General features: G+C 42.9%; 3 protein-coding genes and 1 long non-coding RNA gene across 14 annotated transcripts; all 4 read right to left on the reverse strand.

The window, feature by feature from the left end:
* Positions 1 to 5760: 5760 nt before the first annotated feature.
* Positions 5761 to 20424, reverse strand: rilpl1 (Rab interacting lysosomal protein-like 1; the record flags this gene model as incomplete). 7 transcript variants are annotated; one of them, XM_079524396.1, is made up of 10 exons in its annotated part: positions 19728 to 20424; positions 17866 to 18013; positions 14951 to 15069; positions 13965 to 14213; positions 13182 to 13337; positions 12219 to 12269; positions 11959 to 12116; positions 11775 to 11876; positions 8987 to 9071; positions 6885 to 7022 (listed from the first exon to the last, which is right to left on the reverse strand). In XM_079524396.1, exons 1-10 carry the CDS (start codon positions 20025 to 20027, stop codon positions 7017 to 7019), a joined length of 1374 nt encoding a protein of 457 aa, XP_079380522.1. In that variant the 5' UTR covers positions 20028 to 20424. The 7 variants fall into 7 exon arrangements, with proteins under 7 accessions (XP_079380519.1, XP_079380523.1, XP_079380520.1 ...); XM_079524393.1 differs by lacking the exon at positions 8987 to 9071 and having other exon boundaries at positions 5761 to 7022; XM_079524395.1 differs by lacking the exon at positions 6885 to 7022 and having other exon boundaries at positions 8981 to 9071.
* Positions 20425 to 22081: 1657 nt separating this feature from the next.
* On the reverse strand, positions 22082 to 47044 carry LOC306939118 (huntingtin-interacting protein 1-related protein-like). 2 transcript variants are annotated; one of them, XM_079523614.1, is made up of 33 exons: positions 46757 to 47044; positions 44532 to 44595; positions 43835 to 43977; positions 43465 to 43521; positions 43248 to 43328; positions 43052 to 43128; positions 42526 to 42587; positions 41493 to 41633; positions 41029 to 41086; positions 40388 to 40463; positions 39893 to 40021; positions 38774 to 38890; positions 38135 to 38318; positions 37963 to 38051; positions 37609 to 37725; positions 37392 to 37493; positions 36555 to 36749; positions 36101 to 36211; positions 35454 to 35648; positions 34447 to 34594; positions 33650 to 33736; positions 33399 to 33506; positions 33116 to 33252; positions 31826 to 31936; positions 31141 to 31199; positions 30516 to 30546; positions 29458 to 29520; positions 28071 to 28171; positions 25819 to 25924; positions 25267 to 25390; positions 24166 to 24227; positions 22647 to 23687; positions 22082 to 22493 (listed from the first exon to the last, which is right to left on the reverse strand). In XM_079523614.1, the coding sequence occupies exons 1-33, from the start codon at positions 46835 to 46837 to the stop codon at positions 22458 to 22460; spliced, it is 4293 nt and encodes a 1430-aa protein (XP_079379740.1). In that variant the 5' UTR covers positions 46838 to 47044; the 3' UTR covers positions 22082 to 22457. The 2 variants fall into 2 exon arrangements, with proteins under 2 accessions (XP_079379740.1, XP_079379741.1); XM_079523615.1 differs by lacking the exons at positions 43835 to 43977; positions 44532 to 44595; positions 46757 to 47044 and adding an exon at positions 43723 to 43762.
* Positions 47045 to 50017: 2973 nt separating this feature from the next.
* On the reverse strand, positions 50018 to 61795 carry ccdc62 (coiled-coil domain containing 62). Of its 4 annotated transcripts, XM_079524286.1 has the most exons (12): positions 61417 to 61795; positions 59532 to 59725; positions 58912 to 59078; positions 58171 to 58272; positions 57132 to 57223; positions 57052 to 57092; positions 56099 to 56200; positions 55482 to 55570; positions 52596 to 52699; positions 51343 to 51496; positions 50607 to 50766; positions 50018 to 50157 (listed from the first exon to the last, which is right to left on the reverse strand). In XM_079524286.1, the coding sequence occupies exons 2-12, from the start codon at positions 59707 to 59709 to the stop codon at positions 50048 to 50050; spliced, it is 1299 nt and encodes a 432-aa protein (XP_079380412.1). In that variant the 5' UTR covers positions 59710 to 59725; positions 61417 to 61795; the 3' UTR covers positions 50018 to 50047. The 4 variants fall into 4 exon arrangements, with proteins under 4 accessions (XP_079380412.1, XP_079380410.1, XP_079380409.1 ...); XM_079524284.1 differs by having other exon boundaries at positions 57052 to 57223; positions 59532 to 59747; positions 61417 to 61794; XM_079524283.1 differs by having other exon boundaries at positions 57052 to 57223; positions 61417 to 61791.
* Positions 61796 to 65147: 3352 nt separating this feature from the next.
* Positions 65148 to 68891, reverse strand: LOC306939727. Its single transcript, XR_013791914.1, has 3 exons — positions 68473 to 68891; positions 66131 to 66389; positions 65148 to 65748 (listed from the first exon to the last, which is right to left on the reverse strand). It is a non-coding gene; the product is annotated as an uncharacterized lncRNA (long non-coding RNA).
* Between the last annotated feature and the right edge of the window lie 2861 nt (positions 68892 to 71752).

The raw sequence follows: 71752 nt of genomic DNA on the forward strand, positions 1-71752 counted from the left end.
GTGTGTGTGCAAAATTTGACATCGACCGGGTTAACGGTGCCGGAGATTAGTTGTACACAGACGCACACACATGCACACGCACACACACACACACACACAGAGTGCAAAACATACTCTCTCCCCATGCCTTCGGCCTGGTGGAGACAATAATGGGTCTTGTCTGTTTCTGTTCACAGAGAAGATTGTGTGCACATCTCAAAGCCTATAGGCAGTGGCGTGCACAGACATTTAGAGGGGCAGGTGCTCAAGTTAAAAAAGGGCACCTTGTGCAGCGCGTGGAACCGGCCGGTTGCCTTAACCCATTTTGGGCGGGAACCCCTTTTGGTGGTTGCATTATGTTATGCTTTAGCTATTGAAAAATAGCAGATCTACAGGTGGCGCGCTACGAGCTTGTAGGTCTGCTTTTTTCAAAAGGGCACATTGCCAAAAGGGCAGGGGGTGCTCTAGCACCCCCTAGTGTCTATCTGTGCACGCCACTGCCTATAGGCCAGGTGCTGGATGTCAGGCATCATGGCAAACATCAAAGAGGAGACAAAACATCAGCACACTAGTTTCTAGAGCTCCGAGACTTACTTTATTAAGCAACAATTGCAACGTTTTGACCTACAAGGTCTTCATCAGGCGAATTACTTGGTTGGAGGTGGTCCGTTTCCCTACTATTGAGAAATGTAGACCCTGATTTACAAGTAATGGCTGCCCAAAGCTCTCCTGGACAAGTGGGGATCCAGTCTGGGAAGAGCAGCAGTAGATTTTTAGTCTTTGAAGAAAATATAAATGATTTCAAGTGAATTTCATGAAAGATATTTTGAGAAACTGAAAAACAGCTGGGAAACGTGTTGACATTTTATTATTGAGCAGACGTGTTTTAATAAAAGGCAACAAGCTGTCTTAATAAAAACAATCAATGCATTCCTTATACCTTTTCAATAGTAATTTAATTTCGGCTCATGAAAGATTCTTATGGACCTACGTATAAGCCAGGTGGTGGTGGGGGATATCACATGAATATGGGAATTGAGGGAATGGGCTTTGTTATTCTGATCTATCTAGTTCCACATTGCCTATCCTAAAATAAAACTTAACAGCTGCAATCCGGAACTTATTTCAATGAATTTAACAGTCTTCTAACCGATTGTGTATGGTAAGAGTATGTTAATCAGTGGTGGAAAGTAACTAAGTACATTTACTTATGTGCTGTACTTATTTGTACTTTACTGGAGTATTTCCAGTACTTTTACTTCTTGTTTTAACTTATAATTTTTATCCCACGAGTTTGTAACCCATATTTCACCCCTGGGCTCTACACACCCTCCGCCAACCTGGGGAGAGCAACGGACTTGAACTCATGCTTCCTTCATGTATGAGTGTCCAAGTTGCTCCAAGTTTCCCTGGTTGGACGTAGCGCGTGGAAGGAACACGTTATTCCAACCAGTTCCTTTCCCCTCCATCAGGCGCCCCGGCTGGCCAGGGGGAGGCAGTTTAGAGACCAGGATTACTGCATGTTTTTTGTGAGGGTACCTACCCTAGGGGACACGGGGAGAACATGGTATGGGCACTGATGACGCGGAGGAGAGGACACGCCCACAGCGTCCCAGGCGGGAATCGAACCCAGGACCTTCTAGCTGTGAGGCAACAGCACTACCGACTGTGCCACCGTGCCCCCAACTTTTACTTCCATCCACTACATCTCGGATCCAAACTTGAACTCCACTACATTTATTTGAAAACTTTAGTTACTAGTTACTTTGTAGATTGTGATTATTATTACATACAATAACCACTTCAGCCCTATATACATTTCGGCCATTTGAAAATGGCCGATTTACAAGCTCACCGAGCTGAGTTCTTGATGCCAATACTTTTGTACTTTTTTACTCAAGTACATTTTTAATTTAATTTAGCTAGACAGACAGCTAGAGTATTTCTATATTGCAGTATTGACACTTTTTCCACTACTGGTTAATACGAGATAAACCTCTGCAGTGGTCTCCCTACTCTTCCATTGAGACATCTAGACCAGTGATTTTCATATCAAGGTCCATTATTTATTCAGCATTTGAGCCATGGACCACCATTTGATGAGATTTAGCCTCTCAGACTCAAAACTGAAGAATATTTTGTTGTCAACAATTCCATGCTGTTGGCAAACATTGATCAAAATAACAATTATACATTCTCTAATTGTGTAGACTTATTGTAAATGAAGTAATGCCAATGTTTAACAATGATTTAACTATCTATAAGGGTCCATTTGGTTACCAACTCTCTCCATTTAGCTGGGGACCACCTGGAACCTGATCTAGACCCTCGTGCCTGGTAGGACACCTATTGGCTGACAAGTGGTACTGCCTGAAGCGAATAAGCACAATGCTGTATCTCCCAGCCAGGGTCGAGCAGGGAATAGGGATTGCACCTTGGCACAGCGTTTACTTGAAATTTGGTCTAAGTACTCAAATGTTTTACTTAAGTAGAAGTATCAATACTGCAATATAGAACTACTCCGTTACAACTCGTAAAAGTCCAGAATTCAAAAATGTACTTGAGTATAAGTACAAAAGTATTGGCATCAAAATGTAGAAAGTACCCGCTATGCAGAATGTCTCATTTCAAGTTTTCAAATGTATAAAAATATACTGAAAATGGCAGATCTACAAGCTCACAATGCGTTGCGATAGATCTGCTATACTGCTGAAGTGGTTATAATGTATGTTTTGTAATATAATAATAATCTAAATCTGCAAAGTAACTAGTAACTAAAATCTTCAAATAAATCTAGTGGAGTAAAAGTACAATATTTGCCTGTGAGATGTAGTGGAGTAGAAGTGGGTCTCTCATGCATTTAGACCAGTTTGTACTGCAGGTCCCGGAAGTAGCAGATTGCAGCAATAAAGTTCTACATTACATGTCCCTTTATTATGCTTAATATACTGATTTTCATCACATTATTCATCTGACTCTCACCCACAAATGGCACCATCTTTCAATAAGCTGGAATTCTGTGAATGAAATTGTGTTACTGCTCTCTTGATAGCCTTCAATGAGACAAATATGTGGTTATTTGTCATGTCATCCTAAAGCTGGCAACCTCCTTTAGCGTTGCCGTTTCATTGACACTGAAATAACGGGACAGTCTTTGTTGGCATTTCCTATGTCTGTCCTGTTGGCATTTTTACATTCATCTATGTCACCTCATCAGCTCAGCATAAACAACAGCTGCCGATAAAATGCACCCCGATATGCCACAAGCTATTATACTGCAGTGGTTTTCAAACGTTTTGTGCCCAAGCCACACCAATAGGCAAGCAAACATTTCAAGGCACACCTGTATTCACCACAGAATAAAAGAAGAACAATGAAATAGCTGCTGCTCCGAGTACATTTTAACGTGCAAACAAGTACAAAGTTGTGACCGGCGTGCGATCGTCCCGAGGACTAGTTTGCACATTAACATTTATTTCTGAGCAGCAGCAGCGGTTTGCTTTATTCTTTGATGTTTGTTTTTTTGTTTGTACATAACAATTCCTTATGAAACACCTGCAATAGCCTCTCTAACGTCTTATCACTCTCACCACTCTGTAAACAGTTATTTTGTATTTCACTAAAGCCAAATAAAATGTTTAAATATTGCTTAAGCCCTATTTCACACTTTTTACATTTATTTTTATTTTTGGTGGGCTATTTTCGCTATTTTGAAAACAATTGTAAAACAAATGTAATGTAATAATATTAATAATAATTCAGATTTAAACTTTTCAGCTATAACGACATGCCCAGATTGAAATGGGCCTCTCTATTGGGAAATGTGTGTGCTGTGTACTGATGTAGTAATTAATGAAAATAATGAATTACTTTGCAATAGCAATGTGTGTGCTTGTCACAAAACCCCAAGGCACACCCGTGTGCCTCGGCACGCCGTTTGGGAACCACTGCCTTTACTGGCCAGGCCATTATGTCTCACACACAACAGCCAATAGTAAGTGAGAAGGCACACAATGCCCAGGAAGCACAAAACAGCATCAATATCTCTGCTGTCTGAAGAAACCACCTAACTCCAAAATGTTCATTTTTCAGGGGAAAAAAACAAAAAACATCCAGCTTAAATGGAGTTAGGAGTTTTTTGTCAAAGCGCTTTTTAATACTTTCCATTGGTTCAACACACAGATGTAAATTAGGCGGTTTCTTCCAGACAGCAATGGTATAAGCATTTAAATAAACTCGTAACACCCATTACACCCTTGCTCTTCACTTTTACAAACTCTGTATTTCTACAGTCATTCATGAGGTCAGCCTATATCTTATGACACTGTCATAATATCCAGTAGGCTTCTCAATGTAATACATTATGCCATAACACAATCTGACAACTGTCATGTGACCACATTGCACAACCTTGTATAATAGCGTGCTGTTTTCATCTGATCCGAATCCCATACAGCCTCGGGTTAAAAACACATGGTAAATGTGTATTCTGTCATTTGTAGAGCTGCATAATTTAAATTATTTGCAAATTGCTGGTGACTTGGGAAACAGGAGAAAGATCAATAGGACACAAGTGTTGTCATTTTGAAAATGAAAAGATCGTAACAACAAGGTTTATGTTTAACCGTGTAAAAAGAATAAAGCATTATATTATGTCATAATTAATGATAAAAACATGTATAAGCTGTTTGCTCATAGTCCTAACACAAAACTGCCAAAGGAAAATGTATTGGCCAGAAAGTTTCTGAATGCAAATAACTTTGGATCAGAACCCTTTGTGCGGTTATGAAAGGGTTGGGGATGACAACTTACGTTTGTGTCTATGCCTTCAACGTTACAGTTGGTGCCTGTCAAATTTATATAAAAAAAAAGTAAACTCAATATATTTCTCTAAAAACGTAGTAGTTATTGCTGGACATACATTCTCATGAACTTTGTCTTCAATCTTCATTCTATCATTTCTAACTGCAACTTTCCTTTTTTCCATCCAACAGTCTAGTATACCCTCTGCGGAGTACCTCAATCAAACATGATCCTTTTAAACGTGCACGTGCATGCAATTATCTTGCCTTTCCTAATTCGTTTAGAGTTTCAATGTGCCATTACTCTTTCAAGTATTATGTTCTCTTACGTCTGATTATACTGTAGGTACACTTTTGGAACCTTTAATTCATTTCAGTTTTTTCTCTTTTTATCCTTTACCCCCATTTTAGATGTTTTGTCAATAGAGCGTCGCAGTCCCGCCTCCTACCCTGGACCAGGAAATTAAACCCAATGCATTATTCTCATAGACATTTCTTAAAGTATTTATTTAAAGACGGTTACGCCGCGGACAAAGCCAACTCGAGTCGTGACAACTCATGACAACACAAACAATATTTTGGACCAAACAAATAATTACAAAGAAGAAAAACAACAAAAAAAGTGTTGTAACCTGCCGTTTTTTTCTTCTTTCTAATTATTTGTTTGGTCCAAAATATTGTTTGTGTGGTCATGAGTTGTCACGACTCGAGTTGGCTTTGTCCGCGGCGTAACCGTCTTTAAATAAATACTTTAAGAAATGTCTATGAGAATAATGCATTGGGTTTCATTTCCTGGTCCAGGGTAGGAGGCGGGACTGCGACGCTCTATAGGCTCTATGCACAGCAGGCATATAGAGGCTATGCGTGTGACATCATCATATCTGGAAGTTATGCGGGAATGCCTACTGAGTGGCAAAAAAACCTACTTTCTGGCCTTGACAGTCCATAAGTCCTATCTGATTGCATTAAACAACGTTAAACGATGTTAAACTCACTTCGGTACTCACTTTGCCACTCGATTTGCATACCCTCTATTAAAAATGAATTGGTCCTCTTCCTTACTTCCTTCACAGGTGTTAATAAGTTAATGATGTAGGCTGAATGTACAAATTGCAGGTCCCTTTGGTTCCATTTGCCCAGAGTTACACATCGGTACAATTTCGCCAACAACTTGTGTTGTCCTTGCTTACTGTAAATCGCTCTGGATTAAGAGCATCTGCTAAATGACTAAATTGGAAATTGTTAATATCCAGACCTGTACAACCCCATTTGGAAGCCACTCAAGGACACTCTGAGACCCACTGGTGTAGCAGAGTGTTTCCAGTGAATCAATTCAACATGCACAATAGCAGCACCCTGACTCTGTTTGACTAGAATGGAACAGAGCCTGGCTTCATTAGTATCATCGGCTACACCTGAAGGAAGTAGGAAGAGTTATTCTGTGTGCATAGAGCCTGTTGTGTTCAGACAGATGCTTGGCTACGGATGCACTGGAGTCTGTGATTCTCAACCTTTTGAATTTCAACAAGCTTCAGTTTGGTATACATCAGACACAGACCCCAGAATTCTTAGAGTGTACAAATGGAACCAAATTTGGTTCCATTCGTCCACTCTCAGAGATACAGACCTGTAAGGGACCGTTTGGTTCCTATTACTTTCAATACTTTAGCTGGGGATCTCCCTGGAACTGCCTCAATGACCCGTACGGGTCCCCGGACCCCACTTTGAGAAGAACTAGCACTGTAGGATTCGAACCCCTAGTCTCCGCGACAGTGTGCAGGAACTTTACCCCTGTTGTTCCCCCACCCCGAGTGCCCCATAATTTCCTTTCCTAAACTGGAGTGTCAACTCAACGTGCTACAGTGTGCTCACATCGCTGTACTTCTCGTCGTTCTGTCAGTCCATTCCTTTTTTGAAGCAGGCAATGTTTCAGCACTATGAGTCCCTATAGGGTGGATTGATGTGCAGTGAGGGGCGGTGGCTATACTCACAGGTTTGACCACAAGAACGCCATTTAAGTGACGGACGTAAAGTGTTAAAAGTTTGGCATGTTTTTTTGGGAGAAACCTCGTCAAAAAGTGCTGTCCAGCGAGCGACTACTACATGTGCTGCAAAGCCTCCTGTGCCTGTTCCGTGTACACGTCCTCCTTTCCCGCCCACAGGCCCAAGCTGTCAACAAACGGCACGTCGCCCGGTCCCCGCTGGGCGTTCCTCTGCTTGTCCCGTGAGAAGAAACTAAACCTGAGTGGAGAGAAGGAGAGAGAGGACACATATTGTATCGTGGCTGATGGTCAGAAACCTCTTATCTCCATATTTGAACTTTTTGTGTTTTTCTTTTTACGTACATTTATGCCCTACTTGGTCGTACTACAGCGTCACACAAAAGCAACAAAAGTAGCAGATCCACAAGCGATGCGTTTCGAGGTTGTAGATCTGCTACTTTTGCTATCGTTGAATATGAATCCTGCAGTGCAAAGTAACAGTTTTGGACGATAATGCTTAATTTGCAAGCCGTGTCATGCGGTGGTGTCATGCACCGGAAATAGCCGATCTGGTAGATTGGCTATTTTTGGTGAGCGACACAGTCTTAAGTATAAATCGGCCTTTAGTGCTTTAGTATCTGGCAATCAATCATAAGGCACAGGTGATTGACGAATAAAACATTTTAAATGATTATGCGAAATTAATGTCATTAAGTCATAGACAAAAAAACACAATTTCAGCGCGTACAAGCATGTCATTTATCCTATGTTAACAGATCAATGCAATAGGACAAATATATTTCTACCCTTGCATCTACTTCCATCTCTTAAAAAACACGTTTCTACTTCTCTGATTTTACAGCACAGAATAAAATGATGAAAATGAGTTAATTCTGGTCAGTGAAGGGAACAGAAGACACGTGACGGGAAGGAGGAGCTACATGTCTCTATTCTGACTGGCCGATTCTACCGATCTTGCCATTGGACCACGATTCAGAGAGCCCCACAAATCAGCCAATCAGAATACTACACAGGACTCAAACGGTCAACGCATGCAGGGGAGTGACAGGTGTTAGCTAACGAGACGACAGACGAGCCAAACAGATGGCAGTGTTGCCAGATGTACGATAATTATCGTATTTGTACGATCATGCCCCCTGTACGATCAATAATTCCCAAAATGCTGAAATGAACGATAATTTTTCCATATAACAAAAAGTGCTAAAATAAGTCAGTATATCAGTAAATCTGAGCCTAGATCTGAACTTATAGAGGCATTAAAAACACCGGCCGCATCTTTCCAGTCCAGTTTCAGGCTTCTGGTACAGGAAGTTGCCTGCTTCCATGTAGCATAAACGGTTGTTTCTACTAAATACTTTTTTTTTTTTTTTTGGTGAAATTACATATTTATATGTGTGATTTTTGAGTGGTGTAAACCACTCCAACAACTGGCTTTGTACCCGTGTCTGTTCGTACAAAAAGAAATCACACCCGTGTGAACTGAGTGGTGTAAGGTCTTATATAGACTGATCAGCTGTGGTCTGACGTAATGTCTGATGTAATGAAATCGCACCTGTGTGAACTGGGTGACCATAGCAACCGTGCTCATTTTTTGAGCACAGACAGACAGACAGACTAACAAAGCCAGTTGTAGGAGTGGTTTATACCACTCAAAAATGTACCCGTGTCTGTTCGTAACAAAAAAATCACACCCGTGTGAACTGAGTGGTGTAAGGTTTTATATAGCATGATCAGCTGTGGTCTGACGTAATGTCTGACGTAATGAAATCACACCCGGATGTGATTTCACAACTGGCTTTTTTTGTGCAGAGAAAATGACCATGGTTGCTACGGTCATCCAGTTCACCCGGGTGTGATTTAATTACGTCAGAAATTATTTTGAACATAGCAACCATGCTCATTTTTTTCTGCACACAAAAGCCAGTTGTAGGAGTGGTTTACACCACTAAAAAATGAGCATGGTTGCTATGGTCACCCAGTTCACACGGGTGTGATTTCATTACGTCAGACATTACGTCAGACCACAGCTGATCAGTCTATATAAGACCTTACACCACTCAGTTCACACGGGTGTGATTTATTTTTGTTTTTTGGCTGTGTGTACGATAGTTTTCTTTCAAATATATGATACAATCGATACAAGCCTCCGGTACGATAATTCGACATTTCCCATCTGGCAACACTGACAGATGGGGATCATACAAAAGAGAGGCGACTGATTGGCTGTAATGTGGGGTCATCTGGAATCAAACCAGCCACCACCATCGGCATGATAGTTGTGAAGATCCTGTTACACACGACACATGTATAGACACAAACATACAGTACGTACACACACATACACACAGTACGTACACACACATACACACACACACACACACAGGGACAGACATGTAGAAAGGGACCACAGTCAACCACAATTGAACAGAGGAGTTCACGTACAACTGTCACAGAAAAGGAATTATCAAAGTCATGCCGTATGCCCGATTAAATCCAGGAAGGCATCCGTGTCCTTTTAGATTTTTTGCGTCGGCTATTAAAAATAGCAGATCCAAGAAAAAAATCGTCTTAAGATCCCAATTGTAATGGCGGCGGGCGGATGGCAGGGAATCATTTCATTGAAAGACCACAGGCGAGCTGAGCGTTATCTAGCGACAGGGGCGCTGCTAGACGGTGGATATCGGCGAGACCATTCTGAATCAATAAATAAATATATAAAAAGACCTCAAAAGACGTTCTTGGCAACGAGCGCCGTTGGAAAAAAGACGTCCTAAAGGCCTAGTATTCATGGTTTATTTTTCGGTGAAGAGACCACCGCTTCGGGGGTCACCTCTTCACCAATGGTGGTTTTGATGAAGGTGCTCATAGTCTAGTACCGTGCTCATATCTTCTACCCTCCATGGCCAACACTTCCTCATAGTCTAGTACCGTGCTCATATCTCCTACCCTCCATGGCCAACACTTCCTCATAGTCTAGTACCGTGCTCATATCTCCTACCCTCCATGGCCAACACTTCCTCAAATAAGCCTATCTCACAGAATTTCCCCGCCCCCTTAATACGCCCCCTTTCGGGGTTAGTGGTGATAGCGTGACGTCACTCCATAGACGCTACATGTTAACAGAGGTAATTTAAGAAGTATACAACTTTTGTTTTCTCAAGGTAAGGTTTGTTCTATCTGTTCGAGCTGATTTACCATCTTGTTTGCTTCATAATAATATTGGTCTGTCACATTTTTACATTAGAAAATGTACTTAGATTCTCCAGAGAAAAAAACGTGTAAATGCTAATGTTAAATGACACCACTATTTACCGGAAGTGGGCGTGGAAAGCGGGCTGTGAGATAGGCCTATTCAACGGGGACAGATGAACGGGGAAGCGGGGGAACGGGGTAGCTACTTGCGTTGTGCTGGCTATACTGCGAACCCCGCCTCCCCGAGTCCCCGTTCCTCCGTCCCCCGACACACACACACTCGTCACGGCCAGGAGGCCAGTGCTGCCCGGCTATGCTCCGAGCCTCCGTGGAGTCCGTGGTTTTGCGAGCTGAGCTGTCTATTGCAACTATTATAGAGTATACTATAACCAGCACAACATAACAGCTTCTAGACCAATCACAATGCCTCGGTGACCACCGTTTCGGTGGTGAGTAAAAACAGAGAAAGGGCTGGGGAGAGCGGTGGTTTTCTCTTCACCGCAGCTCAGTGACGTCATGTTGTAGTTTTCGGTGATAGCGGTGGTCACCTCTTCACCGAAAACTGGACTATGAATAGGCCTTCAGAGATAATGGATGAAATGTCGTTGTGCGATGGTGTTGTGTGCCGGAAGTAGCCGGGCTTGAAGATTGGCCATTTCCGACACGCAACCCCGGTGCAGGTCACGACGTACTATATAAATTAAGCAATCGTTTCTTTCCGACATAACAACATTGTGGTTAAGAGCAACACAGGCCCTGATTCATAAGGGTTGGTGCTACATGGTGAAGTGGCTTATCTATAAATTAGGGATCACGGATCACATGCAAAAAGAGGAACATACCCGAAAAGGAAAAGAGAAAAACACAGTCACAGGGCTCCCATTCTAAGTCATACAGAAGCAATTGAAATTAGCTCCCTATTCATTAGTCATTTGCTCATAATTAGCTGTCCTCATTATTGACCTGGAAATTGGCAAGTCAGAAGACTTCGCCCTGTGTAATGCATTTGGCTATTGAGCAGGGCTGCCAAACTTAAAAAATTAACCACATGTACCCTCCCTGGCATCCCTGTTCTGGCCGTGTCCTTATACGCGGATATTGTAAAAAGGTGTAGGCCTATGTCCATCCGTACAACTTGCGTGGTAAAAATAGCCAAGCTTCAGTAAACCGGCTATTTCCACTGTGCCTAAACCGGCTATTTCCACTGTGCTGCACTGTCATATGACAAAGTATAATTCAGGCATACCGGTAAGTCTTTTAAGTAATTAAATCTATTTCTATTCTCTCCTCTTCTCTCTCCGGTTCTATTCCAAACTTTAAGAAACTGAAATCTACTGCTCTTTTTTATTTTGTTACATCACATCACATGGATGTCTTGCAATGTCTTTGTTTACCTGGATCATTATGAAGGGCAACATTACTGGTATCTTTTATTATTATTGATTTACTTTACTCTATTTTAATACTTTCTCTGTCGGGTGGAAAACTCAAACCTGTCCAGAACTGTTACTTTTCAGGATTCAAATAAAAACATACGTAGCCGATCAACAAGCTCAAACCGCGCCCCTTTGCGGCACGTTTTGAGCTTGTGGTTCTGCTACCGCTGATGCTGTTGTGTGACGCATTCATTTACAAAAAAACACAAAGTTAGAGCACGCCCGAGTGCAACCAAACATAAAATCATTTGTCTTTTAGTTCCACTGCTTAGTTTTTCTGTCAGTGAAAACAAAGTAGTCGCTGGTGTGTGTGTGCGTGCGTGCGCGTGTGTGTGTGCGTGCGTGCGTGCGTGTTAACCTACAGGCGTTTTATTCCAGACTCCGGCTGGGTGGTGGAACGTCGAGTCCTCAGCTCAGGGGAAGGTGAAGGACTCGGGCTGACGATCTCATCCTCTGCCTCCTCGCTGCAACCAAACATCATCCCCATTACCACTCATCAACCTGGAGAACCCCTACTATTTTGGGCATGTCATTTGTATGCAATACCTTTTGTAGTAGGTGAGCTCCTCCTGCAGCATGAACACCTTGGCTTTGAGCTCGTTCCTCTCGTGCAGGACGTCTCTGAGCTCCTGTAAGGTGAAGCGGGGCCGGTTGGGGTCCTTCGGGTCCATAGAACCCACCATCTCCTCCTCGCAGAGCGCCTCCTGGTGGTGGTGGGGAGGAAACAAAACACATCACAACACCTCCAAGGAAGAGGGAACATAAGAGACGGAAGGAAGGCAAGGAGGGGAAGGAAATAAGGATACCTTTGTAAAATATTGGAACACGGCAGGCATGTCCTCATCGCACATCGCCTCCTGGTGGCAAATAAAGGCGGACGCTGAGTCAAGATCGTTAACGTACGGCCTTGTTCCAATACCTCTGAAATGTGTTGCCCCTTGCCTCCTCCCTTCCTTCCAAGCCAAGCCATGTTGGTCCTCACACCTTTTTCTACTTTTAGCACAATCCTAAGTCGATCGAATCCTTGTACAAACAACTCACAGCATGCAACCAAAAAAAGTCACCACAATGCACCAAGCAGCACAAGTCAAGGCTCTTCAAAAACAGAGCAGGCAATAAACTTGAATTCCTGCATTAATCATTACACCACCACACACAGCTACAAATGTATTAGTTTTTTTTTCCACGGTCAGTATAAAGTTAGGGGACTTTTTGTGTGCTATTATAGGTTGAGTCATCAAAGTGATATCTATATTTAGTCATGACAGCGATGATTCAAAATTGTGTCACCCACTTGGCAGAGCAGTACAAAGCTCTTGACACGGCCATGCCAAGCACACCACTTCAAATCTGTCCATGGCCAGTGTAAATGCAAGCACATACAAACAAGATTTCTCTGCGAGTCCCTTTTGCCTTCATCCTCCCTCCCGGGTTTAGTAGAACAAATTTCAAACACATACGCATTAGTTTAGCCATACGGTATTTTACCTTTGTGCTCTAGACTAGACATGCCACCAACTGTGAAATGGTTCTTCTCTAGGATCGGTGCATGTCTAGAGTTAAGTCTGATTTATACTCAGTTGTGCGTTGGTATCGTGTGCCAAAGATAGCCGATCTGCAAGCTCGCAAGCTTGCAGATTGGTGCACAGCGGTGCACAACTAAATATAAATTAAAGTGTTAGAGGCCGGTCAAAACACACCACCCTGTGTTGATCACTATTTGGCTCCCACGGCATCACACTGCATTGCCCATTGCAACGCTCCATTACCCATAGCAACACTGCTTCCTCATCACCATCCTCATCCTCACATCCCTCTGCAGGGCTGAGGGAGAGGGACGAGGGGACAAGGTCATCCCCTCCCGAGCTGTGTCTCTCTGACCATCCTGACCCTTGAGCCACCTCCATCAGTGCAGTTTTACCACGCTGGGGAGGAAGTCACATTGGTTTTTTTATCCATTGAACAATCAATGTAGGTTATTAAAGAATAAAGACCTACCCATGTGAGGATCTGACTGCAATACAAAGCTGTTCGGGACGGACATCTTTCTCTAATCAAGACTCTAAAGTCATGTTCGTGTTCGTAAAGTCCGTTTTTGTATTCTTAGTGGTCACCTCGTGGTCTGTAAATCATCTGCTCAAACTGCAATAATAAGATCTTCAAAAACAGAAGTGATCTTGCCTGGACGAAAAGCCCCAAATCCAATAAAACGTGGTCTGGGAGCTGGGAATCATTTTGGAAAGAAACAACGATGTCGTCAGAAACGTATGGATTCACTCAAGAAACACAAATTTAAATACTTTTAATATTTCAGGCTCCAAAGCACTTCCTCTGAGTGCCTGACATGCATAAATCAAGTTTTGGGGACAGACACTTGCGTAGAACGTAAAATAGTATTTAGATAAGGTCACGCATATCACATTTATTTATTTTAGTAAAATATATTCCAGTGAAAAATCATATAAAAAATAACTTAAATAGTAAGACTTTAATAAAAATTTTCCCACACAGTCACGGCCCTCTGTGTCCTGTCCTCCTGTGTCCCGTGTTACCTGTGCAGGTGAGGGGGGGTGGGGCGGGCGCTCCTCGCCGTCCAGGGCCGGCGTGGGGTCTCCCTGGAGGCGTTCCCGCAAGCGTGCCACTTCCTGGCGCAGGGCGCCGACCTCCTGCCCCTGTGCCTGCGCTCTGGCCTCCAGCTCCACCTTCTGCTCGATGAGGGCCTTCCCCTGGGCGTCCACCACCGAGATCTTATGACGCAGGTCGTGGTTTATCTTCATGAGACGGCTCTGCTGCTGCTGGAGCTGTATGGGCAAAGAGTGGTGGTGGTCATTTTGATTCTGAGGAAGCACACAAAACGGGACACAAACGGAACCAAATGGAAACGGAACTAAATGGACCTGTAACTCAGAGCGTGTGAACCAAATGGCCCCGAACAGGTTCATTTGGTTCCATTTTGTACGCGCTCAGAATTCACTTAAAAAATAATTGGGTAATTCTATCGTATACTATTGTATTCTTTTTCTCAGAAGATTTGAGGTTTGCATAGGAAGGGGGCGTGTCTGGTCAAATTAATATCAAAAATCTAATTACTGAATCAGGCAACTTAAAAGCTGTCCGGGGTGCTCCCAACGGTAGTTGATAAAATGACCCCAAATGATTGTTTGTTGTTTTTTAAGAGAAACATCCCTTTAATCTAACAATCAATTTTACAGTGCAGTTGAAAGATGTCATTGCTGTTGGTAGGTTTTCTTGAAAACTTTGCATGTCGTTCAATTTAAGGCAACTCTGTATGATGCACCTTAACCAGAACCACATGTTTAGAATAGGAGCATCAAAGATTGCTTCCAGGAGGAAAGTGGAACGCAAAAATAACATGACATGAGTTAAATATATATAAGGTTACTGTGTTCTGTATTTGTGAGTGTTGCTTGCACTGTATCCCCAGGTCGGCCTAATAAACCGAGCACAGAGGAGGACTTCTGAGTCCTGTCTGTGTGTTTTTTATCATTGCTAACCGTCAAAACGTAGCAACACTCACTGCTTCTATGTCGTCATTCTTCAGGGCAAGCTCGCGGTCTTTGGCCCGGATCTCGTCTCTCTGCTTGTCCACCACTTCCTTCAGCTTCTTCATCACCTGTCTCTCCCTCTCCGACATTCCTGGAAAGGCCAGACAGGAAACAACTAAAACAACAATTGGACAGGAACAGGCTTATAACTTATATTATGAATCCTAAGTGGTCACAGGGAGGGATGTGTACAAAGGAGGCCGTTTTGACTGCCTTAATTCACCAAGTTGCAAGTTTTCTTAACCCATTTAGACCTGAGGCCAATTGTGTGAATAGTCTGTGTCTCTATGTCACCTGGTCATAATGAAGCAATTATTGTGTGTCCAAGTTATGCTCAGACAGACAGACAGATTCTTTTTAATACTTTAGGAAATATTTTTGCGCCATATAGTGTCATCAGATACCTAACACAGTTATTTTAACCAGTAAGACGTGCACGCATCCGCCTTGTTGACGGCAGACTGCTGGGCAAGCGCTGGCGCTTTGGTATGGGGGGGTCAGATCAACATGGAATGAATTCTGTACTTCCCATATAATGAGCATGTCTTGAGTGTACAGGGTTTGATGGGGTCAGATCAACATATGGAATGTCAGTGGGGACATTCTGTTGAGTGTACAGGGTTTGATGAGGGCCCAGGTAGGGCCGGGCCTTAATTTTCGGGTCTGTTGAGAACTCTAGTTTTCGCCGGCTGCCGGGCGCGGCTGCACTAATAACTTTGGGGCAGGCTGTCTAGAGTTTGAATGGACAGGTGGGCCTGTTGAGAACTCTAGCTTTCACCGGCTGCCGGGCGCGGCTGCACTAATAACTTTAGGGCAGGCCTGTCTAGAGTTTTAAATTTAAATGGACAGGTATAAGTCAAAAGGGAGACATCGAAGAGGAAGGATGGATGGGGAAGGATCAACATATGGAATGTCAGAACAGGTTCTGAAATATATCCATATATGGAGATCTAAGGGTTTGAGGTCAGATGTATAGTTGCTGGCCAATAGTGATGACATCAGGGATCTCCATATATGGGCTTATCTGTGACAGCAGGTCGCATTTACTATGACATCCACATCTCCATCCCTGATGATCTCACAATGATGTCACGAGACCTGGGCACCATATATGGTGCACGACACACTAACTCACGGGAAATGCTCGATTCCATAGCTGACATCTAACATAGACAGAACTTGTGTGCGCTTGTTGTTAGTTTGTGTGTGTGTGCGTGCGTGTGTATGTATGTGTATATGCACGTGTGCATGTGCACGGCCAGCAGGTGTGTTTGGGGACTGGCGTGGGTCTATCCTGGCTGTGCTGTGCCTCAGTGAGACAGTGTTTAAGGGGGACTGTAGCGCCTCTGTGACATCATGACACATCCACTGATGATGCACAGACACGTTTGGCTTCTCCTCACAGGACAGAGAATGCTTCCTTTGTGTGCATGTTTGTCCGTGTTTGTCTGTGTGTGTGTGTGTGTGTGTGTCGTGTGCGTGCGTGCGCGCATGTGCAAGCGTGCATGTGTGTGTGCGCACTGCTTGCAATGGACTTGCAACGAGTTTCGGCAGCGAGTGAACTCACATTTCAAATCGCAATGATTGACTGGTGAATATAAACATGAGCCGACAAGTTTTAATACCCAGACTTGACAGCAAAAGTGAATCAAAATCAAGTGTTATTGTGAGACCGGGGCGGGGACATGCGTTGCTGCATCATCAAGACTCATCATCGAGCTTGCAAAATGCACAGCGAGGATTTGCAGAAGCAGTTTCACTTTTCTTTTTCGTCTTTGAACATATAAAAGAAATGCTACCATCAAAAGTACACTATAGTTGATGAATAGACCAGGGGTTCTCAACCCGTGGGTCGCGACCCCTCGGGGGGTCGCCAAATTATTTTAGGGGGTCCCCAAATTATTTAAAAAAAAGAAAAAAATATTTTTTTTCATTTTTTTTTTTCACGATTTTTCAAAAATAGCAGAGCTACAAGCTCGTAGCGCGCCACTCGGTGGCGCGCTATGAGCTTGTAGATCTGCTATTTTTAAATAGCTAAATTATAACAATGCTTAAAACACCAAAAGGGGTTCCCGCCCAAAATGGGTTAAGGTTATTGTAGCAGTCAATTTATATTGGGGGTCGGGAGGGGGCGGGGCGGGGGTCCCGAGACATTGCCAAAGCATTTCCGGGGGTCCCCGGCCAAAAAGGTTGAGAACCCCTGGAATAGACAACTACTAGAAAAGCAAAAGCTATTCCTCTGCTCTCCTCTGCTCCGTTCAGCAGCCGAGCTGACTGACTGTTGTAGCCGATACATCAGGCAGGGCAATAAACTTATGTCATATACATGCAGGTACAGGACGTCCAATGGCCCAACCTTAGTGTGTGTGTGTGTGTGTGTGTGTGTCTGTGTGTGTGTGTGTGTGTGTGTGTGTGTGTGTGTGTGTCCTTACCCATTGGCTTTTAACCCATTGAGACCTGGAACGCATCCATGTCACGTTAGCGTTTAACCACATTAACCATTAACAATCTAGTGTCTACACACATACCTATACTACTTAGCAGGTCACACAACAATGGACCAATTATATGCATGTATTATTGACACTTTCTGTATTATGGCAGCTTTCTTTGTAGTAGGTGTGAAGTAGTGTGTTTATGCACACGTATCCATGCATGTCATAGATATGCCAATCCATGAACGAGAGAGACAGAGAGGGCACGAGCTGGTAGCCTAATTTTTAGGCTACCAGCTCGTAATTTTTAGGCTATACCAGCTCAGCACACATGCGCGCACGTGTGCGTACACTTGACTTGTGAGGACCAAATGTCCCTTAATCTTTTCTAATATTGTGCAGCCTTAGTGTGTGAGTGTGCATATGCGTGCGGTCAGTGCACACAGTCCCACCCTCATGCCTCTGGAGGTCCTCTTCACTCATGGGGTCTTTGATGGACATACTAGTGAGCAGAGTCTTGTTCTCCTCCTGGAGCTGAGCGATCTGAGAGAGCAGGTCCTGAGCCTCTCCCCTCCACACGTCTTCTACTAGCTCCAACTCCTACACACACACACACACACACACACACACACACACACACACACACACACACACACACACACACACACACACACACACACACACACACACACACACACACACACACACACACACACACACACACACACACACACACACACACACACACACACACACACACACCTTTATTTGTGTTCATATTTTACAAGAAATTCTTGAACACAAACATGCACAGGCTTGGGGAACTCAAAAAGTGTTTCAGGATACAGGAAGCATCGCCTCCTCCATATATATGGCAACTGCCAATTATCACAGACACCGAACAGAATTTGACCAATGCCTTAGCTCTTGGCTTGGGCATTCCTGCAATCTGCAGGGCTCTCAGAGTCACAACTAATTTATCGACATTACAGAGGCTTCCAAATATGAACACAAGCAGTTTACATTTGTATAATGGCATCCTTAACGCGTTGGTATTTAGCACCTTGGTAAGGAATGCCTCTTCCAGACTGTGGTCGAATCAAATGACACTTCCAAAATGGACACTTCGCTACTGTCCTCATCAACAACAACATTAATAGTGGTGTATTAGCTGTAATGCTAAGCTGTAATAATGAAAATGTAATCATTTCACACAATGAAAATGTAATCATTTTCATTATTTCAATTTGCACAGTTGATACACAAGAGTGCTCGCTCTCTAACTCTCGCGCACGCACACACACGCACACACACACACACACACACACACACAGCTTGCCTTGGAAAAACATATGCATGACTTTAGATGACTTTCATCATCTATTACATGGGTCTTCAACAGGGAGTCCTCCAAGTTACTACAGGGTTACTACAGCACTTAATTAACAGTGTAGAGTGGTGTTCCAGATTTGTTTTTGTTTTCTTTTTTAATTGTATCAAATAGGGGTCTGTGGCCTTTTTATTGTTATAATGCAACCTGAAATTAACTGTAGCAAGCAAGCCTACTTTTTGAATGGCATCTGTCATCTGCCAGACTGCCACTGTCTGTACATAATCACAACAACTCCATCCATCCAGCCGGCGTCACGGGACAGACTAATCAGTCAACCAATGACAGCCAGCAGTGCATTCTAGCATCGTCACTGTCACGAGAACCCTGGTGAGCCACCAACCATGCGCGCGCGCACACACACGCGTACGCACACAAGCGCGCGCGCACGCGCACACGCACACACACACACACACACACACACACACACACACAGTGTCACTCGCTAAATGTGAAAGCACCTCACATCAGTCAAGTGCGGCGGAAAGGCCACTTGAATTAACCAGGGTATAAACTAAAAGTCACTGCATTTCCATGTCAGGTGTATCTTTGATTATGTTAGGGTTATAGCAAAATAAAGGAATAATAGTTTATAGTGCTACAGCCGGTATAGGCTACTACAGTAGACAGTATCTGGTGCATTATTTGGGGGGGCACTATATGCCCAGCACACATTAACACATTAACTTAATAAATTAACTTCAATGGGCCTGTTAATATATTCTAAAATGTCAAAATATAGGCTTCTAACCCGTGGTCTGAGTCTGACCACTAAACTTCCATGAAAAAACTTTTGAAAACAATATAAAATAATGTAAATAAATTAAATACAATATTGTAGTATTTTATTATTTAACAAAATATATATTCTTTATAACAATACATTTTTTAAGTTTCTTTTAACAATGTTTAAGTTAAGACCACCTTCTTGTGTTTCTTCTCCTTCTCCATGCGGTCCATCCTCTCCAGCCGCAGCCTGTCCAGCTCCAGCCGCAGCTCCTCGGTCTCCGGCGGGCTGATGCTGCTGCGGCTCACCATCACCTCCAGGATCTCCAGGACGCGCACCACCTTGGGCATCAGCCTGGACAGCGCCTCGCAGCCATACTGGTCGATGATCCGCTCGAACTCCTGGCCCACCACCGCGGCGATGTCGTACACGTCCATGACCGTCAGGTCCGCGACGTTCTTCTCCAGCGCCGAGCCGTAGTACTGCTGCTCCTCCATGTCTTGTCTGCGTTTGTGATTTATTTATTTAGCCTGGGTTTATCAGAGAGATCCTTCCCTCTCTCTCTGTCTCTCACTTTGTCCGCTTTCCAAAACACAGCAGTCCCGTCCCTCCCCGGAGTCCCCCGACCGACCGTTCCCTGTTCCCTTGCCTGCCTGGTTTCCTATTATAACCTCAGCAAACTTCCTTCCTTCGGAAAACAAAAAGACCGTTAAATCCAGAGACTTTCTACATATTCAAGTACATTTTAAGGCAGCTCGAATAGTTCCAGCATAATCCATATCGCTGTAGGCTAACACACATCCCCGGTTGCCGGCTATTACGTACTGTGTATATTTGTGTGTAATAAATAAATGTCGGCTGCGTCCCATTGCGGCCCTACAGTACAGCAGGCAGCGCGCTGTCTTGTTTCTGTGCTGCTTCGTACGACGGTGTCCCGCGTCCATCTGCCGATCTGCAAGCTCACGGAGCGTCGCGGAGAGAAGCGTTGCTGAGCTTGTAGATCGGCTACATATATTCGTACGACGAAGCATAAATCTGGGCTTTTCCTGTCTGCTCACTCTGCTGTGGTCACTTTGCAAGTTGTATTGCGCATGACAGGGATATCGGACACAGGAGGTCGCTGCAAGTCCATGCAATCCAAACTAAAGCGGTGCTGAACAACAGGTTGTCAAATTCGTTACTGATGACATCTTTACAGTAGGCTAGGCTTAATCCAAAGCACAACCCACCCTGGCCTTGCTTAAGTTCTAACTTGTCTTGTAAAGTCCTTAATTTAAAAAAAAGGACTTACAAGACAAGTTACACCACACATAGATCAACTGACAAGTTCCAGCAAGCAGTTGAAATAATTATTCGACAGCTCAATCATTGGTGGAAAAAGTATAGGCCTATATTTTTCTACTTAAAGGGGCATTCCACTCATTTTCAACATTTTACTATGTCATTAATATACCTTAGAGCTGTTGTGTGGAAATAATAAAAAAGTCCCCCCATTCTATGTTTCCTAGAACTGGAGGTCTGAAAGAAAGCATTAACATGGTGAAACACATCTTGATGATGTCATCAAGATGTGTTTCACCATGTTAATGATTATTTTCATACTTTTCATACTAGGAAACACATAATGGGGGGACTTTTTTATTATTTCCACACAAAAGCTCTAAGGTATGTTAATGACATGGTAAAATGTTGAAAATGAGTGGAATGCCCCTTTAAGTAAAAGTATCAGTATCAATAGGCCTACTGCAAATCTGCAATATAGAAATACTGTTGTACAAGAATACAAGTACAAGTCTGGAAGGCAAACTTGAGTAAAATTACAAAACTAACAAAAGTATTGGCATCAAAATATACTTAAAGGGGGGCACGGTGGCACAGTCTGTAGTGCTAGAAGGTCCTGGGTTCGATTCCCGCTGGGGGCGTGTTCCCTCCTCCGTGTCATCAGTGCCCACTGCCCATACCCGAGGTGGGGTTGGCGAAAGGGCCTTTCTGTGTGTTGTTTGCATGTTCTCCCCGTGTCCCCTAGGGTAGGTAGGCTACCCTCACAAAAACATGCAGTAATCCTGGTCTCTAAAACTACCTGGCCAGCCGGGGCGCCTGATGAAGGGGAAAATAACTGGTCGGAGTAATGTGTTCCTTCCACGCGCTACGTCCGGCCAGGGAAATTCCCCCGTCAGGTGAAAAGAAGCAGCTTGGACTCCTCATGCATAGGAGGCATGAGGTCAGCACCCCCAGGATGGCAGAGGAAGTGTAGCGCCCAGGATTACATTAGATAATTGGCACTGGGTGGGTGAAAAAAATTGGGTTGCAAAATCGTGGGATAAGAATTATAAAAAAAAAATATATATATATATATATATATATATACTTAAAGTAGGCTACCAAAGGAGCTCATTTGCAGAATGTCCCATTTCAACAATAGTATTGGAAATTGGAAATACTCCAGTAAAGTAAAACTACCTCAAAATGTTATGCAAGTACAGTACTTGAGTATATGTACTTAGTTACACTGAGCAGGAATCAAATCAGTTGGTGTAAATAAACATCTGACTGCAACTTTAAAATAATCTTTAATGTAATTCTTAGAAGACAACAGTACATACACAGTACATTCAGCAAAAATAACATTAACTTGAAAATGCTTTTAAAGTTAGTTTTATAATCTGAAGTCAAAACAATAGGCCAACATGATTACAAAACCTACATTTGACATACTCAAGATACAAATCACAATTATATTGAATGACTTTTACATGAAATAGTGTGCCTTTAAAGTTTAAACCATCATAACTACAGAATAAATCAAATTAAGGTTCAAGGCTCTGATTAGTTTCATTATATATATATATATATATATATATATATATATATATATATATATATATATATATATATATAAGGCAATGTTCTTCTTAAGCAGCCAGGATTCAGGATTCTCCTGTTCCAGTCTCACCCCGTCTGAACTGCAAGTGAAAGAAAATAATCCGAATATACACCATCACATGATTTTTTTTTTATGTCTGCATGTAATAATTGTACATTGCAGCATTTCCATTGCACATCACAGTATCACACATGTGAATATGTCATTTAGCAGATGAGTGGGCAGCACTTACAGCATTCTTGAGCAGATTTCCAGATTTCGCAAAGATATTGGGCCTCCTCGGGGCCGGCTGTGGCGCTGTCTGGGGCTGAGAGGGAGGCTGAGACGGCGAGAGGTTAGAGGCATGCGAAGACGCCGAAGAGGACTGCAAGTAATCTTGGTGCTGGATGTAGGGCCGAGTTTGTGAGGAAGATTGAGACGGCGGTGTGTAGGACTGAGATGTGTAGGCTTGAGATGACGTGTTGGATTGAGGAGAAGGCGTGTTGGCTTGAGGTGGTGTGGTGGATTGAGCCATCGTGTAGGTTTGAGAGGGCGTGTAGGATTGAGACGTATAGGATTGAGAAGGTGTGGTGGATTGAGCCATCGTGTAGGTTTGAGAGGGTGTGTAGGATTGAGACGGTGTGTAGGATTGAGACGTTGTGTAGGATTGAGAAGGTATGTTGGATTGGACTGCGAGTAGATATGCTGGTGTGTAGGATTGAGCCATCGTGTAGGTTTGAGAGGGCGTGTAGGATTGAGGTGGTGTGGTGGATTGAGCCATCGTGTAGGTTTGAGAGGGCGTGTAGGATTGAGGTGGTGTGGTGGATTGAGCCATCGTGTAGGTTTGAGAGGGCGTGTAGGATTGAGGAGAAGGCGTATAGGATTGAGAAGGTGTGGTGGATTGAGCCATCGTGTAGGTTTGAGAGGGTGTGTAGGATTGAGACGGTGTGTAGGATTGAGACGTTGTGTAGGATTGAGAAGGTATGTTGGATTGGACTGCGAGTAGATATGCTGGTGTATAATGTTGTAAGAATGGGTTGGCAGCAGGGTTGCTTGGTTTGAGGCTCTCTGTGTTTAGGTAGGGCTGCGTTTGCGAGTAGGCCTGGGGTACTAGGGTGGCCGCCAGCACAGAGGGTGGAGGTGGTGGTGGGAAGCTCTCAGGTCCGTCCTTAATCTCCGCCACATCCGTCTCAGGGCCAGTTCCAGAGCCTCCCATCACATAGTGTCGCTTCCTCAGCTCACCCAGATGAACACGCGCCTGCTCCAGTTGGGTTTCTAGCTCCAGGACCTTCACCTGAGTAAATTAGGTAAAACAATATGTTCGCAGAAATATGTATACACTGTATATGACTTTTGGATCGCCATCATCGCAGAGGTTCAAGGATCACCAATCACCAGGTCGTTTTGAGGAAGCAATCTGATTGGTTGAAACTGCTTCTAGCCGTTGAAATAACCACGTTATTTCACCGGCTAATCAAAACAAACAATTCAGCCGTGCTTTTCTCTCAGAGCGCATTAGACTCGGTGGCTAGGCTAGCTAGTTTCTTGGGACATTTGTGGTTGTAGTGACTACATCTGTTATTTTTCATTTTAACGGTAACTGTTGTATAATTGCAATATTACACTCAAGGGTGTTCTTTAACGTTATTAATGCAGTTCTACGACACCTTTCGGAAGTAGCCCCGCAGGCGAGTTCCTACGGTACCAAAGGCGTGCATTCATGACGTTAAAGAACACCCTCTCGTGTAATATTGCTTAATTAAATGACATACCTGCGTCTCCATCTCCTCCTTTTTCAGCTTGATTGGCGACAGTCCTAAGAAGTCTATTGGATCTGTGGAGACAGCAGACGATAAATCAATTATAACACACCCTGACATCTACATTGACGGCACCACAGTCCCCACACTGGCCATTCACCTCAGGTGACTGAAGAAGTTTGGCACATGGCCCAAGGTCACCATTTAGAGAGCATCATGATCTGTTCAGGGGCAGTGTGGGGGGTGTGTGGGGGGGTTGGGAGGCAGTAAAGCCGGGGATTACATTACATCGTGACACAGTCCTGTGCAAATATCGCCAGCTGTCTAAATGTTTACCATTAGTCGTTTTTTGAAGAATTCAGGTGCAAATTACTACATGTCAAAACTACACTCTGCAAAGATCAACCTGCCTGTCTCTCCCGCTTTCTTAACACAAACAGTGACAAACAAAATGTGCTTGCAATGACTTAACGTTATGTTTTCAGATTTCATTTGTACGCGTGTCATTACTGCCTTCAGTAACGTATCTGATGTGTAGCCTTTAGCCTTTTATGGCATCTCAAAGCATGCGTTAGAAAGAACAGTACTGTCAAAGCATAACTACTGGGTGGAACACAAATGACTCACAGAGATGTGAATTCACCCAGACATGATAGTGCACAGCCTATTTAATAGGCTTATTGACTGGACGTAGACTTGTCTCTGCTGCTGCAAGGTCACTGTAATAGCTACTTGTGTTTCAGATTGTCCAGGAGGAAGAAAACCAAGCTCCAGAAAAATGCGATGAGCGATTGACACTTTAGTTCTACTGCCAGTATGCCCACTACAGACACAGGCACTCACAACCAACCAACCAACCAACCAACCAACCAACCAACCAACCAACCAACCAACCAACCAACCAACCAACCAACCAACCAACCAACCAACCCCCACACACACACACACACACACACACACACACACACACACACACACACACACACACACACACACACACACACACACACACACACACACACACACACACACACACACACACACACACACACACACACACACAGGTGTGCCATTAGGCCCATTACCACGTCCCCCTTGGTCTGCCCCTCTCACCTTTGTCAATGAATTTCTGCTGTCCATGCTTGGTGGAGGTGACTACTGTAGCAGCCATGTCATTGACATGACGTGACGCCTGCTGCAATGTGTGGAGCTTCTGGTTATTTCGGTCAGACTTTACCTGAAAACACAATAAGACACTTTCATTTTCTTATTACAAACTTTATAGTAGAATGCTTGATGCTGATTTTCAAAGAGAGCATAAAAAGCCCATCTATACAAGCTCACAACGGGTCACATGTTGAGTTGTGATGCGCTGTGCCAAAAAAGAAAAACTTTGGTAACACTTTAAAGGTCGGGTCTATAATGCATTATAATCGCATTTTTAATGAATTAATAAGTGCTAGTCATAAAGCATTATAAGATCAGTGAAACAGCACATTATAACTAACTAGTTATAAAGTGTCTTATAAAGTTGTTATGCATAATTAAATATAAACATTTATAACGAGAAAACCACAGGTGAAATGAAATCAATTAATGAAATATAAACATTTATAACGAGAAAACCACAGGTGAAATGAAAACAATGAATGAACAGGTTTGTACCTTTGAGGCAGCAACTAGCTGGGCAGTGCTAGCAGCAATCTCATGTGAACAGGCAATGAGCTCCTCATATTTACCGTTGTCACTCACAACACGATCTGCTGAATCTCTGACAACACAGACGTAGACAATAAATCACATCATCATCATGACTCTTTTTGCCCATCTGTCTGTCTGTCTGTCTGTAGGCACCAAATATGTTGTGCACACTGCCAGTAGTCAACGGAAGTACCTCCACACTTGTATTTCCATATAGGTTTTATAGGATACCCTTTAAAATATTTAATAGTAGTGACTTTCTATAATGGATGGTAGTCAAATTTGGAGTCACTAGACTTCCATCGTTACCGACTCGGTACACTAAATCAGGGGTTCTCAACCCGTGGGTCGCGACCCCTCGGGGGGTCGCCAAATTATTTTAGAGGGTCCCCAAATTATTTTCAAAAAAAAAAAAAAAGGGGGGGGGGGGGGTTTTCACGATTTTTCAAAAATAGCAGACCTACAAGCTCGTAGCGCGCCACTCGGTGGCGCGCTATGAGCTTGTAGATCTGCTATTTTTCAATAGCTAAATTATAACAATGCTTAAAACACCAAAAGGGGTTCCCGCCCAAAATGGGTTAAGGTTATTGTAGCAGTCAATTTATACTGGGGGTCGGGAGGGGGCGGGGGTCCCGAGACATTGCCAAAGCATTTCCGGGGGTCCCCGGCCAAAAACGTTGACGTTCACTAAATGGTAAATGGTGCATTTATATAGCGCCTTTATCCAAGGCGCTTTACATAGATTGTGCTCACACATTCATACACCGATTGCGGCGGAAGCCATGCAAGGTACCAACCAGCACATCGGGAGCAATTTGGGGTTCAGTGTCTTGCCCAAGGACACTTCGACATGTAGACAGGAGGAGCCGGGATTCGAACCGCCGACCCATGGATCATTGGACGACCTGCTCTACCTCTTGAGCCACAGTCGTACACTACAGCCGGGCAGGCTGTAGTGTACGACTGTGGCTATGCAATACCAGTTGTACCCGTGTCAGAATACCCGTTCCCCCCATCTGTCTACACCCCTTATATGCCCATATATGGAGATTTCTGTATCTGTCTCTCTGTGTCCCTTTATTCCTATATACTGTGTGTGTGTGTGTGTGTGTGTGTGTGTGTGGAGTTCTTTGTCAGGCATGCCTAAATATCGAGTGTTGTGATGTCAGGCATGCCCAAATATGGAGTGTTGTGAAGTCAGAACAGGCCAGCTCCATATATGGACACTGGGCAGGGGCCCTGTGCAGAGAGAGGGGAGAGGCTTTTTGTGGCGGTTCTGGACAACCGTGGGTCCGACCGACTCGACACCGGGCACTGCACTTCCTGTGGTGTGGAATGTGTGTCGAATTTGAAGTCGGTGGGGCGAACGGGTTACGTTCTCGAGTTACGTGCATGACAGACATACACACAGACAGACATACAGAGACGGTGGTGCATTTATAGTTAGATGTCATAAACATGTCATAGATCAGGGGTTCTCAACGTTTTTGGCCGGGGACCCCCGAAAATGCTTTGGCAACGTCTCGGGACCCCCGCCCCGCCCCCTCCCGACCCCCAATATAAATTGACTGCTACAATAACCTTAAACCATTTTGGGCGGGAACCCCTTTTGGTGTTTTAAGCATTGTTATAATTTAGCTATTGAAAAATAGCAGATCTACAAGCTCATAGCGCGCCACCGAGTGGCGCGCTACGAGCTTGTAGGTCTGCTATTTTTTAAAAATCGTGAAAATAAAATTTTGGAAAATAATTTGGGGACCCCCTAAAATAATTTGGTGACCCCCCGAGGGGTCGCGACCCACGGGTTGAGAACCCCTGTCATAGATGACCAACACCACAGATGACTAGCCACATGAAGACAGAGATCCACATTGGCACCATGCCTGTATTTTTAAACCATTTGTGTCAAATGCTCTACTCATGCTTAATCTAAGACAAATGTACTGGCCTGACATCAGTGTAATTAACATCAGTATAATTTTTTTCCCAGACTGGAATAGCTAAAGTGGAGGTGATGCAGAAAGACAATACATAATTTCAGTCACCGTAGTGACATGGTGGGCTAAATTTAGGCTCTGAAAGAAATTAATAAACTCTTCTAGTCAGTTTGGAAATTGTCTGGCTTTTACGTCTATGAATGTCTGTAATCACCTGATCAACTCATCATAGAATGCATTGCAAATATGTGGAAGAACACCACCAGACAGCCTACTTACACCATCTGTGTGGCACCCCAGCCCACAGCCTTGGAGGCAGAGATTAGTCCCTCTGTCCAACATGAATTCTTGGCATAGAATTCTTGGATAGATGCAGCCCCCTATAAAAGAAAAAGGAAATACTTTGTTTTTAAAAGCATCCTGGTATTACGTGTAATATTATGACTAGTAAGAAGTAAGAACCACCTGAGCTGTAGCTACAACTATGGGAGTGCTCTGGAAATGTGTGTGGGGATAGACCTCTGCAGCAGAGTGCAGAGGTCTGTGTGTGTGGGGATAGACCTCTGCAGCAGAGTGCAGAGGTCTGTGTGTGTGGGGATAGACCTCTGCAGCAGAGTGCAGAGGTCTGTGTGTGGGGATAGACCTCTGCAGCAGAGTGCAGAGGTCTGTGTGTGTGGACAGACCTCTGCAGCAGAGTGCAGAGGTCTATGTGTGGGGATAGACCTCTGCAGCAGAGTGCAGAGGTCTGTGTGTGTGGGGATAGACCTCTGCAGCAGAGTGCAGAGGTATATGTGTGTGGGGAATGGATAGACCTCTGCAGCAGAGTGCAGAGGTCTATGTGTGTGGGGATAGACCTCTGCAGCAGAGTGCAGAGGTCTGTGTGTGGGGATAGACCTCTGCAGCAGAGTGCAGAGGTCTTTGTGTGGGGATAGACCTCTGCAGCAGAGTGCAGAGGTCTATGTGTGTGGGGATAGACCTCTGCAGCAGAGTGCAGAGGTCTATGTGTGGGGATAGACCTCTGCAGCAGAGTGCAGAGGTATATGTGTGTGGGGATAGACCTCTGCAGCAGAGTGCAGAGGTCTGTGTGTGTGGGGATAGACCTCTGCAGCAGAGTGCAGAGGTCTGTGTGTGTGGACAGACCTCTGCAGCAGAGTGCAGAGGTCTATGTGTGGGGATAGACCTCTGCAGCAGAGTGCAGAGGTCTATGTGTGGGGATAGACCTCTGCAGCAGAGTGCAGAGGTCTGTGTGTGTGGGGATAGACCTCTGCAGCAGAGTGCAGAGGTATATGTGTGTGGGGATAGACCTCTGCAGCAGAGTGCAGAGGTCTGTGTGTGTGGGGATAGACCTCTGCAGCAGAGTGCAGAGGTCTATGTGTGTGGGGATAGACCTCTGCAGCAGAGTGCAGAGGTCTGTGTGTGTGGGGATAGACCTCTGCAGCAGAGTGCAGAGGTCTGTGTGTGGGGATAGACCTCTGCAGCAGGTCTTGCCCCCTGATGAAAACAACAACTCAAGGTGGAACAACGACAGATTTCCCTTCCGGTTGTTAAATCACCATTTCAGAGCCGTGTGTAGTGTACAGTACACAAAGTACGATTCACAACGCACTGACAATGACAATCTCTCCTCCAAATGATTTCCACATCACATCACGTAATACAGACTCACCCTGCCTCCTTCAGCGATGTCTTTCTGCAGGTCGGTAGAAGCAGTCACCAGCATGTGAACAGCCTGCAGAGGAGACAAAGGATGTTTTTTCTTTGTTTTTTGTCCAGAAATACATTAGTTCAGGGGTTCTCAACCCGTGGGTCGCCAAATTATTTTAGGGGGTCCCCAAATTATTTTCAAAAAAAAAAAAAAAAAAAAAAAAAGATTTTGTACATTTTATTTTCACGATTTTTCAAAAATAGCAGACCTACAAGCTCGTAGCGCGCCACTCGGTGGCGCGCTATGAGCTTGTAGATCTGCTATTTTTAAATAGCTAAATTATAACAATGCTTAAAACACCAAAAGGGGTTCCCGCCCAAAATGGTTTAAGGTTATTGTAGCAGTCAATTTATATTGGGGGGCGGGAGGGGGCGGGGCGCGGCCAAAAACGTTGAGAACCCCTGCATTAGTTGACATAGCATATTTGAAATGTAACTGGGGGCCTTCCATTTTTATTCTGGCGCTGTATAAGCCGGCGTGCAGCCTTAGATCCTCGGGCAGGGCTCTGTTGATTGTTCCCCATTACTCGCCTTGTCACCATGGTTGACAGGGCTTTCTCGGCCCGGGCACCTATAGGCTCCGGAATGCCCTGCCCGAGGCGTTAAGACTAGCTAGATCAGTGTCTTCTTTTAAACCACAGCTGAAAACTCACCTTTATACCAAGGCAGTCTCTTTTTTTAATTTTTGTACTTGTTTACTTGATTTAATTAACTGTTGTTGTTGTTTCTGTACTTGTTTACTTGATTTAATGGTTAATGTGGTTAAACGCTAACGTGACATGGATGCGTTCCAGGTCTCAATGGATTAAACCACAGCTGAAAACTCACCTTTATACCAAGGCAGTCTCTTTTTAAATTTTTGTACTTGTTTACTTGATTTAATTAACTGTTGTTGTTTCTGTACTCGTTTACTTGATTTAATTAACTGTTGTTGTTGTTTCATCTTATTGTATTTTACTGTATTTTATTCTGCAATTGTAAAGCACTTTGTAAATTGGTTTGAAAACTGCTTAGTCTTACCTTCATCAAGTCAGAGCAGGTTCCAAGAATACTGTTCAGAGAAACCAAAAACCCCAAGACAGCAGGTCAGAGATGGAAAGAGCAGATGCAAGACCGTATAACAATATAAGAAAATATCGTCGTTGTCCGGCAGAAACCAGCTAACTCCATTTTTGTTTTTTAATAAATCAATGCTATTGAACACCTTTAAATCGGTGTCAATCGGTGTTTAAAAGTATTAAAAAGTGCTCCTGACAAAACCAGTTAACTCCACCCCCTCTCATGCAAGTATCTGATAATATATAGTCACAATATCAACTTTGATGAGGCAGTATTGCTTTGTTTTAAAAATAAGGTTTTCTTCATTTCCTGATAAATGAACATTTTGAGTTAGCTGGTTTCTGCCCGACAGCAGAGATACATTGTAGTCAAATCCTTTTCTGCCAAGGACAGGATTGGACGACTTTAATGAATGATCACAGATCGCCTAGACCCTAGAACGAGATTGGATGAGATAAGGTTTTATATTGTTTTGGGTTTTTTTCAGCGTATGTGACGTCATCGGTTATATTCTAGGGCTAAAACCTTGGCGTTTCTGAGCCCCTACTAGATGGTGCTGTTGGGCAGTCAAAGTTATGTGACTCACCCCTGGTTGACTTCCAACTTCACACCAGAGGTCTCTCTTTTGGCCTGGTTCATTATCGCCTGGCAAAGACAAGAAAAACAAGACAGGGTTGAGGCTGTGGTTCCCATGTGGTTCTCAGACATCATGTGGCCCAATCCCAATGTCCCCCCCTAAAGCCTGGGGCACACATCTGCACATATGTCGTAGCCCAGGGGTTCTCAACATGAGTCGCCGAATTATTTTGGGGGGGCTAAAAGCATAGTCGTAGCCAATGCACCTGAAGTGTAGTACTTTTGACGTGCTTTGAGAGTGTTGGCTCACTGGAAGAATACTACAAACAAAATGGCCACCAAGTAGGGTCAACGCACTAGTGTTACATTGGTTCGACAGGTTAAGGTGAATCAATGTTGAACACGGTTCAGCACCTACAACGTGCCTCAACGGGACATTCGACCCCCTTTCTGCCATATAATGGGTAAAGTAAATGGGGAAGCTGACACGTCTGAACCAATAAGGCCCTAACACCGAACCCTCAGACGTAATTGACATCAAATGCTTCTGTGTGAGATGGAAAGTCTGGTGAAATGCATAAAGGCCTCTCTCACAGCCTGCATGCACTTGACAATTGGACAGTGGGACAGCCTAAGCTCTCATTGACAGGTGAACACACAAAGGCTGGACATTAGGATTGGTTGTGTGTCCTTACATCCATGCGCAGCACTGCCTCCTCAATTGCAGTAGACGTAGCAAGCATCTCTTTATCCACCATGTCTCCCAGCTCTTCTATACGGACATCCTGTCCTTTTGGCAGCAATTCCTAAAACATGAAACCAAATTAATTAATTTAGAATACACACAATATTTACATATATTTACACACATATAACATGAACCACAACGTTCGAACAATGACAAGGTGGCTAGTCTAGTGGCTTATAATCACTTAAGTGGTTAATGTAACTTAATATTTGTCATCTGCCCAAATGTAATACTAGCCTAAATTCTCCATGTTAGAAAAAGCTAAAATAAAAAAGTATGAAAACAGTTTTCCTGGAGTAAGTGTCCCATTTTGTATATGCAAAGCCTCATGATAATGCTCTGGTCTGTGACATAACTAATTCATAGGAAATTGACCCCATTATTTGCACGGCAGCTAATGTGACATCATTACTCATACTTGGGATGGACAGATGTCACGTTGCAACACCACCTGTCCATGCTGGATTAGGTGTTTACATCTCCTAACAGTTTTTTTTTTAACCTATCAGGTCATACATTTCTAGCCCTGGATATACAGTATAAATTACCGTAAAAGAGCAGACTTTAAACCCTACAGGATATAAGTCGGGGTCTACACCTGGCCTCATTTTATTTATCTACACCAAATGTATTCACGGAAAATAGACGATCTACATAAACTCACATTCTGTGACATATTTTGAGTTTATAGATCGCTTACTTTTGCTAAATGTTTGCCCCAGAATAGGGATGCTAGGGTTCATGTGGGTAAGCTGCTACATACATCCTGCAACATACATCCATATTACACTATAGATGTAATCATCTATGCAGCAACAGAAAAATAGCATTAGCAAAGTTGGTACCACATAATTCAAACGTTTTGGGCCGTGCACCCCGTTACCTCCTGACCTAGCTGACACTAACCTGACTCCGCCAGATGGGGCAGCAGAGAGTACACAACCCAGTGTACTCTCTGCTGCCCCATCTGGCGGAGTCAGGTTAAGCTGACACACCCCCTAGATGGAAAGTTAAATATATGAACATATTTGAATATGCAACATACGGTATGCTTATCATATATGTGACATATTCATATCAATATATGCACATATCATGGCATATATGTAGCATATGTTTTCCATATATTGGCATATATGTTCATGTATTCAAAATATTACCATAGCACCACCATTAGCCTTTTCATGTCACGCACCCCCTAGAAGGCGCTTGCGCACCACAAGTGTCTTTCCCTAACCTGTCCCACGGTGCACAGACGCTGGACATTGTAGCGTATGGCAGAGGAATCTGCTCTCTGCAAGGTGGCTTGATGCTTCAGGTCCTTCAGGAACTGCAGACAGTTGCTGGCAGTGTCTCTGCAACCATCTGTCAAACCTAGTTCAAACATGACAGGATTTCATCACATTGAGCTCAACCATTTTCAAATAGGGCTTAAGTGGTTAATCTCTGTATATTATGCATCTGAAAGTGTGTGTGTGTGTGTGTGTGTGTGTGTGTGTGTGTGTGTCTCTCTCTCTTACGGTCAGCATGGTCAGTAGGAGCAGAGTGTGAGGTTGCTGCTCCGTTAACAATGGTGTCAGCAGCGAGGTGGGAGAACTGAGTCACTGCTCTCAGCAAACCACTGGCATCTGGAGAGAGAGAGAGAGAGAATGGCAAAACCTCTGAAAACACCTCACCTCATACAAAACACACCTGTCTAGCGTCTACTGCATTTACACAAACACAGAATGGCATGCAAAAATCTGACAACAACAAACGCATGTTTACTCACCATTCCTGTTTCCCAGGTAGCCCATTTGACTGTGTTGCAGTTTGTCAATGGAGCCCAGGGTGATCTCAGCTCGGTTGATGAGGTAGTCTGCAGGACAAAGTTGAGAACAGGGTTGCAAGTGCAACAGTAAAATGAATCAATTTAATACATTATTAAATAGTTTAAAATATAATAAAATTATTGTTTTAAAAAAAATCTAAAACATCTGAAAGTAGTTGTAGATCGGCAAAGTATTAAATAAATAGGGCTTATGCTGCATTCACATGGAATCAGGCAAGCGGTAGACGGCAAAATGGAAGTCATTTTAGTGGACGGGAGCAGGACGGTAAACGGAACAGGACGGAGCGGCAGCCAGAACCAGGGACGGTAACGGCAGACGGCATCAATGTTAAAATATGTAATCTTTTTACCGTGCCGTCAAGCAGGTTTTGCCGTTTGCCGTCTACCGCTTGCCTGATTCCATGTGAATGCAGCATTGACCCATTCAGGCCTGACGTCGAAATTTAAAAAGAAAATGTTTTCTAAATCATGACAATTTTCGGAAAGATTTGAGGCACATTTTAACGATTTTTCAAAAATAGCAGACCTACAAGTTCATAGCGCGCCACTCGGTGGCGCGCTATGAGCTTGTAGATCTGCTATTTTTCAATAGCTAAATTATAACATAATGTTTAAAACACCAAAAGGGGTTCCCGCCCCAAAATGGGTTAATGGTTAATGTGGTTAAACGCTAACGTGACATGGATGCGTTCCAGGTCTCAATGGATTAAAAAGGGAGTGAGCAGGATGTACAGTACCAGGGGAGCTGGTGCAGCGGACATGTATGGGGTCATCGATCTTGGCCACGGCGTCCAGTATGATCCCCTCGGCCTCCACCACAGCACACTGGAGCAGACAGAACTGTTCTTCCTGCAGCTTCTGGGTCAGCTCGCCTTCACGACACACCTGTGATGATAAACTAATGCTCACAGCTGCAATCATCTGTAACCTTTATATCGTATTTAACCTTTAAATCTCTTATCTCCATATTATAACTTTGTTTTTTTTGTAAAATGAATGCCCTACTTAGTCATACTACACAGTGTCACAAAGTAGCAAGTATAGCCGATCTACAAGCTCAAAACACATGATGCGATGCATTTTGAGCTGGATTTTTGAATTTGAATTCTGAGAAGTAACAGTTTTGGACAAATAAGGTTTCCACCCGACCTCGACAATATCGTACCCGGGATTCGAACCTGGGCCTGCTGCATGAGAGACCACATTTCAAGGCAGAATCCCTTCTTGTCCAGGGGAGATATTGTGCTTATGAGCTTCAAGCAGTACCACTGGTCAACCAGTAGGTGTCCTACCAGACACCAGGCTCTAGTCTAAATGTTTCAATGGAAGAGACCTCCTCCAACCACTGTACATGTACTAGTTATTTTGTATCGACATATTCTACGTCTCTGCCATACAGATTGTTAATAATCACCGTCTCTGCCATACAGATTGTTAACATAATCACTGAGTGAAAAGGAGTTAACGGGCAATTATGGGCACTAGATTTGCCCGTAAACCTCAAGTTTAGCAGGCATATACAGGTGTGATGGTACAATTTGGGAGTTTACCGGAGTTTGTTGGAAAGTTTAACAGGAGTTTCCTGTAATATACACATCCGTATTAACGCTTTTTGCGCAGTGTAATCATACGTTCCTGATTGCAGCCATATTTGGCACACAACAATGTTGATATATAAATCAGGTACGTCAGTGAGGCATCTGAAGATTGTGAAAATGTAGTTTCATACACGCATACTACACACCTGTTGCTGAAGTTGGGCCTGTAGGCTTCCCAGTTCTCGGTGGCTCCTCTGCCTCTCCTGCTCCAAGGTGCTCATCTGGAGCTGTGTCTGCTGCCTCAGGGAGTTGAGCTCAGCCTCCTGCTCCCTCACAGAGCGCACCAGGGAATCCTTATCAGCCTGCAGGCCTGCTACGGTGCTGCTCAGCTGAGAGCCGCTCTGAAGTACACAAGATAACAAATGTAAATCATCAGGGAACGAACGTTTCAAGTGGCTCTCTCTAGCCCGGGTGATTCTCAAACATTTTCATTTCAAGGACCCCAGTTTACAACCAGTTTACCCAAAATAATGCCGTTATTGAATCACGACCCCAACCTAACCCTGGAGGTAATTTTATGCACATAATAAGCATGCACATTTGGTGCACATTTGTCTGCACGTTGAGCTCCGTTTATTTTTTGTCAAAACATTTTGAAAATAAATCCCCACCGTCAGTGTCCCATGACCCCGACCGGTTCCACGTGTACACTCAAGAGTTAACAGTCATTTATCCCGAGGAACCCCCTGAACTCACTTCTCACTTGGAGAACCAACAGGAAATGGACGATATTCAGCAGCTATTATGTTGTTGTTACTCATACCATACTTGAGATGGGGAAATTGGGAATTACCATTTCTCTGCTTTGCAGAGCACTGTTTGCATGGTTCAACTCCATTCGTGTCTGATCCAGTTCTCTTCTCAAGCGTTCAATCTCCACATTCTGCTCTGCATTGATAGCAAGCTGTAAAGCACACATGATACAAATGAGTCCATTGAATCGACTGTCCGTAGACTGATCCAAAACTGAAATATATGGCCACATCGTGCACATTTAGGCCTTGTTCACACTGTCTGGGACCACAAATCAGATTTAGGCCTTTCCAGACTGGAATCATCAAGATTGAACAGCAAAAAAAAAAAAAACGAAAACATATGGAAACCAATTTTAGCAAATAAAACCAACTGCATAAAACCAATCCGACTCCAATCTGGATAGGAAATCAGATTTGGGCTGCCAGTCTGAACAAGACCTTAATTTGTGCACCAGTGTTTGGATCCTCTTTGGACCATCAGTCTATATATACCTGCTGCTGAAGCTGAGCACTCAAGGCCTCCAGCTCTCTGTTTTGCCGGTCTCTCTCCATGTCCATGGAGCCCTGCTGGTGTTGGGTTTGCTGTCTCAGGGAACAAAGCTCTGCATCCCTCTCTCTGGCCGTACGCAGCAGCATGTCCCTCTCTGCCTGCATTCCCGCAACAGTATTACTTAACTGGGATCCCTCCTGAATGACGTGGAAGACAAATACAGGAAGATAAATTAGTTTGCAACATTTGTGCAACACTTTAACCCATTCTGGACGGGAACCCCTTTTGGTGTTTTACCCCCTCAGGCCGGGAACCCATTTTTGGGTTCTGTACAGTATGTACAGTATTCAAAAATGTAAAAAATTTGATGCTGCTATATAAATATTTGAAGTTTTTCAGAAAACTTATGTCAGGATTTAGAGGCGTTTTAAGAATCGGTCTCAGGCCTAAATGGATACATGATCATGTCAATTGAAAACTGTCAAAGAGCTCTTTTGAGCTGTTGAGACGAATAAGAGTCTAAGTACAATTTATTCTGACCCCTGCCTGAATAGCCATACATATAATATTTGTAATTTGATTCTAAATAAAATATGTTTTTCAGTATATCCAACTACTCTCTTGTATTGACTGATGAAAAATGTGCCATGCCAGTAATAAAGAAAAATGTGACGTATCGTAGAATAAAATCATTGCCTGGTGAATCATAATCGAATTGAATCGTGAGGGCAGTGTCAATGCACACCTCTATTAATTTAAGCCTAAATTAAGCAAATGCAACAGATTATTGGATAAAATAAGATTGTAATGTGTTCCATTCTTCACTGCATGAGTCTTACCATATCTTTATTTCCCAGAGCATTGTGCATGTGAGCCAACTCCGCTCTCTGTTCCATCAACTCTCTGTTCATCCGCTCGATCTCTTGCTGCTGCTGATCCGTCTGATCAGGGGAAATTAATGGGAGAATATTGAACACAGCAAGGAACATTTTCGAGAAATGTAATTTGAGGATGTTCTGCATTAATTTAAGAGATAATGACTTAACGAGACCCCACCTTGATTCGGTTCTGCTGTCTGAGGAGGTCCAACTCACTGGCCAGGTGCTCTTTGGCTCTGAGGAGCTCGTCTTGGCTTTGTTCCGTGGTGTTCAGAAACTTCACCGTTTCTGTATTCTGCACGCATGCACAATCAATTCACCACAAATTAGAAAAGGAGTTAAGAAATCAAGTTAGAGTGATCATCCGATAATACAAAGATCACAAGCACAACGTAGCAGCTCTTTGTCCTGTGAATGTGTCCCTGGGAAAGTCACTAAAAAGCTAATTCATTGTTAGCTGTTCAGGAGAGGAACAAAACAAATAAACAAAAACACATAAGTTAAATCACTAAAGAAAAAAGAGCAACTGTACCTTTTTCATTAGTTCAGCATGACCAGTAACCAACTCTGCGTGTCTCTCTTTGAGTTGAGAAAAGCGAAGTTCTGCCGCCTGAGCTCTACCTGAGTTGAGAAGACAAAATTGTCAGCGAATGCTGCGATTCATAAACCTCTGTACCGTTGCAGCCGTCTGTGCTTGTACTCACCATCTGCCTCCTTGTATCCAATCTGAGCCCCTGCAGCAGCAACAGACACAGAGCGCAGCGCGGCCACTTCCATCCGCAGGTGTTCGTTGTCCACCAAGGCCATCTGCTTGTGGGTGCGCTGGTCATCCAACTCCGACTCTAACCGGTTGACTTGAGATTTTAACTCAGTCACACACCTCTGGGCCTGACAAAAAAAGAAGCATGAATCTTTTTTATTTTTATTACATCATTTCCTCTGATAAGTCCTAGTAGTAAAAAGTAGTAGTAAGGTTGAAATCTCTTTTTTGCAAGTAGAAATTAATCTGGGTGTTACAGGGCTAATGGATCTTCGTCAGGTCAGTATGTCATACTGACCTGACGAAGATCCATGAGAATGAGGCTTTCAGAGACTAAGAAGTGTATGTCATCAAAGCGATCCTGTTGCCATCTTTGAGTGAAGGTTTAAGTACAGTTAGTCTTCTGAATGCTGGCCAACCGGCACAAGTTCGCATTCTTTCCCTCACTGGGTCATTTGAATGTTCAAATGAAGTAACAGGTCAAAATCAAAGTGCATTGGGTGCATCTGAAAGCAAATAAAAACAGCAGGGCTTCTTCAACCAGTGTGAGGACTTCATTTTTAATTTACACAGACAGACTTACCTCACTCTTGAGGAGGTGCAGTTCAGGTTTGAGGACCTCCAACTCCCTCCTCAGACTTTCAGTCTCCGTCTGCTCCACCCCAGCATCTTGATCTCCCATTTGGCTGAGCATGTAGTACTGCGACAACACCACAATGTTTTTTTCAAAACCCAGGCCCACACAAAGAAATGTAAACATTGACAGCTGATTCATCCATTGACTTAAAGAGCAACAGATGAATATCTTGACAAAATACTCCAGCAGAACCCATCGCATTGCGTGTCTCAAACTCTCAACAGCTCCCTCTCAACGTTTTACACAGAGTTTTCCCAGCGTCCTCACAATAGAATGATAGGATTCAGGCGAAATGTGGCAAAGTTGCCCCTAATGCTTAAAGATCAAAATAGGTGATGACACTTTGTGAGCTTGTACCTATTTTGGGGTAAAAAGTATGCTCTAAGTAGCCAACGAAAACACATGGATAAAGGTGGTCATCATCTTCCAGCTTACCCTAAATAAAAGAATCATTCTGGAGTTTTGCCAGACCACAAAATTATTAAAATGATAAATCATAATATTTTTTGATTTACAAGGATTTGGTGCAGATGGGAAAAAGGAGGGGACCAGGATTAGACATGGAATGTTTCACTTGACTCACGATTTGAATCACGCTACTAGGTTCACGATACAATTTTTCACAATTTTCTAAAACAAAATTATTTTCCAGACAAATGACAATTTATTTCTTACACAAATCCAGTATTTTCTTTTTTTTCCATAATGCGCTCTCATTTCAATACAGTAATGACTGAAAACTATTTTTTTGTTTTTATAATTTCTCTTAAAAGATCCTGTATTTCTTCTCTTTTATCGATAAATCGTTACATGTCTAACCAGGATACACCTCAGGCCCCTTTTCCTAATATTGAACCAGTTCAGAGTTTTTCCACTGAAAATTAATTGGCTCAGAACCCTAAAGTTGTTTCGGAAATGGAACAAAAGAAAAGGCAGCCGGTTCTGTGAAAGAACCAAGGTTCCAAGAATTTAGAACGAAACCAGTTCTAGTTCTATGGATGGACAAGGGGCCTCAGTGAGGTACAGCAAATAGGGTGTATGTTGTTAGGCGTCACTGTGCAGTACCTGTGGCGTTTCTCTGTACTCAGGTTGCTGTTCCAGCTCCTCGTCATCATGCTGCTCCTCGTTGGGCACTACGATCACTGGCTTCTTGTATTCTGCCAGAGCCGACGCACGGAGGAAGTTCGGAGGAGCCTTCAGGCGTTGGACAGAGACAATACAGGCATGATGAATGTGCACGCACACAAGAGAGGTTAATATGCATGCAAAGTGTCTATAGCTATACTGTGATCAACTCGCAGTTTTATCTGTATGATTGATAATAGGATATGATTTTGATCTCTGGGAACCAGTCCAAGCTAAATTGGGCTGAGCGAAATATGGTTCCATTTGCACACGCTCTTAATTACAGAACCATAAGGGTCAATTTGGTTCCCAATCATTTAGCTGGGGATCGCCTGGAACCTCCCTGAAGGTCCCCTGGGGGTCCCTGGACCCCACATTGAGAGCCAGAGGTCTATCAGAAGCACTACAAACAGTGATAGAAAGAACATGACTTACATCTGGTAGATCAGGGATCAGGATGCGACTTTTGAAGTACTCTATTTCCCTGGCTCTGTCGAAGAACTGTACGAGACTGAGAAAGAAAGAACAGGTCATGGTCACGGACAGTTCTGTGGAAGATTAGCCCCATCCGTTATCTGAACCATCGCTAGGGCCGGGCAATACCGCTTCAAATCAATATTTCTAACTTTTGCCTTGATGACGATTAGTGAACGATAATGAAAATAGCATATCTACAAGCTCAAAGCTCACAATGTAACACATTTGTGACACATTTGTATATTGGCTATTGTTGCGTGCCACAATTAAGTATAATGAAGGGCTTAAGTGGTTAATCAGGCTCATGGCAAAATTGATCGTTTAAATGTTTTTTTTTTAAAACCCTGTGCTTTAGTTTACATGGAAGTATATTCCCAATCGACAACACTGTCCAGACAATGTTATTAAGCAGTGTACAGGCAGTGTACAGACGGCTTCCGGTTTTTTTAAGTGGACATTCTGCACAAGCCATCAGACAAATCTAATTAAGTTGTTTGCGCTACACGACCAAGTCCCAAGCTACTGCAAGGGGGATGTGATCACAGATGGGTCTACACTGAGTGGAAGATATGAAAGTCTGTTTTTGACAAATGGTGTACCTGTTAAAAAGATCACGGAACCGCTCTCGATGTCCAAGCAGGGCATCATGTGCAACACCTACAGGACACAGTACAAAGCAGGGTTTCATTATGGAGTATTAGGCGTGCGTGTGTTAGGGCATTAAGCAACTAGTCGACTAGTAAATCCACTAGTCGACCTTGTTGGTACTAGTTGACTAGTTGATAAGAAAAAAAAGTTTTTTATTTTTATTTTTTTTTGTTCCCGATTTTGTAGGCCTCAAGATCAGGTAGATTATAGTTATAGTCACCATGTACACAGTTTTTCAATGTACAAATATTTATAAAAAAAAAATATATTTTTTTTTAATTTATTTTATTTTTTACATAATAGGTAGTTAAACAACTAGTCGACTAGTAAACTAGGCAACTAGTCAACTAGTAAAAATGACTAGAAGTGAATGCCCTAGCGTGTGTGTGCACGTGTGTGTTTCTCTAGTACTTACGGCTGTGAAGTTTGAACAACAATCGGACAGAAAAGTGATAGAGAAAGCTGCAGTCCAGTATGAGCGGTATTAGTGGTGCTAGTCGACACTGCCCAGCTGGAGTTGTAGACTTTGCCCCATTCGCATCCATCTGACGCAGAACTGTCAGCGTGAACCAAAAACACAAACCAGGGGCATTTTGAGACAATGGCAGAATAAACAGACAGAGGCCTTGTGGTTAAGAGTGTCCACCCTGAAACTGGGAGGTCGGGGTTCGATCCCTGGCCGGATCATACCAAAGACTGTAAAAATGGGACCCAATGCCTCCCTGCTTGGAACTCAACATCAATGGGTTGGATTGGGGGGGTCAAATCAACTAATCAAATGATTCCCGAGCACGGCAGGGCTGCACCTCACCGCTCCAAGAGATGAGTCAAATGCGGAGAACAAATTTCACTGCGGTAACGTGTGACAAATCGTACGACTTTGACTTTGAAACAGACAGAACATAGTAAACAGACTTATAATGATGACTTATAAGTCTCGACTGACTTATAAGACTCATAATGAACAGAAAAATGTGAACACTAATAAATAGTGTTTCCAGAATAAAGATATTCTTTTGCGGCTTACGCCTTTTATTGGTTTTTGAAGGGACAGACAGTAGGCTGACAGGAAACGGGAGAGAGATGGGGGAAGACATGCAGTAAAGGCCGTGTCGGGCTCGGGAGTCGAACCTGCGGCACACTGCGACTGGATTACCAGTCGGGTGCCCAGACGGTTACGCCACCGCCTGGGCATCAATTCAATATTAACTAACATTATTAATCTTGGTCACAAGCAACACTCCAGAGATAATTAAAAACAATACAAAAATGTATTAAATACAATTGTGAAAATAACCAATCTACAAGCTCAAAACACATTTACTAATTTGTGCAATGAACACTCTTGTATGAAGTTAATTAAATTAATTTATGAAAAAACATAAAAAGTTGAAATGTGAAGATACAAGGCTTCTGCCTGACAGCAATGATATACTAATATGGCAAACCTGTTTCAGACATCTTCAGACCAGCGTCAAGGTACTCCAACAGTTCCCCTGTCATGTCCAACCTGCAGTATGACACAATCTCAGTATATGAATAACATCAGTGGCAGTGTAATAATATCACTGTATAATCTTAATGGATAATTCACTTTCAAAATACTTTCATGGTAGTTTTTATCTTTTAAACATGAATCTATCGCAGTTTTGAACCATGAATCTATCATGGAGTTACAATGGGTTTGCATAGGAAGGGGGCGTGTCTGATAAAATTAATATAAAAGATCTAAATACTGATCAACTTAAAAACTGTCTGGGGTGCTCCCAAAAGCCTGGGTAGACGATAAAATTACCCAAAAATGTTTTGAAAGTGAAATATCCCTTTAAAGAGTTTGAAAGTGAAATATCCCTTTCAAGAGTTTTCAGTGAGAAATAATGAGTGATTTATACTAGGTTGCATGTGGTGTCCGCAACACGTTAGCTTGTAGGTCTGCGGGACACAGCACGCAATCATAAATCAGGCTTAACTTACACTTTGTTTACGTCACTTCCCGATTCCTTGTCAAGCGTCTCGTCACTGGCTTCTAAATTACCTGGGATTGTCTTGTACTGTGTGAGAGGGAGATGATCAACTCATCAAATAACATGCATTTGCTTAAGACTTCCATGTATTGTTCCAATGTCATAAGGTGGGGAAACTAGCCTAACTAGAGAGTAGATAATGTTACCTTCACATGAAACCCCATTTTAAGGCAGAGGAATTTCGCAGACAAGGCAACAATATGTCCATATCGATCGTGCATGTTTCCCTAGAAGAAGAACGAACATTGTAGTTGTAGTTCATCCACATTCTGATCTGACACAAATAAAAATAGAACTAAATAGTGCATTTTCCATGTTTACGAATGATGCAGAGGCACTGCAGCAGTTCATATAACTACTCACCCAGAGAATGCCCATATCTTTGACATTGCGACAGTATCTGTTAGAGTCTCTCACAGCCTGTAGATTAAATCAGTTTGGTTGATATGAGTGACAGTACAAGGAAACACAGGAACTGTTAACAACATGGTCGTGAATGATAACCCAGATTAATTTGCGTTTAGACTAGAGCAGTGGTATTTCAGAAAACTGTCAGCCTTTAAGAAGACATTTTTGTACAATCGGGTCCGTCAGGCCTGGCTGGAACCTGATGGTTATTACATTGGGGTGTCCGTCTCTCAACAGCTTGTGCACCATGTAGCAGAACTATCACTTACATTGGGGTGTCCGTCTCTCAGCAGCTTGTGCACCATGTAGCAGAACTATCACTTACATTGGGGTGTCCGTCTCTCAACAGCTTGTGCACCATGTAGCAGAACTTCCAGCTGATCAGGGCGTTGCTGGACAGAGGCAGGTTGAGTGTGTACGTCCAGAAGGTGGCGGCACCCTTCTCCTTGTGCGTCCCCATGAGGATTTCGTCACAGTTGTCAAGGAAACTCAGGCAAAAGATATTAGGAAAATGCATACACCAAACAAAAACAGCATGCACGATGTCATTATGTGCCAACAGCACCACCTGACCTTTTTCCCATTTAAGAAGATGTGTTAGGGATTCTTATGTTTCTGTAGTAGGCCCCTATGTTACTAGGTAAATTAATTGATACATAAAGGAACGTACATTAAGGATTCAGATAGGCCTACTTATTGTATGAAATATTAAATCTGTCTGGAAAAGTTTATTTACATCGGTCCTCATAATTGCTATATAAAAAATAAACAAGTAGGCCTAAAATAAACACCACTGGACAGTCTGTCAAACAAATAGGCTACAAAGCAGTGGTTCCCAGTTCGCCCCTGTAAATAACTTTTTCATCCAAGGCACCCCTGAATTACATTGTTACTTTATAGAACCTTATACATTTATATCATGTTACAAAATAAAATCATTTCAATTGCCAGCAACTCACATTCCAGGGCTAAGCCCTAAAAAAGAAAGAAAGGGAGAAAAGAAACACAATGCAAAAGGATACCGCGAACATATCTTTCTTTTGCTGGCTTTTCATTTGATGTGAGGGTTTTGGTGATGCTGTTAAGCTAAAGGGGGGAAAGAGAGACGATAAGTGTTTTACTTAATTGCAACAACAGACACTTGAGTTAAAAAGCTTAAAACAAAGATAACATTTTAAATGAAGACGTTGCTCATAGTTTGTGTGTGTTACATTACATCAGTTGCATTATCATGCATTACCATTCAAATAACACCTGCAAAATTGCCTCATTGTTTTAAATCAATATATATGGCAGTGTGAGACTGTGAAGCTTGATGTAGCCAACTACTTAAACATCTTTACAAACATTGCAACAAAGCTGCTTAACAAACTGCCCTCCCACTCTGGGCGTTTTGGTGTAGAGCCCATCAAAGCCTTCTACAAAAACCTAGGTGTTTGTAAAGATGATTTTAAAATGGCAATGGTAACAACTGAGGAGGTACTTAAAAAACGAAGTGCCCTCCAACCCCACAAGGCCACTGGCCATGACAATATTCCCTACAGAGACTCAGCCATTTCCATAGCTCCAATCATCACCCACATAGTAAACCTCTCCATCAAACAGGGACAGGTCCCCCAAGATTTGTAAAAGTAACCCCCCTGCACAAGAAAGGGAGTAAATTAGAACCCGGCAACTACCGCCCTATTTCTATTCTAAGCTCCATCTCGAAAGTGATGGAAAAAATAGTCTATGAACAGGTTGAAAAGTATCTTGCCACTAATAAATTAATGTACGAGTTCCAATCTGGTTTCAGAACATCCCACTCCACTGACGCATGCCTCCTCTATTTGAGCGACCACATCAAACACGAGGTGGATGCTGGCAAATACTGCGGCATGGTCATGCTGGACCTCCAAAAGGCTTTTGACACCGTGAACCACTCCATACTGGTTAACAAGCTAAAAGCAATTGGTTTTGATAGCACATCAGTGAGCTGGATGCAATCCTACCTGGAGGGGAGAGAACAGATGGTGGAGGTGAACGGAACACTGCCCCCCGCCCCCCCCCTCCTCCCAGTGAGCTGTGGCATTCCACAAGGAAGTATACTAGGGCCTTTACTTATTCCTGTTTGCAGATGACTCAGCACTGCTGGTCTCAGACAGGAACAAACTGCAGGTTGAAAAGACCCTCAGCTCTGAACTCGGTAGAATATGCACCTGGCTCGCTGATAACAAACTATCCTTACACCTGGGAAAAACTAAATTCATTCTCTTCGGATAAAATAGTAATCTCAGCAAGGCAGATGGCTTCTTGGTTAGAGTGGGTGACAATATTATCACACGAAAAGATGAAATTACCTACCTAGGTTCCATTCTGGAGGCTAATCTTTCCGGTGATAAAATGGCCACCAACCCTAACCCTAGCCCGTCTCCGGACCCCCCGGGTTGAGCTCCTTTGGACCTACCACGTAAGTCATCAAAATGTCAGAAACTTTAACGTAGGGTTCCGAAAGGAGCTACCCTAACCCAAAGAACAAGATTCCTTTACAGGATCTCCTCACTGGTCAACAAAAAAATCTTGAAGACCTTAACAGGAGCCGTCGTACAAGGTTTCTTCGACTATGCATGCACCTCTTGGTACCACAGCACCTCAAAGGCCCTTAAAACAAGGCTACAGTCTAGACCTCCCAAAACAAACTGGTCAGGCTCCTACTTGGCCTCACCCCCCGAACCCAGAACCCCTGCCCACTTTGACAGGCTGGAATGGCTTAGGGTCGACGACACAGTACATCATCTTGCAATGGGTCTGGTCTACAAGATTCGATACACCACCAAGATACCCATGTACCTGAAATACTTCCTTAATGTTAACGAAGTCCACACCCACAACACCAGAGGGAGTGCAACAAACCATGTACAACCAAGATTCGGCACAAACAAGGGACTAAATTATTTTCGCTCCTATGCCACCAAAATGTGGAACACCCTACCAACAGTCATTAAGACATGTGAGCTTTTTCCCCCTCACTGTATGTTTCTTTTCCCTTTTACCTCCTTTATGATGAGTTCCTGTTCTGTTGTTCTTTTAGAAGTGTCTATTTGTACGTCTCTAAATGTTTTGATGAATTGACCAAGGTGGACCCTCTTGTAAACAAGTGTAATGCTTTATTGGGTCGTCCACTCACAGTTAACAGTCTTTGTATTGAGTTGTGCTTCAAATGTACTGTTAATAAATATTTCAATCAATCAATAGCCGAATGACTTACCTGTTGTTTGCCAAACTGTTCTTTCTCTGCAGCCAAAGCCTTTTCAGTCTTATTTTCAGTTTTATTCTTCGTTTTGCTCATGGTGAAAAACCAAATCAATCGTAAACACTCGAGGAATAGAAATAGAATGCAGGCATTGAGTGTATCCAAGCTTTGTCACCTATCTGTCTGAGGTCTGTCTTCAGTTTCTGTCATGCTGTGGCCACACCCACAGTCCATTCAGATTCAGATACCTCCACACCTGTTTCCACTCCCTCGTCAATCCTGCCAATCCAGGATAGTCAAGTGACAAGGCACTGTAGGCAGTGGTGTGGAAGAAGCACTTGTGTTTTAGAAAATAATTACTCTGTAAAAGTCTGGTGTGAGGGGGAGGGGCGCACGACTGCGCCCCTCCCCCTCACACAACACAATGTTGGGTCAAACCATGTGACCTCCATTGGAAATGCATTGGGCCGCTGGGCGGCCATGACACAACACCCAACGAGCACAGAGAATTGCATGAAAGGTGTGAGCTCAGCCTAAATCCTGACCTAAGTTTTCTGAAAAACTTCAAATATTTATATAGCAGCATAATTTTTTTTAAAACATTTTTCAATAATGTACATAGGCCTACTGTACAGAACCCCAAAATGGGTTCCCGGCCTGAAGGGGTAAACACCAAAAGGGGTATCACCGACACCTATCACCTTAGGTCGCATTTACTATGAAAACCTGCATTTCCGTGTCACGTCACGCCTCCATATATATGGTCACGCCTCGTGACATCACACCTCCATATATATGGCCATATATCTCCATATATGAAGATCACAACACTGACCTCATCTAACCCTGGATAACCATACATGGAGAAGACAGGATCATCACCATCATCACCTAGATCTGCATAAGGAGCCGGACAGAAACATCTGACCTCAAACCCTTAGATCTCCATATATGGAGCAGACCTGTTCTGACATTCCATATGTTGATCCTTTCCCACTCCTTACTCTCTCAAGAGTTAAATTATTGTTAAACATCTACATATGCAGTCAGTGGTTTTCAACCAGTGGTCCTTGAGGGGGTTCCAGGTGGTCCCCAGCTAAATTATGGAGTTGGTAACCATATTGACCATTATAGATCTTTAACTCTTGAGTGTAAAATAATTTGGTTTAATTTTACACTCTCAAAAGTTAAATTATTGTTAAACATCTGCATTACTTAATTTACAAGTCTGCACAATTAGAGTATATAGAATAATTGTTATTTTGATCAATGTTTGCCTGTTATCTCTTAGCTAATGGTACCACTTCAATACAGCATGGATTGTGGACAAATTCTTATCCGACAACAAAGTATTCTAAGTCTTGGGTCTGAGAGGCTAATTCTCATCAAATGTGACCCAGCTTGACTGAGGGGCTGCCATTGGATTTGTTTTCCATTTTATTTTTTTCATGTCAAAGCAGGGAATCATAGCTTCAATTGACATATTGGTTGTTCTGTTTGACCTACCTGTTTTGGAGATATGGCTTATAGAGTAATGGTAAATGGTAAATGGTAAATGTATATAGCGCCTTTATCCAAGGCGCTTTACATAGATTGTGCATTACATTCACCCATTCACACATACATTCATACACCGATTGCGGCGGAAGCCATGCAAGGTACCAACCAGCACATCGGGAGCAATTTGGGGTTCAGTGTCTTGCCCAAGGACACTTTGACATGTAGACAGGAGGAGCCGGGATTCGAACCGCCGACCCATGGATCATTGGACGACCTGCTCTACCTCTTGAGCCACAGTCGTAATGTCTTGCAGAGAAACAGCGAGTTGAGAAAACAGGCTTGAAAGCTTCAGTTCTGTGGACTCTAACATTATACTGTACCTAGCTACACATTTAAGCATTTCACATTTACGATTTCAGCTCTGACATTTATTTCAGACATGCTCTAGTATGCGAGGAGTCTGCCTGTGCTATTAAGTCATTTTGGATAACAAATAAATAAATGCAGTTTTTCTGCTCTGGTGAAAAGCTGGAGGCTGCACGATGGCAGCTCCTCAGTCAAGGTGAGTCACATGGCAGTCCGTGGCTCAAATGCAGAATAAATAACGGACCTTGATATGAAAAGGGTTGAAAACCACTGGCCTAAGTGAGTACAGGACTCAAATAGTTTTCGTGTTCCATTGTGAACACATCCGCCACCCTTTATCAAACTCTAAATGAAACATGATGGCATAATACATGAAATTACTAGTTGAAGTAGAAAACATTTCAGAATTTATTAGTCTCATGCAAATTGATTTTGCACATGAATATCTAAAGTATAAAATAATTAAAATTACAATTACAGATACAAAAAAATCCATCAGAAAATTGGTTTAGCACAACATTTCAAGTACATTTCAAGAGTTTTTCTCTGAGCAATCCAAGTTTGTAATGTAGGCCAGGGGTTCTCAACGTTTTTGGCCGGGGACCCCCGAAAATGCTTTGGCAACGTCTCGGGACCCCCGCCCCGCCCCCTCCCGACCCCCAATATAAATTGACTGCTACAATAACCTTAAACCATTTTGGGCGGGAACCCCTTTTGGTGTTTTAAGCATTGTTATAATTTAGCTATTTAAAAATAGCAGATCTACAAGCTCATAGCGCGCCACCGAGTGGCGCGCTACGAGCTTGTAGGTCTGCTATTTTTGAAAAATCGTGGAGAAAAAAAAAAAAAAAAATCTTTTTTTTTTTTTTAAATAATTTGGGGACCCCCTAAAATAATTTGGCGACCTCCCGAGGGGTCGCGACCCACGGGTTGAGAACCCCTGATGTAGGCAGTGAAACTGGAATAACGTTAAAAAGGTCAGCCTATTCAACGATCCTGTAGAACCTTTTCATACCACCCACTCCAGACAGAATGTTAATACAAATACTGGAGAAGATCATTTCCTTTTATAAAAATACAATGTATAATTAGAACATACATAAAGTAGCTAATCTAGAGAGTCCTTTGATATCCTGTTAGCATAATTCATTTTCATAAAAGTGGCCTATCATTTTGGTGTTGCAATGTCATCTCAGACCAGTCTGGGATTGTTTTGAACAAGTTAATACATACATTCTTAGAGTATGATTGCAGATGGAAAACATGACATGTTCATACTTACTTATAAATCTAAATATAACGTGAGTCTGTTTAACTCTATTACAGCACCAGTCATGATCTTTTTTTCGTATCAAGACTTAGTCACCCAGAGAATACAAATGTGTCCAGTTAGTTTTGATGGAGGTTCTAACCATTTTGTACCACTAATTGGGCAATTAGTCACTGCAGAATTCTGTGTATGTGTATACTAAAATTGTGTGAACCTTGGCTTGTCTCTGTGGATCTTTGGCTATGTGCAGGGGTCAGGCTTTGGGTGGAGATTCGCTGACCTGTTGAAAAAATAAAGCAGTGTTATGCAAGGGTAACAAACAACAACATTAGATCACTACGGCTAAATTAGTCTTTGTCATTGAATGAAGACTCTTTGGCGAATTGTCATTTTTTTTTGCCTATTTATTAATAGAGTATGTGGAGACGGACAGGAAACAAGGAGAGAGAGATAGGGAGTGACTAAGTGGATACAGCAAAGTGGATGGGACTCGAACCAGCGATGCGCTGTCAGGCTGCATTAGGAACCAAGGTGCCCGGACGACTCAGCCGGCCCGGGCCAGGCAAGTTGTTATACCTCAAAACTGTTTTGAGGTATAACACCTTGCACACAAATCAAGATGGAAAGTGGAGTGATGAGGAGAGTGGTTGGTGATGAAACATACCGTGTGTATGGACCTGGTGTTGTTGTGGGGGAACTGTTGGGACATGTAGAGGTGAGAGGGCTCACTTTTCCTTCCCTCGTGGTCATCGTTGAGTCCGACAGCGATGACATTGTCCTGTGAAGAGCTTAAGCAACCCCCGGGGTTGTTAAGATCCAAACTGGCAACCATCTCCCTCGACTCGTCCAGCATTCGCTGCAGACAATATGTGGAGAAGGAATAATCACCCTGGCAAAAGAAATGAGAATCTCATTAATCCATTCAGGCCTGACGTCGAAATTAAAAAAAAAAGTTTTCTAAATCATGAAAATTTTCGGAAAGATTTGAGGCACATTTTAACGATTTTTCAAAAATAGCAGACCTACAAGTTCATAGCGCGCCACTCGGTGGCGCGCTATGAGCTTGTAGATCTGCTATTTTTCAATAGCTAAATTATAACAATGTTTAAAACACCAAAAGGGGTTCCCGCCCCAAAATGGGTTAATGGTTAATGTGATTAAACGCTAACGTGACATGGATGCGTTCCAGGTCTCAATGGGTTAACATGGCTATGACACTGTGTGGTACACTCTACACTGTTCCCTATTTTTGGGAAGAGATTTAACCACATGAAGCCTATTATCAGTATTCAACGTGTAGATCAGCTATTTTCGGCGAAGACATTTGGTGTAGAGGAGAAAAGGAGCAGACCTACAGTAGTAGTATAGTTCTGCTCCAACGGAACAGATACGCCATTTTACAGACTAAAAATCCATTCCTAACATAAATGGCTATCTAAAATAAGCTGCTCTGGGAGTTTCTTACATCGTTGGAGGCTGATGAGAAAACTCCCAGGTCACCACTGACTGTGTCTTGCTGATTGGTTGATAGAGAACATTTATCATTTGCAGGCCCAGCCGTCTTCATCCTCGGGGAAGATAATGACTGGTCCAGATATCCACACGTTGAATCACCTTGGCTGAGAGAGAGAAAAAAAAAACGTATTTAGGACCATCTCCACCCTCTCTCTTCCTCTCACCTCTCTCTTCCTCTTCCATCACCACTTCCATCTCCATCTCTCCTCCTTGCTCTCCGTTCCGTCCTCTCTTCCCCTCGCCATCCAAGTTGTGTCCCTCTGGCAGAATGTGAAAGAAAATAAGAGCCTGGGTACCGAGGCTAGTGTCCCATCAGTGCATGTTCACTACCAACACTGTTTGCATCCATGTCCCATTATCAATGCATGTCACCAACCCAACATTCAGGGACCTCTTCCCTGGAGCCTTTGTGCATTTTCATTACACAGGTTATGGATCCATCATGACTGCAGACACCCTGGCTGCGGATCGAGGGTTTACATCAGTGGTTTCCAACCCTTTTCAGATCAAGGTCCATTATTTATTTCGCATTTGAGCCACGGACCATTTGATGAGATTTAGCCTCTCAGACTGAAGACGTATGCAAACGTATGCAAACGTCTACATTCTCTAATTGTGTAATGCAGATGTTTAACAATAATTTAACGCTTGATAGCGGAACATGAGACTTATCCTAAAGATCTACCGTATAAGGGTCCATTTGGTTACCAACATTATTTAGCTGGGGACGACCTGGTACCGTGATAGTTCACTGGAACCACTGGTTTACATGAAGGAATACAACTGCAGTCTATTGTTATTAAAGCTGCTAATAATGTTAATGTTGTCATTCATAGTTGTCACCATTGTCGTTGCAGTTAGTATTATTGTTGTTGTGTTGTTGTCTCCCCTTCCCCCCTGCTCTGTCTGTATATCTCTCTCCCTCTCTCTTCCACCGGACATCATCAAGGCAGATGGCCGCCCACCCTAAACTCTAGGGTGGTGCAGCCATCTGCCTTGACTATTTTGGGTGGCCTAGAGCCTGGTCTAGGGCCTAAAGCCTGGTTTCTTCTCGTTAAAGCTGGCGTTCCCTTGCCACGGTCATCAAATGCTTGCCAAGAGGGGAGAAACATTGTGTCTCGATGTCAAGTGCCTTGAGACAACTTGTGATTTGGCACCATAATAACAACATATTCAACTATATCTTCCACATTTCATATTGACCTGCCATGTGATGATCGTCTTGTGTTCCTCTCCCTCAGGGCTTCACGTGTGCTGTCCAGGTTCAACTGCAACAGCTGCACGTCATTCTGCTGATTCTCACACACCTCAAACATGCAAAACACATCATTTCTTAGATTCATACCGATTCATACTTGGTCGCACGGCAGTTTCTCACCTACCTACAAACTAACAATACGTTGCAGGTATGACGCGTTGTTGTGAGCTTGTAGGTCGGCTAGTTTCGGCACGCACCGATAAATGAGGCATTACACGTTAGTGTTGTGTTAGAAACAAACTGTTAAATTCTAATACCTAAAACTCGTTGACACTAAAGGGTTGCATACCTGCCCTTGGCAGGTAAATAAAGCTTTCTGGCAGGTTGATTGATTGCTTTCAGGTTGCCTGACCGGGCAAGTGCTTGTTGGAGAGGGGACGCAACCGTCTATTAACACAACACAAGATATCTGTCTAAACACCTGAACCTGGCCAGAGCGCTCTGTCTTCTGGCCTGTGGAATATAAAATAAGAGCTGTAGTGTAATGAACGGTAATTAAATTTTTACCTAACATTTTATAATTAATAATAATAAACAAACGAAATAATAATTAAACGAAATAAATAATAAAAAACAATTTACTTTTCGGGCAAGTGGGCATGAGCTTTGGGCAAGTAGAAAATGACCTGTACTTGCCTGACAGGCAAGTACCCTGCTAAAAAGCAAAGTTCTTTGTTTACCCAGGGTAAGTGGACTAAGCTCGAGATGCTTGTTTACAGCCACGCCCTGCTCATAGAACATTTCATGGTTGGGGTCCAATGCCTTGCTCAAGGGCACTTCAGCGGTGGTAATTTTAACGTGTCGGTCCGGGGATTCGAACTGGCGACCTTCCGGTATCAAGACCGCTCCGCAAACCGTTCGGCCACCGCTGCTCGCCCCTACTTGCCCGGTGGGAAAGTGCCTGAGACTTTAGTGTCAACCCCTGCTTGAGTCATGTCCAAAACACTGTGTTGTGCTTTTGTCATTATTGTACAGCTCAGGCCACAAGCAAGCCAAAGCAGAGGAATTCCAGCACAGCCTGAGGTATGCTGCGAAACCAGATTGGTACCTCTGACATCAGACAACGCTGTGAAGGGGGAGAACGAGGAAACAAGTAACTCATACACTATGGAATGCACTTCCCATCACAGTCAGAACTGCAGCCTCACTCCCAATCTTCCGCTGTAGTCTGAAAACCCACCTCTTCAGACTCCACCATGGCCCGTAGCACTTGCCCTAGCCTAGCCCCTTAGATAGCACATTATGTAGACTTAGATAGTATTTTAAACAGACTTATAGCTTGTTACGTAGACAGCTCTAGAATTGCACTTTATGTAGTCATAGCACTTTATAGTACACATGTATAATATATTATATAGTATAGTATAGTATGTATAGTTTACATAGATACTCCACTGTTACGTTCTTAGTTTACGCATGATTCATGATAACTACTTTTTATATATGTGATGTATGCCATGCTTTTGTTATTGCTTAATGTAAGTCGCTCTGGATTAAGAGCGTCTGCTAAATGTCTAAATTGTAAATTGTAAATTGTACTGTGATTGTGTGATGTACTGTAGGGGCTGGAGAGCTGTTTAACTAAAATACTCCACGTTAAGTGCATCCGTTAGTGCTCTCGGGTGAATGTTTGCCGCAGCTCGTCTGGTCTTCAACCAGCCAAAATTCTCACATGTCTCCCCCCTGCTCCGCTCCCTGCACTGGCTCCCAGTCGCTGCCCGCACAGAATACAAAACTCTGATGCTGGCATTCAAAGCAACCAAAGGTATGGCTCCCCCATATCTTGCAAGCATGATTGAACCCTACAAACCCTCCCGCGCACTCAGATCAGCCAACGCAGGAAAGCTGGAAGTACCCTCACTAAAAACGCCGGGCCAACGCTCCACACGTCCCAAACTCTTCTCCCTTCTGGCCCCAAAACTGTGGAATGCACTCCCCGTTGCAGTCAGAACTGCGGCATCACTCCCAATCTTCCGCCGTAGTCTGAAGACCCACCTTTTCAGACTCCATCATGGCCCATAGCACTTATCCTACCCCCTTAGATAGCACTTTTTAGACTTAGATAGCATTTGAAACAGACTTATAGCATGTCATGTAGACAGCACAATAATTGCATTGTATATAGTCATAGCACATCATAGTAGCCTACATATGTATAGCATAGTATAGTATATATGTATAGTTAATATGTATAGTGTCATTATATAGATATGTTCTAGTTACGTTCTTAGCTTACGCATGTTTCTTGATAAATGCATTTTATATATGTGATGTATTCCCATACTTTTGTTCCTGCCTAATGTAAGTCGCTCTGGATTAAGAGCGTCTGCTAAATGCCTAAATTGTAAATTGTAAATTGTAAAATTGTAAATTGTAAATTGTAATGTTTTGTTTTCAAAGTTATATAGCTGAAGACTGCATGCTGGAGAAGAGGTTTAATTAGAACATAATTTGTCGCTGTCGAGAGGAAACCACCTAACTCAATGTTATGTTTTTTTTTCATGAATCAATAATATTGAACATCCTTTACGTTTGTGTGTTGGTTAAAAAAATATTGAACCAATGAAAAGTATGAAAAAGTGCTTCGGACAAAACCTCTTGTCTTAACTCCATTGGACTCACAAACTAAAGCAGCTAACTCCAACACCTCTCCCCCTCTCATGCAAGTAATTGACAATATATAAAGTCAAAATACCAACTTTGATGAGGCAGTAATTGCAGTATTGAATTTCTTTAAAAAAATATATATAGTTTCATTTCCTGAAAAAGTAACATTTTGGAGTTGGTTTCTTCCCGACAGCAGAGATATGCTGATGATGAGAATGGAGTACCTGTCTCAGGCAGTTCAGCTCAGACTCTGTGCGCCCCTGTTTAGAGCGAGCAAGTAATAGCAGCTCATCCTTCCAGCTATCGCCCTCTCCTGGTGGAAGATATAACATCATTAACATGACTAATCACTGCTCAACAAGCAAGGAGAACTAGCTCATCTTGTTTACAGTGACAATGTCCTGGCTGGCATTCTGGCAGGTGATTGCAATCAAGAAAAACAAAGATAGTAAAAGGCAATGAACCATTATGGCATCCGTGATTTTGGCTCGGATCCAAGTTAAGGCTATGTATGGAACAGTTTGCTTCTCACAGTAGTTTACAATATTAGAATGTGTTCCGATGGATCTAGAATCTAGATCCATTCTAGATATAGATATACTGTATATATGTATGTACATTTGGGGGCACATTCCCTGAAGAAGACGTCCTAGGTCGAAACGTTGGATTCTTGTCAATAAATATACAGCATCGTGGCTACGAGTGTGCAGCCTTTTTCTCATTTTTACTCATTTACTGCCTTAGGCCAGCACCTCAACACTGGTGTGCGCCCTTTCCTGTTTTGTCCATCTGGGGGCACCTAAAATAAAATGTGCATGCTTGGCACAGTGTGATGGTTTACCTGACAAGGCCAACTCTCTACGCAGGAGCTGTGCCTCCTGTTTGAGACGAATTATCTCCTCTCTCTGGGCACTGCTCTGTGTTACATGCTGCTGCAGCTCTTCTAAAAAATAAAAATAAAACAACAGTACATCTTATAAAATCTACATCATCTTGTCTCATTTATTACTGGTAAGAGTAATACGTCATCTAATAATATACCCTGCCACACCCACCACTCTATAAAATGTACTCACCCCCTCCCATAACCTTGCTTCCCACTATCACGTCCAACTGCATTTAAGCTGAAAGGTCATTACAGTTTGCTGTATCCGTGCATAAAGTAATAACTTAATGAATTGACAGAAACTACCTCCCTCTTTACTTGACATAACGAAACAAAATAAAACTGCTTCTTTGCAGATTTGTCACTGTTGCTAAAGATATACAATGCCATCTCCTCTCGCACTTTTTGACACTGCTGCTACTTCACTGTGTATGCCCTGAAACGTGACAAATACCGCAAAGGAGTGCAGAGTGTATTAGGGATGCTGTGCAAATGATCGATTAATTCATTAAATGATAATTGATAACCTCATCGATCAATTAACTGGTTAGTTGATCATTTCCCTCAATTCCCTAACATAAATATCTACATTTTGCTGATATACAGAAAGAATACAAATGTATGCCTGGTTTTCAGGTGGGCGATCCACCTGAACTCACAGCTGTTGTTGTATGTCGTATGATAAAGGGGGAGGATGATATTGTGATGTCACTATATCTGGTGAATTTCGATTGGGCCTTTCGACTTCAAGCAAAAAACATACAAAGGGAAGACAAATTTCAATATTCTAACCACACCTGGGGGTCTATTAGAGTAATGTAAACTCCATAGACACATACAAGACAGAAAAAGTGCAAAAATCACAGCACTCCACATCCCTAGAGTGTCTGGTATGTAATGCATTGTACCTTTCATATGTGTGTTCTCATCCCTGGACTCTCTGTGGCAGCGTGTCTTCTCCTCCAGGTCTTTCAGGAGCCTGCTGTCCCGTGTCTGCCTCTCTTTCAGTGCCATCTCCACGTCGCGCAGGCGCTTTGTGAGGTCAACGATGTGAACGGTGGCTTCTGTTACATCTTTGTCCTGTCGGGGGAAACAATGTCCTAATCAGAACGACTTCTGAGATGGCTAAGGACTCCAAGAAGAAGTCAAGAAGAATCTAATCATACCTCACACAAATGATGTTGTATGCCTGAATGACTAGCACCGTGTTGCACTTACATCAGGCAGTCACCATGAAGTTCTTTGAGCAGCTAGTCGAAGCCCTACAAACTTTTTGGCTTCAGTACACCTTTACCTTCACCTAACATCTTGCTTAAAAAGACTGCAACAAAAAACTATACCTGGCTTATGATGCTGACTGTGAATGAATAAAAACCCATCTTTCGAATAATTTCCTTTTTGTGTGTGTGAAAGTTTCGATTAGTGCCTTCTATTCTGAGCAGATATGTTTTAAACTGTTGCCATTGCATTTCAGTAAGTCAAAATTTTGATGTCAATATGTTCAAATAATGTGCAAATATGCATTGCTATCTAACAGTTGTGCTTGTCAAATTTTTTATTTAATTTTGTTTACTACATTAGAGATGAGCTGATTCACACATTTCTCAATATCTAATCAGTAAACAAAAGAGTAGAATCTTCCATTGTCCACTCTCTATCACATTACTCCTGCATACCCCAAGGGGTATACGTACTCCCACTTGAGGAAAAACTATCGATAGGCTAACAATTGTTTGCCTACACACAAAACAGGTCAACAGTTGACATCATCGCAGAAATAGCTATATACTAATTGTACACCATTTCCAATATTTATTTTTACTATTATTAGTTATTACTATTATTTAACCACAATATTGAGGAGGATCTAAGTACGAGAGTGATGTTTGCAGTGCTGTGACCAGCTGAAACCTTGAATAGTGCTTAATCCTCTCATTACATGTATCTTTTGCATTGATACCAGGCATCAGACCAAAATATTATACAAAAAAGCTACTTAGAAATCAGTAAATAGTCAAATGATGTACCTTGAGTTTGAGCATTGCGCTGAGTTCCTCCTCCCTGACCTGCAGGGAGCCAACTTGAGAGGATAAAGCCATTACCGTAGTGCTCAGGCTTTGGTTTCTTCGCTGGCACAGAGAAGAGACAAATAAACATCATTGTCATTGCATGTTTCTGTAAAGAAAGACAAAATATGTTGGCATTCCGTAGCACCCGCCAGAGGCGTCATTTGGGGCACCAGGGGATGGAAATTGCCACACATTTAACCTCAAATTCAGTTATTTTATGCATATTGTCCCCAACTCTGAATTGTTTTTGGACAGATGAAACTAAATTTCATCGCAATCGATGCCCGTCCATCTACACGTGACATGTGTTTTAGAGAAGCGTTTTGTTGTATGCAACCATTCATTTATTAACCACTGTCAACATGGCATCCCTAGTTTGGGAATGTTATTACAGGCGAACATTTTGAAACATTTTCACTTTTCGCCCCCAAACAAATAGCGAAAATAGTTTATCTACAAGTTCTCAAGGCGTCGCGTTGAGAGCCAGTAGATATTTTCACTTTATTTACAAGTGGGGCTTAAGTGGCAACTTATTTTTTGTCACCCCCTATTTCTTTCTGAAATTACCCTCATGCCCAAATTACAAGAGCAAGTAGTAGCAGCTCATCCTTCCAGCTATCGCCCTCTCCTGGTGGAAGATATACCATCATTAACATGACAAATCAAGCAAGGAGAACTAGAAATGATGCCTCCGAGCACCTCAAGGTCTTCATATTTTTGGCTGATGTCCTGCTGTTTGTGTCCAAGCTTCTGGAGCTGCTGCTGGGTCATGCCGAGTTCCCGTTGGATCTCCCTCTCCCTGGTTTCCACTGTCTTCACACGTTTTGTCAACACCCGGATCACCTCGGTACGCTTCTGCAGCTCATCTAATAGTAATAGCCCATTTCAAAACATGAGATGAATTACTCTCACCTCAGCGGACTTTGAGGCCTGAGTGAGTGAGTGGATTTTTTGTCCACATAAAAGTGTTCAAAGCTAATAAGACTTATTAAACATTTTGTTTGTAAAACTGAATGGATCATGGAAGAGATTATGTACACAATAGGACTGGTCAATATGGACAAAATCAAATATCACATTCGATGGTCAAATGTTATTTGACCAAATAACATTTTTGTTATTGTCAATTACAAAATAAATAAATAAATAAAGATTGACAAAGAAAAATGCGAAATCACAATGTAAAGCTTGTAGATCAAAAATGAGAAATTATTTTAGTTTTTCTTTTTTTAAATATGATAAATATCAGGAAAAGACAACACTTTTGCCATATTACGTTATTACAATATCTAAAATCTAATAGACTAATAGCTTCTCACCTTGTAATCGTGCACAGCGCTGCTCTAGAGTAAGGACTCTCTGGCGGTCTTGTTCCCAGGCTTGCAGCTGTTTGTGATGAGACGCAGCCATGGTATTGAGCTCTCTGTCCCTGTCCTTCAGTTCAGCAATCAGGAGCTGCAGCTCTCTCCGCTGCTTTTGGATGGTGGCACACTCCATGTCGCACACCACCAGACTGTAAATTAATGCATGTAGGCCTGTCACAATTATTACATAATTATTTGAGATAATCGCAAATATTTTTGCATTATGTTGCAAAATGTCCATACATTTTCAAAAATAGCAGATCTGCCTGTAGATCGACTATCTCCTCTATTTTGTACATTTTTGGGAAAGAAAAGATTATAAAAAATCACACCCGTGTGAAGTGAGGGGCGCTCTTATCATCTTACAACATCGAGGAGGGAATTTGGTATAGCAGCTATAAATGTTACTTTATTCAATGGTCATCTAATCCATGTCTATTCACAATTATTTTTTCAGGATAGAAAGTTATGAAATAAAGAACAATGTCAATATTAACTCTAATATATTAAAGTCTAACTCATGTTGCTATGATTAGGTGATGAAATGATGATGTAAAACAAACGGTGTCAAAACAAACATTAAATTATCTTTATTGTTAATGGGATTTAATGTTTGTGTTAGTGACTATACAAACATTAATTTCTCTTCATTGTCAATTACGTTTTTAAAACAAACATTGACCTAAAGACAAACATTAAACCTGTATATAGGAGGGGATAGCGCCCCTCAAAAATATTAAATTTGACAGTAATTTCTTTGTATATCTCTGCTGTCGGGAAGAAACCACCTACCGAAGAAAACCTTATATTTTGGAAAACAAAGCAATACTGCCACATTAAAGTTGGTGTTAACTTGTGACTTTATATAAATATTGTCAATTACTTGCATGAGAGGGGGAGAGCAGCGGTGGCCGAACGGATTGCGGAGCGGTCTTGATACCGGAAGGTCGCCAGTTCGAATCAGCGGTCCGACACGTTAAAATTACCACCGCTGAAGTGCCCTTGAGCAAGGCATTGAACCACTACCATGAAATGTTCTATGAGCAGGGCCTGGCTGGAAACAAGTTCTTGAGCTTAGCCCAGATACCCTGGGTAAATATAGTAACTTTGCTTTGCTTTGCTTTGTGGAGTTAGTTGCTTTAGCAGACCGTTAGAGTCAAGAGGTTTTGTCCAAAGTGCATTTTACTACTTTTTATTGGTTCAATATTGTTTTAACCAAGACACAGACTTAAAGGGTGTTCAATAGCACTGATTTATGCAAAACGTAATAATCTAAAACCTCAAAAATTGAGTTAGCTTAGGTGATTTCCTCCCGACAGCAACGATATTTATGTTATTTGTCATATATGCCCTTTGCAATTTGTGATTACGAAACCTAAAAGGCAAACAGAAATAAACTGTAACATGTTCAATGTAAAAAAACAATTAAATCGTTAATCACAATTATTTGTGTGACAATTAATCAGCAGCTTAAATTTGTAATCGTGACAGCCCTATGCATGCCAAACACATCCAATAAGACTGTCACATACAATGTCTATAATTATAATGTATTTGTATTATACTTGCGATGCATTACATTCTGCTTGTAACACTGTATAACTATAGCTATAAGCACTCATAAGTACTCATAATGCAATCATAACACATTGTAATGTAATGTAAAGCCTATTATGAACTAACAGAATAAATCTGCATAATGCCATGCATGGATATTTGGCAGTAATCATTCCAACGTCATTCTGTGTAAGGTTGTAACTTAACTATAAATGTTGAAATCCCTTGGAATTAGAAACAAACTGCAGCAGTTGAGTCATGATTTGAACATTTAACGACTAACCTTTTTTCAGGGGTTCTGTGACAGGAATGTGTGCATATTAAATCTCTTTTTCATCTTTTTGGATTTTTTTGTTAACATCACAACACACTCGCTAGAGAATCCAATCCATCCAACAGTACCAGTAACAACAACAAGCAGTTGGTAAACATGCCTGGCGTGGCGAGTTCTCCCAAGTCTTCAATTAGAAAAGAGAGAATGTTCTAGTCTCCTCGCCATTACATTATTTTACTCAAATGCTCCAATCCAAACTATATTCACACTTTTTTTCAGCTGCTATAGCTAAAGCGTGATCTCCAACTACATATTCATTGTTTACTACCAGGCAGTCGCCTTCGGATGACGTTACCATTTGCTACTGGCACTTTCGGATGACGTCTAACGTAACGTACGTTAGGGAGCGCTTGTTTCCCCCCGCCCGCAGGGCCCGACCGCAACTAGCCCAAACCAACAGCCGTGTGAGCTGGACAAACTATCAGTAGGCTATAATGCATCCATTGATGTGTTGACATATAATAAAGTAAATATAAACATCACGTGATGTCACAGGCCATAATAATAGTTCCATCCAGATCCGTCGTTAGATCTGAACTGACTGCACCTGCACCTTCCACCGTCTCTCGGCCAATCAGAAGCCGGGTTCTCTCGGCCAATCACAAGTCGAGTTGTCCAACGTCCGCGGTTTGTTTAAATTTAAAATGTCTCGCGCAGCCAACGCGTTCACGTTCACACCGCGAACTGCGAGGATCGGCGTCGCTGTGGTAACTGCCAATCGGAAGCCGAGTTCGAATGACGTAGATCGGGGTCGCCGTGGCAACGGTCCGGACCGCGACTGTTGATGCGGTGTGATTGGTCGGTTCAAGGTATAAATCGTCAGCGTCAAGTTCAACGGTTCAGTTGCACCTTTGACTTCGTCCAGCACAGTACAAAGAGAGACACACGCAGAGAAAGTACCGGTTACAGTTTCAAGTCAAGTTATCTCAGCAACTCATTGCAGCAGCAACAGCAATGAAGATGCTCATTGCTCCAAGGCAACAACATCCTCCTCTTCATCCCACAACAACAGTGATGAAGGAGACATCTGAGCAGCGATATCAGGTGGTCCATGCAACAGGGCCATCAGTCTTCTCGTCTTCTTACTCCACCCTGGATGAGATGCAGGTGCGGGACGTCTTCTCACATTCTTACTCCACCCTGGATGAGACGCGGGACGTCGTCGCACCCTGGTGGCCGTATTATGACCAGCAGCTGCTGCAACCGTTACCCGGCGGTGACGACGTTACTCTGCAGGCCGGCACAGGAGGAGGAGACAGTTTAGAAGACCTGTCGGCTGCCATCTTCGACAGGCTTCTTTACTCCGACGACTCGAGCCCTACTGAGGGGACAATGATGGACCCCTTCATCATGCCCCGTCCTCCTCAGACGCACACCACCGCACACGACAGCCCCAACGGCTCTGCTGGTCCTCAGACGACCACCACCGCCGGTAGGTGGGACGTGCTGACGCCAGGTGCCGCAGGAGGAGACGACAACGACGAAGGAACGGCTGCATTACTTGAGCTGATTTTCCCAGGCTCAAGCCTTTCTCAAGCGACCGCAACGACGACGATGGACTTGGACGCCACCGCCACCACTGAGCACCATCGTCAGATGCTTACGGTTACCACCACCGCAGCCAGCCATGCTTGCTCAAGCCTCCCGCAGGAAACCACAACGATGATGGACATTTATAGTACCACTGAGCACCATCGTGAGATGGCTACCACCACAACAGCCAGCCCGGCTTGTTCAAGCCCTCCTCCAGGAGACACCGCACAAAGCCATGGCTCAAGCCTTCCTCAGGAGACAAGGACATGGATGGACTTGGACACCACCACTGCTGAGCATCGTTGTCAGGTGGCATCCAGCCCTGGCTCCTCAAGCCAAGCTCCGATCGCCGTCAACAGTCCCAGCTTAGTTCTACCTCAGGGGACGTTGATGGCCACCATGCCCACCCCCAGCAGCTCAGGACATCTCCAGGAGATGATGACCACCGCCCAGCTTCCTCAGGTGGTCACAGTGTACAACCTCGTCTCGGGCGCTCTACCCCAGGGCCAGTGGACAGTGATGGACACGTTGCAAAGCCCCCCCAGCAGCGCAGGTCTGTACAACCTTGTCCCAGGTCTCCACCAGGGGACAGCGACGACAATGGACATGGTGCAAAGAAGCCCCCTGCCCAGCAGCACGGCAGCGAGTCTTCCTCAGAGGAAGGCCACCAGGGGCCGGGGCCAGCAGCCCAAAGTCTGGATGGACGCCGAGCAGAAGAGGCAGCTCCGTATGCAGCAGAACAAGGAGGCGGCCAGGATGTCCCGAGGGAGGAAGAAGGCCTACGTGGGGGATCTGGAGAGCCAGCTCAAGGTGCTGGGGGCGGACAACAAGAAGCTGATGTACAGGGTGCAGTACCTGGAGATGTTCTGCAGCGTGCGTGGCATTTGTCCTCCGCAATGATTTATATAGACTCTAAGAATATTGTAAATATTGTACTTTTTTATATTGTTTTATAATGTTTATTATTGGTTAAACATTATACACGTTTATTATGCATTTATTATTATTATTGTTGTTGATTCATATAGTAGACATTTATTGTAAATATTATAGGCTACATTTATATTGTTTATATTTGTTTGTTTGTTTTTAGTATATAGTATATATTATAGTATATAGAATAGTATAGTATAGTATAGTAGTAGTATAGTATATAGTATAGTATAGTATATTTTGTTTAGTATATAGTTTATTATTGAAAAAACATTATACAAATATATTATATGCATTTATTGTTGTACATACTGTTTGTTTGGATCTGGTCAATTAAACAAGTTATATGAATTTTATCTTGTTCAACTTTTACTTGAAACTACTTTTCAACCAGCAGTATCTCAAACCAAGTGTCACTATATACAGTATTCTGGACATGTCATGATAGCCAGGTGAACAGCATTGCCACGCCCACACGTTTTTAGCTTGTAGATTCACTATTTTCAGTGAAGAGATTTCTAGAGATTTTACCTCTTGGGGATCAACAAAACATGCAGGGTTTAAGTGGCTACATACAGGGTTCTCACACATTTGTATACCAATGAATTTCCAAAACTTTTCCAGAATATTTAACCCTGAATTTCCAGGCCTAGTTATAACAATCATTCAGCGCAATAACAAGTCTTTTACTCCTTTGTGCAATGCCCGAAGACAGGCAGTGTAGCAAAAATACATTTCATGCCAAACTGTTTGCTACACCTGTCCTAGGGTATGCACGGTGTGAGCTTGTAGATCTGTTCTTTTTGTCATATCCAGTACACATTAGGTTGCAATCACGCAGCCCTACTTCTGTTACATATTTCGTGTAATGTTATGCATGATTTGGAAAAAGCTTTAACAAAATTAAATATTTTTCAAGGACCACTAATAAATTCCAGGACCCTTGATAAATTCCAAACCTTTTCCAGGACTGGAAAATGTTTTGTCTAATTTCAAAACATTTCCAGGAATTTCAAGACCGTGGGAACCGAACACTTCAACACTTACTTACAATTCAGGCATTCACATGGAATAAAGCAAAAATAAAGAAATATATATTGTTTTAGGCCGAGCAGCTGAAGAAATCACAGATTTGAGGCTTTTATGACATGCTTTTATGACATTTCTGAGACCATTCATGTTTTTGGAAGATGCTTCTAAACTTTATTGCTAGTTTGATCACTTCAAATATTCTTTCATCTTAAAATAACTAGGCTAATGACCAAAAATAGCCAATCTACAAGCTCACAATACATTGCGCTGCCTGCGACGTGTTGTGAGCTTGTAGATCTGCCATTTTCGGTGTGCAGCATGCTTTCACAGAAGACGCTAGCTTCTATAGAATCCAAATGACTTAAATCAGTCGTGGCGACTGAGAACTTTAATCCATGCATTCAATGGAGGCGCTTCGCAGACTTCGAAGTGCAAAATCATAGAGGAGGAGAACATTGTTATGGTAATGCATGACAACAGAAATCCCAAATACTCTTTTTGTTTTAATACAATTGTCATAATTGATCCAGTCCAGATCACAGAAAAACTGTTAAACCGTTGATGACTGTAAGGTCTCAGTTCATTAGTGTCTCCTTGTTTCTGGCTGGTTACAGAGTTGGTGATTTGCTGAGGTGATCTGTCCATTCCTCAGCCTTTGGCAGTAGAGGTCATTGTGTCTCTTACATTTGTGTTTATGAAGGAAGACCTGAGATGTGAAGGAGTTGGAGTTTGAACACTCAGAACAGGAGATGAACTGAGTCTGGGAAGACTGGGACATCACTCCTGAGAGAGAGAGAGAGAGAGAGAGAGAGAGAGAGAGAGACAGACAGACAGACAGACAGATGGGGGTGACAGAGGGTGAGAGAAAGGGAGAGGCAGGATAAAAATGGTGATAAAAAGCTTCCTTCATCAAACAAGTCCCGTGTTTGGGAGTCCTACGGCTTCCCCGTTATTCATATCTATTTTATTGAATATGATTATCATTAGAGATGTCCCATACTGTATCGGTATCGAGAAAAGTATCGGATCGGCCCTTATTTGTCATATCGGGTCGTATCGGTGAATATGCCAGTCTAACCACAGATCGGGACATCCCTAATTATCACCTTTCTATTTTCATTCATGCCAACTGTAGTTCCTGTTCCTGTGTTTAACACTGACTGACCTCCACTGGTCTCCTCCCAATCATCACTGTCTTCAGTGACTTCAGTGTCAGATTCATGCAGTACGAAGAGATATCTTCATCATTATCTTCACTTTTCACTGCTAGTGATGTCCACATTGACCCAACATGCTCCTCTGGTCTTTGAAGTAGTTCATCCTGCTCATCTTTAATGTGTGGAGGCTCTGGTTCCTCCTGGAGCAGACTGGGGCTCTTCTTCCGTTTAGGGGAAACCGTCCGTACACAACCATGTGCAGGATGTCTAGGAGCACACAAATAACATGATGGTCAACACTGTATTCCTAAAATGTAAATCCATTCTTCTTCCATGTTCCATGGAGAAAATGAGCTAAGAAGATAAGATTGACTAAATTGTTACTCACTACAGGTTATTACTGTTCTGAAAGTTTACAATACAATACAATTTGAAGCAATATATTTAGTTACTTTAACCCCAAAATGAATAATGGTGTTACAGCCAAGGTTATAATAGTTTTGGAACTCAACAAAAGATATAATTTCAAAATAAACTATAAAAAACTAAAACTAAGGGCATTTTGTCTATAATTTCAGTAGTTTTCGTTTTTTGGTTTTGTTTGTTTTTATTTAGTTCAGTTAACAAACCGACTAGTTCAGTTTTAAATTTAGCCTGTTGAAAGCAATAAGGTACACCCGCACACTGTGTATCTGTTCGGCACAAGAGTATTGTCTTATTTAATGAAGCAACATTTCGGTCACCTTCCTTAGGCATGAGGTCCCTAGTGACCGAAACGTTGCTTCATTAAATAAGACAATACTCTTGTGCCGAGCAGATACACAGTGTGCGGGTGTACCTTATTGCTTTCATTGATGTCCACTGGCCTACGCACCTGTGCATACGCCTGATTGCTAGGTGTGCGATAGTTTTCTCCTACAGTAAATTTAGCCTGTTAAAATAATTGTTAACTATAATAACCTTGGTTACAGCAAATATAGTATTTGAATCATGAAATTGTAAAACAATTTAAACGCATGATACTTCACTCCTGAGCTCTGATTTGGGCCACGTTATCAGAAGCACTTCTGACAATGAAAACTTGAAATGTGGATGGTAGCCTAACAATCTATGTAAAATATCTGCATGGCGTAGCTCTGTTAGTCTGTAAATGGGTCTGTGAGTCTGTAAATCTGTCTGCCTGTGTGTCTGGGGCAAATCTCACAAACTACTGTACTGAATCAGCACCAAATTTCATGTTCATGCTGCCAGTAGGCCAAGCAAGTATTTTTCACACCTGATAGAAATTGCATCACACATAATGGTAATGTTTTAGTTTTGTAAAGAGTAAGAATGTGCACACGCTAAGCTTTCAAATACTTGTTTGAAAGTTGTTAACCACTTAAACACTCTATACTTAGTGAACTAACCCTCTGTACTTAATGAACTAATACTTAGTTGATCGGGTCGGCCCTATACTTCTTTTTCCATCAAATCTCTTGCAACGTGTCGTGAGCTTGGGGGCGCATATGCTGGTCCGACGTCCTGGTCAGACATGCGTGGCCGGTTAAGAGTCACCCGTGGCTCCGACATGAGTGACCAGTTAAGAGGTATATGCATGGCCAGTTTAGACTGACCCATGGCTCCAACATGCGTTGCCGGTGAAGACGCATGCGTGGCCGGTTAACCCTCACCCGTGGCTCAGACATGTGTGGCCAGTTACCACTCACCCGTGGCTCCGACATACATGGCTGGTTAAGACTCACCCGTGGCTTCGACATGCGTGGCCGGTTAAGAAACATAGGTGGCCGGTTGAGACTCCGCTTGCGGTTAGGGTTTGGGGTAGGGTGTTGGGCTATTGTGCGTCGGACTGTTTGTACGTCGGACTAATGATATGCACATGTGAGTTTGTACTGTAGATTGGTTATTTCAGGCCACTGTTCCCCCCACAATTTAGGGATGCTGGGGTTCAATTGGTTAAACCTCAAATCAAGAAGCTGAGAAAAAGCCATTCAAAGATCTGTTTTCTCACAAGGTTCAGACTCCCAGACCCATTTCTAGACGGAGACGCACCATAACAACCTATTTTAGATCCATATTGTAAAGAAAATCACAAGGTGAATTTATATGGTCCGGTTGACTTTCACATCGCATTTGTGCAAAATACAATGCACTTTGGTTTATGGTAATAAGAAATGAAATATTAAATAGAATAGAGAATATCTTTCAAAATGAAATTTGACAGATATTCCAATGATGGATTTACATATCCTGGTATTTTTTCTTTTTTGCCATTGTTATTGTACAGTGAAAATAAGGCAGCCGTACAGAACAGAAAATATTAAAGAAAGGAAGAGCACATGAAACTTACTGAGGAGTGGGTAGCCTGTGCACCATTCCATTTCGGGTTTATGAACCGGTCGGGAGCGGATGTGTTGTAGTATTGTTTTGTAGTCCGGAACTTCCTTTTCCTTCAAACTGATTTTTCTCAATAAAAGCTACAGGCTACTAGAGCTTTTATTGTTATTCTTCCGGTTTGAGGGAAAAGGAAGTTCCGTTTGATTGTTCCTGCCTGATGACTACAAAACAATGCTACAACATGACGTAACGATATCATCCGTTCCAGACTGGTTCACACAGCACTTTTGGAACAGAGACCAGGCTTTCCTCCGAGGTGGAAAGCCTGGTGAGGCGAGGTTAAGACGTGGGTGGTCTTCAGGTTCATGTTTAATAGAAACGTCCCTGGCCGAGTCTGGAGAGTTTATCTTCACCTGCAGTCTGGACTCCACACGCCGGTCTGAAATCAAGTGAATAAGGAAGGACTTTAATAACTGGAGACCTAGTGGGATTTATGTGATATAGGTTAAAATCTGTTTTTATAAACAATTTCTCCTGTGCCATCTATCATATTTGAACTCCATATCATGGGGGTGGGGGGCTGCCCGTAAGTCCGACCTCCCGTTAGTCCAACCTACGTGGCCGGTTAAGAGATTAGGGTTAGCGACCCTTTCTGTATGTTTCCTTTCCCTTTTTACCACCTCCTTACATGATTTCCTGTTTTTGAGTGGTGCAAACCACTCCAACAACCAGCTTTGTCTGTATGTTTGTGTACCTGTGTACGTGCACCTGTGTACGTGTCCGTGCACAGGTGAGCATGGTTACCATGGTCACTGACATTACGTCAGACCACAGCTGATCAGGCTATATAAGACCTTACACCACTCAGTTCACATGGGTGTGATTTTTTTATATAGAAGTGTATATTTGTATGTCTCAATGTTCTGATGAATTGAAAATGGTGGACCCTGTTGTAAACAAGTGTAATGCTTTATCAGTGTGTCGTCCACAGTAAATCTTTGTATTGAGTTGTGCTTTCATGGGAAATGTACCCATTCTGCAAACTGTATATGATCAATCAAACCACAGCACCTCAAAGGCCCTTAAAACAAGGCTCCAGACTTCCCAAAACAAACTGGTCAGGCTACTTAATTGGCCTCACTCCCAGAACCCACCTCACCCCTGCCCATTTTTATAGGCTGGAATGTACAGCATCTTGCAATGCAATGCCAATGGTCTACAAGATTCGCTACACACACCACCAAGAAGATACCCAAGTACCCATGTTGTTGTAGTAGTATATACTATATAGTATAGTAGCCTAGTAGTATTTGTTTTTACGTCCGGATACCCCGCCCAGGACAGGCTTCAGACGCGCCTCCTCAGGAGACTTGGCTCAGATCGAGCTAGCTCAGATCTGAACCCATTTGATGACAACGAAGTATACACTCAACTCCAAGCTCAACACCAGAGGGATCGAGTTCAACAACAAACCACGTGCAACCCAGATTCGGAACAATGTATAAATGATTAGGCCTACTGCTGATTACAGTTTACAATCACCACTAGCCCTGAAACATGACTGTCATGAAGTACGAGCCTCATGTGAACCATGGCTAGATCAATCACATTCATAACAAACAAGCAGATTACGATTTCATCTTAAAAGATGAGTATATAAATAGATGAAACACAACGTGAATTTGTTCATCTTACCTGCTGTTAGTTAGTTTAGTTAGTTTTCTTACATGTGTCAACAGTCAGATCAGACACCGTGTTGTTTTAACAAACTTCTTGTTCTTCTGTGGATTTTTAGCAGGAGCTAAAAAAGGCCTACAGGGTGGTGCACATGCGCGCGTATGTACCATAAACGGTCAATAGGGGGAGCCATGGGACCGCGTATACACCAGTGGTTTTCACTTTTCAACCACTCCACCAGTGGTCCAGCGTCCAGGCGGTTCCAGGTGGTCCCCAGCTAAATGATGGAGAGTTGGTAACCAAATGGACCCTTAAGGTATTTAACCCTTTAGCTTTAACTCTTGAATTTAAAATGAAACCAAATAGACCAATTTGTTTACAAACATTGGGACTGTGCGCACGGGTGACTAGTTGTAATCAATTCCCAACAGATCTCCAAACCTGTTGTTTTCAGAGAACAGCTGATATACAAGCTCACATCGCATCGCTGATGCGACTGTTGTGAGCGTAGGGGTCTGCGTGCGCGACACCATCGCGGGACGAAGCATAAATTATACTTGATGGTCTGCAGGTCATACTCTATGCTGCAGGTGCGCGTGCATACTCTATGGTGCAGCCATGGACAACCGGCCCTGCTGCCGTTATCATGAGCGCACGTCCCCGTTCGAGGACAACTGATTTGAATTGCTATTATTGTTCACAACAGAAACCAATGGATTATATATTTCAAGAGTGAGAGAATACAATAAAAATCCTAATCATTCTTCCTCCACACTGGGAGAAAAATCACACCCGTGTGAACTGAGTGGTGCAACTCCCCTCTCCCCCTGCCTCTCTCTCTCTCTGTCTCTCTCTCTATCTCTGCAACATTGCAACACTATCTCTCTCTCTCTGTTTCTGGCACAACAGCGCCACTTTTCCCCCTACTGGTACCCTAAACATAGTCACATAGGTTAGGACGGACATTGCTGTTCCTTGGAGTGGTTGAACTTGCACCACTCAAAAACAGCATCTGAAAGTTTGATGGGGCATTTTTTACACGTGAGTGCAGCTAGAACTTTTCCATTGCATCTTATTATGAGAGGCATGGTTCTTCTGCTGCCGGTATGCCCGCGCATGCTGCTACTTATCAGTGTGACGTAATCTGTTAAGGCGTCTATTGACCCTTATGGGAAGGAGTCCAGTTTTATAGGTGGTGCCTTGATTCTGTGGAAGTTGGCCCAGGTGAGTAATGAGAAGGGAACTGTTGGGCTGATGAGGCAGTTGAAGACAGGTGTGTAAAAGGGACTGTAGATGCAATGGTAAGTGGGAATGGCCGAAGTGGACAGGCAGAGAGCCAGACCATGACACATTTATTCTTACAGTACGTTTTAACAGCGGGCGAGCATCGGCCGACACATCGCCCAATCGCCCGTCATCGCCCAAATAGATTAATTCTTTTCATCTTTTCGGGCGACGTTTCCCCGCCCACTTTTCAACCATCGCCCGTTCGCCTAGCTGCTATCGCCAGTAGTCGCGGGGTCCCATAGACAAATAATGCATTTCCGGGAAAAAATTGTCTGGCTGTCGCCTGCTGTTAAAACGTACTGTTACTCCAACTGCAGTCTGCTGTCACC

Source organism: Electrona antarctica (assembly GCF_951216825.1).
Source record: "Electrona antarctica genome assembly, chromosome: 16".
Classification (NCBI taxonomy): Eukaryota; Metazoa; Chordata; class Actinopteri; order Myctophiformes; family Myctophidae; genus Electrona; species Electrona antarctica.

Excerpts from the sequence above, each read along its gene's own strand:
- LOC306939118 (XM_079523614.1), bottom strand. The coding sequence starts at position 46,837 with ATGAGCAAAACGAAGAATAAAACTGAAAATAAGACTGAAAAGGCTTTG. Across the intron at positions 31,937-33,115 it reads GTCTGTGCACCGTGGGACAG|GAATTGCTGCCAAAAGGACA; the intron begins GTTAGGGAAAGA and ends TTCATGTTTTAG. Across the intron at positions 25,925-28,070 it reads TGGGGTGCCACACAGATGGT|AGATTCAGCAGATCGTGTTG; the intron begins GTAAGTAGGCTG and ends CTGTGTTGTCAG.
- ccdc62 (XM_079524284.1), bottom strand. The coding sequence starts at position 59,709 with ATGGAGTGTGCCACCATCCAAAAGCAGCGGAGAGAGCTGCAGCTCCTG. Across the intron at positions 59,079-59,531 it reads GCGCTGTGCACGATTACAAG|ATGAGCTGCAGAAGCGTACC; the intron begins GTGAGAAGCTAT and ends TATTACTATTAG. Across the intron at positions 57,224-58,170 it reads GCGCAATGCTCAAACTCAAG|GACAAAGATGTAACAGAAGC; the intron begins GTACATCATTTG and ends TTCCCCCGACAG.